Source organism: Dipteris shenzhenensis, chromosome 21, assembly GCF_047967505.1.
Source record: "Dipteris shenzhenensis isolate YYH24624 ecotype China chromosome 21, Dip_SZ_1.0, whole genome shotgun sequence".
In the NCBI taxonomy this organism is placed as follows: Eukaryota; Viridiplantae; Streptophyta; class Polypodiopsida; order Gleicheniales; family Dipteridaceae; genus Dipteris; species Dipteris shenzhenensis.
In genome coordinates this window covers 31,435,100-31,507,188 of record NC_141616.1, presented here as the reverse complement: position 1 = coordinate 31,507,188, position 72,089 = coordinate 31,435,100, and the positions used below count along the sequence as shown (strand labels likewise).

Sequence of the window (72,089 nt, the reverse complement as noted above, 5' to 3'; positions counted from 1 at the left end):
ACACCATCATTCATAAGCATATCAAGCACATCGCCCATAGTATGATCAAATGAGGCTTCTATGTTTTGAGCTATATTTGTAACTTTCCTTGTAATTGAAGTCGGTCATTCACCGATTGTATAGACTTACTTCTTCTATCTCCCAATGGTCTTCTAATTATTACAATTCTAATACCTATGTATCTATGTCTTGTCTCCAAACTTATATCTTAACAAATAAAGTGAAGAGAATCCATAGAAATGCATCAATCCAATATCTCTAGATAATGTTTAACACCTTATATAGATCTAAAGTGTTGTCCATGTAAGTGATATAAAGATTTAGATCTAATAAAGAGGGGAAACAATTTCCTAAAGAGAGCTTGTGGCTATCACAAGGCCTTTTGCATGGAAGAAACTGGCACAAGAAAGGAAATACTACTTCAAAAAAAGACATACTATTTGATGATATTATTCGTATACGAAGGTAGTATTGTTAATGCTACGAGTAATATAAGTTCAACAAACCGTTTTCTCACATTTGAAATATGAAAAAAAAAGGAGAAGAAAAGAGAAATGAGCACTATAACAAAAGAGCATATATAATGTATGCAAAATAAGGCCTTAGGCCAAATGATACACCAAGAGAAGGCCACAAAAGATTCGAGTTAGAAGCATTGTACGAGAGCTTGCTAACATTTCCATAGGCTTTCCATTTAGGTTAGATTTTGTGTGCAAGCCATACTAAAAGCATTGAGTTTGAGGTGCCCAAAATTGATGAAGTCCACTAGGTGTTGCACCTCCATCCAACTCATGCCAAGAATGGGAATCTATCACTTGTTGATATTCACAAGAGCCTTGAAAATGAGAATGGGAGATCTCATGGCCTACAATCACCGAGTGCCTAGAAGCATGTAGCTTGTTGAAAGTTGAAACTATAAGAGGCTGAAGGAGGCTGACCAGAACAAAGCCCATATGCACTCAAGAGCTCTAGGTATTTAGGCAATCTGTCATCCAAGCCCTGCTCTTCCCGCCCTTGCAAGAATTCTACTTGATCTGCCATGGCTTGTACCTGTCATTCAATACCTTTGAATGTGTCTTGCAATATAGCCTGTTGACATCATGATACACTCACTCCTATACTAAGACAATCTCTCTTCAAATGATACTAGCTTAATACTTTGCTAGTCACAAGCCAGCACTCATCTTTTGTTCCAATAACTCAATGCCCTTGGGAGTTCTCTCCCTCATTTCAAGTTTCTTGCCTAGTTCGATCATTAGTACTCTTGCACTGATAAGACACCGGCTACATATATTGTAGCATCTTTGGGCCTTATCGTCCCCCCGAGGGTCACAAATAGAGCACGCCATGGTCATCACCAGGGTTGCAAGAGGGTCTAGTCTACATTCAGACCGTCTTCGAACTTCTTTATTTATAGGTTTATCCATGGTGAGTCGGGAACAAAAAGGATCAGGTCGATCTCTTGTAGTTTATTGTCCAAGCCTTGCAAATATTTGCCCTACCAACCAATCGGCATTTTGGTTTTCATCAAATTGCTGGCGCTTCAAGCCCACTCTAGCAAACCAGCATCTGCCTTTACATGCTTCTTGTGCCTCAGTGATTGCAGACCATGAGATTTCCCATTCTCATTTCAGGGCTCTCATGAATATCAATAAGCGATGGATTCCCATTCTAGGCATGAGTCAGATGGAGGTGCAACACCTAGTGGACTTCATCAATTTTGGGCACCTCGAACTTAGTACTTTTAATATGGGTTGCACACAAAATCCAACCTAAATGGCAAGCCTACTGCCACCTTATCTTCGCCAAGTCTTCGAAAGTGGCAAACTGAATTGGGATCACTATCATGGATTGTAGCAAATGCAAGTACTTCTCTTTTGCTACATAAAATCACATCCATCCCTTGAACAAAATCTATAGCCATCTCCTTTGTGAGAGTCCTTTGCAAGCAAGCTGCAGTAGCAACAATTACCTAAATATTAGTCTCTTTTTAATAATCTACTCATTTATTATAATTTTTAATTAGTACTTAATTTATTGGTGGGAGAAGTTATCCGATCAAGTACTCATCAGATGGACATGCCACTTTGCATGCAACTCAATAACACCTACGTTGAGGTGCGTGTAAAGTATTGTGCCCATCGTCTATGCTTTGCATGGTATATCACGCATTTAACACCATTTGTGCCTCAGTGTCATACACAACCATAAAAAACACAGTCCTAGGTGTGTTATTCAAACAAGTATTTATCGGATGGGGGCTTCACTTTGCACGCAAGTCAGATATGCTTTGCATGGTCGATCACGCATTATACACCATTTTCCCCCTAATGATATGCACATCTGTAAAAAAACACACCCTTAGGTGTGTTATCTGACCAAGTACTTATCAGATGGGTGTGCCTCTTTGAAAACAAGTCAATACCACCGAGGTTGAGGCGTAGGAAAAGTATTGTTCCCATCAGATATGCTTTGCATGGTCGACCGAGCATTAAATACCATTTTTGCCTTAGTGTCATGCACATCCGTAAAAAAACACACTGCTAGTTATGTTATCCGATCAAGTACTTATGGGATGGGCATGCCACTTTGCATGTAAGTCAATTCCACCTAGTTTAATTTGTTTGCAAATTATTGTACCCATCGGATATGCTTTGCATTGTCGATCAAGCATGAAACACAGTTTTTGCCTTAGTGTCATGCACAACCATAAAAAAACACGGTCCTAGGTGTGTTATTCAAACAAGTACTTCTCAGATGGGGGCTCCACTTTGCATGCAAGCCTGTTTTAACTAGGTTGAGGTGCGTGCAAAGTATTGTGACCATCAGATATGCTTTGCATGGTCGATCACGCATTATACACCGTTTTTCCCTAGTGATATGCACATCCATAAAAAAACACGCCCTTAGATGTGTTATCCAACCAAGTACTTATCTGATGGGTATGCCTCTTTGAGAACATGTCAATACCACCTAGGTTGAGGCATAGGAAAAGTATTCTATCCACGGATATCTTTTGCATTGTCGATCGAGTATTAAATACCATTTTTGCTCGTGTCATGCACATCCGTAAAAAAACATGCTGCTAGGTATGTTATCCAATCAAGTACTTATGGGATGGGCAACCCACTTTGCATGTAAGTGAAGTCCACCTAGCTAAAGGTGTCTGCAAAGTATTGTGCCCATCGGATATGCTTTGCATTGCCGATCAAGCATAAAACACCATTTTTGCCTTAGTGTCATGCACATCTGTAAAAAAACACACTGCTAGGTATGTTATTCGATCAAGTACTTATGGGATAGGCACTCCACTTTGCACACAAGTCCGTTTCAACTAGGTTGAGGTGCGTGCAAAGTATTGTGACCATCAGATATGCTTTGCATGGTCAATCACGCATTATCCACCGTTTTTCCCGTAGTGATATGCACATCCACAAAAAAACACGCCCTTAGGTATGTTATCTAACCAAGTACTTATCGGATGGGTGTGCCTCTTTGAGAACATTTCAATACCACCTAGGTTGAGGCGTAGGAAAATTACTGTGCCCATCGGATATCCTTTGCATGGTCGATCGAGCATTAAATAGTATTTTTGCTCTAGTGTCATGCACATCCGTAAAAAAACACATTGCTAGGTATGTTATCCAATCAAGTACTTATGGGATGGGTGCCCCACTTTGCATGTAAGTAAATTCCACCTAGTTGAAGGTGTGTGCAAAGTATTGTGCCCATCGAATATGCTTTGCATTGTCGATCAAGCATAAAACACCGTTTTTGCCTTAGTGTCATGCACAATCATAAAAAAACACGGTCCTTGGTGTGTTATTCGAACAAGTACTTCTCAGATGGGGGCTCCACTTTGCATGCAAGTCCGTTTCAACAAGGTTGAGGTGTGTGCAAAGTATTGTGACCATCGAATATGCTTTGCATGGTCGATCACGCATTATACACCGTTTTTCCCCTAATGATATGCACATTCGTAAAAAAACAGGCCCTTAGGTGTGTTATCCAACCAAGTACTTATCTGATGGGTGTGCCTCTTTGAGAACATGTCAATACCACCTAGGTTGAGGCATAGGAAAAGTATTGTGCCCATCGGATATCCTTTGCATTGGTACCTAGAAAATCTAATTCTCTATCTAGGCAATCTCATTCTCTATATAAAATGCAACCTCTAAGAATACAGAGGAAGTCATCCATGGTTGCATGGATACCATGACTGTGACTATGTCAGAGATCATGAGACCAGGAGATCGACATAGGGATATGCATTTTTCCATGGTCAAGGTGCTATATCATGGTTGTCAAACAAACAGCCACCAACGGTTTCTTTGTCTTCAACTGAAGCAAAATATAGAGCACTCACTACAGGTGCATGTGAGGCTATATGGCTTAGAAGACTATTGTCAGAAATAGATTACTTTGATGAGTCAAAGCCAACAATATATTGTGATAATCAATCGGCTCAAGCATTGGCCAAGAATCCATTATATCACTCCAGGACAATGCACATTGATGTCAAAGAGCACTTCAGCGGAGAAAGTGTTACTTGGTGACATCACAATGCAGCATTGTGATAGTAAAGAGAATGTTGCAGACATCTTTACCAAACCACTCGGTAAATAGCTATTCAAGAAACACCGACTAGCTCTTGGTTTGATGTAGAGGAAGGACATACCCATTAAAGGGGTGTGATGGAATGTAATACTCAGTCCTTCTTTGATTCCCCATAATCATCATCTTGAGGGAAGGCCTACTTCATGATGTTGATCTTAAGGGAAGGTGTTGAGAGTTCACACTCAACATCATGTGATCACGTGTCCATAGCACCATCATGTGATCATATGTACATAGCACTAAGATAGCACTAACCTTATAGAGTGCTATAAAAGAAAGGGTTAGATCCCCTAACCCTAACCCTAAATGGATTTGTATATATTCTATTTTTTCAACTAAATCTAGTGTACAGTTAGTCATTTGTGGTGTGCTCTCTAGCTGTGCCCTCTCTCCTCATCTCCACTCTTCTCCTCTCCCTTCTTCATATTTTGTCATGACCTTTGGCATGCTTATGAGCCATATAGCAAGCAAGTGCATGGAAAAAGAAACAATTCAAAATTGTAAATTAGTGGTTTGTGAAAGCGACTTGAGTGTGATGGAGTGTGATGTGACTATAAATGATCGAGATAGATTGGATTGAGTGATGTAGGAGGTGATGTGTTAGGGAGTGACCTAAGGGATGATGTCTAGGGTATGTGTCCATCATTAGGCTATAAACTTATATACTTGGGTCCTATTGGAACACACAAGACTTTTTCTATAGTTTTTCTATAGCTCTCCTGGTTTTTCTATAGCTCTCCTTACTATTTTCCCCCTTTGCAATCCACCTTAAACATGTTGCTCTACTTCTACCAACCTTGATGCATCTCCCTCTCGCTTCTCTACCTTGATGCATCCACCTCTCACTCCACTATGAATTTATCAAGTACGATTCGGTGCATTATGTGCACAAGGGATGAAGGACACATGTACATGTGTAGGGAACGATTTAGGACATGCAAAATGCAATGCATATGGTGTTATCATTGTGTGGAAAAGGCAACCGATCGAATAGAAACATGTGAGAAAGCAATGGAGAAAAAAGTAGCATGTAGTCTAGGGACTTCATGGTGGTAGCATCATCACTAGCTGCCAACCAATGAGAAGAAGTGGGAGGCCAACCATATAAACAAGGAGATGTATGCATGCACAACTAGTGGAGAAGATCATATTACGACACTACCAATTCCCTTTTCCTTGAAAGATGTCTAGATGCCCTTTACGAATGGCACTCTCCCCTCCACTTTAGTCCCTCCCATTTCATATCACAAGATGTGATGTATTAATCTATTTTATTGGGAGATCACTACTCCAAGTTGTAAGTGTTGCAAATATGCTCGCTACATCTTTCACAAAGATATTAGGGGGAAAGTCCAAAGGGCAAGAAGGCAAGGGAAGGGCTTTCTTTCCCCTATTGTACATCACTTTATCCATTCGTATAAAGTTTTGTTCACATGAGTTATTCATATAGATAAAATGGAATAAAACATTGAATTCATGTTAATGCATGAAAAACTTGCATTTTTCTTTTTTTGATTTGTTTTAGAATTCAAGTTACTCAAAGCATCTCAGGTACATAACTCTCGACTGTCCATCTAAATATTTCTTAGTCTTAACATCCAACTAAATGTTTCAATAATGGGAGAAGATTGCTTTGTGGGGGTTAAAGGCCACTGTACCTTAACCCCGGTTATGTACAATACTCAAACACACATATATATGGATGACATAGAAGATTAGGGTGTTCTGCACCCACTAAAACTTGTGTGACTCTCTCTTCTGGCTCTCCCTCTCTCTCTCACCTTTTTCCATTCCGCTTTCGTTGTTGAGATCTCTCAACACTGGTATCAGAGTGCGAGTGTTCTAGCTGAGCCTGGGTGTGAGCCTAGAGCTCGAAGTCTGCTGCTACAGCTCTGTGGGAGGAAGGAGAAGCTCTGTTAGGTGTCTTTACCTACATCTTGATGTGCAGAGACCTTGTAGAAACCTTTGGAACATTCTCTAAGTGGTTTTTTGCAAGCCATCAAGTGGTTTTGGAGGCCAAAAGACAGTCTATTTTAGACCTAAGAGTCTTGTGATGAATATATCTTTCTCTAGAAGTTGAATCTCACCCTAAGATCAAAAGAAAAGTTGTAGAATACATTGAGTACTTCATTTTTTGTTTTTACATCTCTGTCATCCATATATATGTGTGTTTGAGTATTGTACATAACCGGGGTTAAGGTACAGTGGCCTTTTGGCCTTTAACCCACTTAAAGTCCAATGTGCCTTTAAGGGAGAATAAGCAATGATCATACTATCCAATGCCATCTCTGTCATCCGAGTTTTCAGTGAAAAGTTACAACTCCTGCAAAAAGTGATGAAGTTCAATTTTCTGCCCGGATTTCGTGTGTTGGATCTCCATATCCAAGTCACCATTTGCAGTTCACACTCCCAGTGGATTCAAAGCAATCCAAAACTTCTACCTGTGAAGCTACTTTTGATTCCGTGAAGTTCTGAAGCTGTAGTGAAGCTCTATCTACTCCTCCGTCTTCCTTCTGTCATTTCCTGTGTGAGTGGAAACTCAACATCCGAGCCTCCATTTGCAGAGATGTCTATCCCATTCGATCCGAGACTACCTGAAACATATGTCTACCAAGCTACTTGCTATTCCGTGAAGAATTGAGGGAGTTGTGATTTTTTGTGTTTTTCCATCGTCTCTTTGAAGGAAATTTCTCAAAGTTTCCAAGACCTTCTTGTTGATTGCCATGTGGCATTTTGGCTAAGGTTAAGTTTCCTAAGGTTCATTTTTACAAGTAAATGCACGTTGATTGGCTCTTACTCCATCCTTAGATGAGATTTTGAAGTTATGGGAGAAGAGAGATATTTGCAGATTGTCTTGCCGAGTTTGATTATGCAATGACGCCCATGTTTTGAGACATCCCAAATTCTATTATCACTAGCGGTCATTACCGTGGGGCCATGATTTCTTAGATATACCTTATGCATATCACTTTGGTTATACTCTAAGCCGTGTGTGCTCATTTGTGGTTTGCATTGGGTTGTAGTGGATGCTTTACAAGCCATGTAGATGCATTGTGATCCTTGTTGGATGCGTTGATAGCCTAGATTGCCTTGTGGGATACTTTATTGATGGACGTTTAGCACACAGATGTTATTTTATACTGAGGGACAGCTTCGACATATTACAGTGGATACACAGGTTGTGCTATGATCTCTTGGATGAGCCATTATTGATGCTTATGCCCACAGACGATGTTTATGCTTGAGACATTTGGCTCTTATTGGCATTATATTTGCCATTGTTTTGTCATTGTGGGCTGACATTTTCTTTTGGGCCAGATTTGCTCATATGGATGCATAGTATATGCACATGATTCAAATGCATTTTGATACTTTGGGCCTTGAGTTTTGGTGCACTATCCTTCATTAAGACAGACATATTGGGTGCATCTAGTATTTGGTGTGATTTCTCTCTTGCATGTACTAGCATTTGGGATTTTGTTTCATTTGCATCATGGCATCCTCTTCCATGTTTGAAAAGGAAGCATTAAAAGTTTGATGGGACAAACTTTTCTTTGTAGAAAGAACAGGTAAGGGATGTGCTTATTCAAAAGAAGCAGATTAAACCCTTGGCAGGGGTTGAAGCTAAGCTTGCAGATATGTGTGAGGATGATTGAATTGAGTTGGATGCATTAGCAAAGTCTACTATTAGATTTCATCTTGCAGAGTCAGTTTATTTCACAGTAGTAAATGAGCAGATTATGTAAGATTTGTGGAAGAAATTATGTGCCACCTATGAGAAGGAAACTGTCTCTAATAAAGTTTACCTCATAAAGAGGTTATTTGAGCTGCAAATGAAGGAAGGGGTCTCCATTGCTTCTCACTTGAATGAATTCAATATTATTTTCAGCCAGATTTAGGCTGAGAAGATGAATTTTGATGTGGAGACTAAGGCAATATTTCTCTTATGTTCATTGCCATCTTCATGGGATACCTTCCGTACAGCTGTCAATAAATCTGCACCTGGTGGAGTACTGAAGTTTGATGATGTTGTGAGTAGCTTGTTAGCCAACGAGATTATACAGAAGTCTATAGATGGCAACAAGCAGGATGTAGCCTTAAATGTGCAAAGGGATAGCAGATCACAGTTCAGGGGGAAGTCCCAAGAAAGAGGGAAGTCTCATAGTAAATCCAAGGCACGGAACATTGAGTGTTACCACTGTGGCAAGAAGGGCCACATGAAAAAGGATTGCTACAAGCTGAAAAGAGAGCAAAAGGATTAAAATCGGGATGCAAATAAGAAGGAAGAGAGTCCAAGGGAGGACAAAGGAAAAATAAAGATCGAGGAGATTAATGCAATCTCACTGATAATAGTGACAATGACATTCTCTTCATGTCTAGTCTACCTGCAGACTTACTTTTACCACTTTAGATTATGCATATTCCCAAGATTGGATTTTGGATTCTGGTACTTCATTCCATGTTACTCCCCATAGGAAATGGTTCTCCACTTATGACAATGAAAAGACAGATTGTGTGCATCTTGGAAATAACTATGCATGTGACATAGTGGGAGCAGGTGACAAAGTTTTCTTTTGCAAATGGGTCTGCATTTGTTTTGAAAAATGTGAGACATGGCCTAAGTTGACCAAGAGTATTATTTCAGCAGGTCAGCTAGATGATGCTGGTTTTTAGACCACTTCTGACTTTCAGATTTGAAAAATTCAGAAGCGCTCTATTGTTTTGGCCAGGGGTACCAAGTGTGGGACTTTGTATCTCTTACATATATTAGGGGTATCTGATCATGTGGTTGCAATAACCGAGCAGCCAAGTACTTCTTTGTGGCATTGCAGGTTGGGACGCATGAGCCAGAATGGAATGAAACTCTTATGCCGTTTGGGTTATGTACCGCATTTGAGTTTTTTTGATTTTGAATTTTATTAGCACTGTCTCTATGGGAAGCAGACTAAATCAATCCATAAAAGAAGAAAGAAAGAGCTTGAAAAGCTTGATTTGGTGCATTCAAACGTATGTGGTCTTATGCTTATACGGTCATTAGGCGAGATTGAATACCATGTGATATTCATTGATGATGCAACTAGGAAAGTATGGGCTTATGCTATAACTCGGAAGAGCGATGTGTTCCAGGTATTTCAAAAATGGTTGGCTTTGGTTACAAATCAGTTAGGTAGAATGCTTAAATGCATACCGACTAATAATGGTGGAGAGTATATCTTTCGTGACTTTCAACATTTTTGTGATACACGTGGGATCAAGAGGGAGCTGACGTTCCCTCGTACTCCAGAGCAGAATCCAATTGCAGAACAGATAAATCGCACCATTCGGAAAATGTTGCAATGTATGCTTTTCAATGCAAGTCTTTCTTGTGCTTTTTGGGCTGAGGCAAGGAAGACTGTAGTATGTGTGATCAATAGATCACCTAGCAAGAGTTTGGATGGTGGTATTCTAGAAGAGGCATGGAGTGGCAAGAAGCCCTCTTACTCTCATTTGCGTATATTTGGGTGTGAGGCATATGCACATGCCAAAAGAGCTTTGAAAGAAGCTAGATCCTAAGTTTAGGAAATGCATATTTTTTGGTATTCAGTCCCGCCTAATGACCGTGTAGGCATGGGACCACATAGTATTCAGCCCCGCCTAATGATCGTGTAGGCATGAGACCACATACGTCTAAATGCACCAAATCAAGCTTTTCAAGTTCATTCTTTTCCTTTCTTTTATGGGCTAATTTAGTTTGCTTCCTATGGAAACAATGCTCACAAAATTCAAAATCAAAAAGAACTCAAATGCGGTACATAACCCAAACGGCATAAGAGTTTCATTCCATTCTGGCTCATGTGCCCCAACTTGCAATGCCACAAAGACTTCCAAAAAGATGCATTTCCTAAAAAGAGACGGGCTATTGTCTTTGGGATCCATAAGCAAAGAAAATCATACCAAGCCATGATGTGGTCTTCAATGAGAAGATGCATAAGACACTCATGAGGGATGTGAAAATGAGGAGAATCACTTTCCAGGATGTGAATCCACATGCATATGTTGATAGGCAGCAAGCTGTCCATGCACCGACGAATGTGCAGGATATGGTGCCAATAGGTACTCCCACAATTACACAAGCTGAAATGCCCTTGAGAAGAACATCTAGAGTGTCTAGACCGCCTAAGAGATTTGTTCCAGGGATAGACTATTGGATGCTTACTGATTATGGGGAGCCTTCTTGCTATAGAGAGGCTATGATACGCGAGGATCAGCTTAAGTAGGAGTATGCTATGCAATCAGAGATGAGTTTACTCATAAAGAATAAGACTTAAGACTTGGTTTCTTTGCCATATGGAAAGAAAGCATTGTCATATAAATGGGTCTACAAGATGGTCACAGGTGATGATGTACCTAAGTATAATTAACCATTTGGTTGCTAAAGGGTTCAAGCAAGAGAAGGATGTGGACTTTGATGAGATATTCTCTCCAGTTGTGAAGATGACCATACTTAGATGTGCACTTGGATTTGTGGTAATAGAGGATATTGAGCTTATGCAGATGGATGTCAAGACAACTTTCTTGCATGGGGATTTGCATGAGAAAATTTACATAGTACAGCCGGAAGGCTTTGAAGAAAAGGACAAAAAGCATTTAGTTTGCAAGCTTAAAAAAAAGTCTCTGGTCTTAAGCAAGCGCCTGGAGAATGGTATCACAAGTTTGATGCTTTCATTCGGTCCCAGGGTTTCAGAAGAAGTGAGATTGATCACTGCCTCTATACTAAAAGGGGACTAAGGATAATAGCCTCATATTCCTGACACTTTATGTGGATGATATGTTATTGACTAGCAAGAACACTTATGAGCTTGTTGCACTGAAGGCCAAGTTGCATGAGACCTTTGACATAAAGGATTTGAGACCTACACGTCATATTCTTGGTATGCACATCACGCGTGACCGGAGTAAAACTCCTTTGAGTTTCACAAAAGGAGTATATTACAAAAGTGTTACTACGTTTCAATATGGAGGGAGGGAAGGCAGTAAGTACTCCAATGCCTCCATATGTGAAACTAAGTCAGAAGATAGTCCCAAATCAGATGAGGAGAGGACCATAATGACCAAGGTTCCTTATGCATCAGCGGTTGGAAGTCTTATGTATGATATGATAGCTACTAGACCGGACATTGCATTTGCAGTGGGAGTTATTAACCGGTATATGGCTAATTCAAAAAAGAGGCATTGGGAGACAGTTAAGTGCATCATGAGGTACATGAAGGCTACCAAAGAGATGTGTATCTACTTTAGCAGAGGAGAGATGCATGTATTTGGATACACTGATTCAGACTATGCAGGACATGTGGATAGCAAGAGATCCACTTCTAGTTATGTGTTCACCTTTGCAGGTGGTACAGTGTCATGGATGTCTCGCGCACAGAAGTGCGTTGCTTTGTCTACCACAAAGATTGAGTATGTTGCAACCATAGAGGATTACAATGAGCTTGATCGACTAGTGAGATTTGAGAATCCATACAAGTGTACTAACATTGCATAGTGATTCCATGAGTGCTATTCAACTATTCCATGAGTGCTATTCAACTAGCACAAATTTCGATCTTTCATACAAAGACCAAACACATTGAGCTCAAGTACCATTTTATTGGGAAGGTACTTGAGGACAAGCGCATAGAGCTTGTCAAGGTTCATACAAATGATAACCCTACAGATATGCTGACAAAGAGTCTACCTAGTCAACTATTTAAGTATTATCGTGCACTGATGGACATTGGATCGTATGATCATTGGTTATTCTCCCTTAAAGGCACATTGATCTTTAAGTGAAAAGTTGTGGAAATTAAAGACCACTGTACCTTAACCTCGGTTATGTACAATACTCAAACACACATATATATGGATGACATAGAAGATTAGGGTGTTCTACACCCACCAAAACTTGTGTAACTCTCTTCTGGCTCTCCCTCTTACCTTTTTCCATTCCGCTTCCGTTGTTGAGATCTCTCATGCTTATGTGATGTATATTCCTGAGACATTTAAACCTTGTCTCAGGAATATACATCCCATATGCAATAAAGACTAAGAACCATCCACTTTCAATTTAAATGTCTCCAAGATGGCAGTCCCGCGTATTGGTGAAATATGCTCTACCCAGTGTTTTGATTAAAAAGCTGCCTTGTTTTCTAAAAAATATTTCACTCTCCAAGGCTTTGACTAAGTGGTTTGGGCATTGGTCTCGGTGCTCAGACCATGGCTTCAAATCTTGGATATCCCAACCTGCAAACCTTTCATAATAGTAGCAAGAGAATATGGTTTGCCTTGGGGATCCCATGGTCCTCTCCTGCAAGTGTGAATCTGCACAATTGTATGACTATATCATAGCACTATCAAAAACACAAGATGCCATACACCAAGTAATTGCAAAAAGAAAGCTGCCTTGGCATGTGTCCCCTCCTGAATATGAAACATTACAAACAAGAAGGCTGTTTAAACATCACAATCAAGTGGAATCCTTAAATGTGTTTTCTCTTTTGCAAGGAGGCTCGAATGAAGACCAAATAGAAGAATAGGGTAGTCCTAATGCCGATGTTCTTTCGGGTTATTCCGACACGGATGAGATGAGAATTCTGAATTGCAACAATTCTGATACTACAAGAAACTATGAGTGGAGCGTTGTGAAATAATGATGACAAACGCCAAGAGAACATGCTTACTGTTACTACAAAGGAACAACCATATGGGACCTATTTCAGGTATGAAAGGTATGGAATTCATATACAAGGGCACATCTTAAAGCCCACAACCTTGTCAAGAATGCATATTAGACTGGTATTATTACAAAGCTAAATTAATGAGTACCATAGACTGCAACCATCCAATCTTTCTTAGAGCCGAATTGTGCAGGACACAGCACAGAAGCTCATATCAGAGATGTTCCACGAAATGGTTGAAGTCAGAAGCAATAGGAAAATTCCCCTTGATTCTTCTGTCAGGTATGACCAAGAGTACGCAAGGCAGGCCACGGAAACCTCTCATTGGAAAAAATCATTTTTTTTGGGACAAAAAAGAGGAGGATATAAATTAGGTGGTGGAAGTTGTGTAGGTGTAAACAGAATCCCTGGGCATCTCCTTCAGATGCATCAACGCAGTGCCAGCTGCCTTCCGAGCATCAGCATTCCCAGTTGCCAAAACTGTGGCAAGGCTTGACTTGGCAGCTTTGGAGTATCGATCATCGCGGTACCTCTTGAATCGAAAAATTCTTTCCAATGCCTTTGTCGCCTTCTCAGTTAACAAATCACTCTTACCCACAACAGAAACAAGGGGTGCAATGATGCCATTCTTTACAAGGAAATCAACTCCCCGCTCCATGTTTTCTTTATTCATAATCAAAGTGTCCAAAGCTTCCATAGCTTGTTCAGCAGTCCGAGGGCTCCCCTCTTTGACTAAATTGATGAGTAAAGGGACAGCTTCTGCTTCCACAATACAAAAGGTTCCTTTCACATTGCACTTCCCTGCATGCACTCTGCAGATTTTATACTTTTTGAAACCTAGCCTGGCCAACAGCTGCTTGATAAAAGACTGCCGCTCTGTAAGACGTGGAGTGCATTTGGAAAAGAGTCCTAGGGTAACAGTCGCATGCTGTTTGGCTCGTTCTGTGCTTGAACTGTGACTAATGACTTCCATCAGAGTAGAAATTAACCCTTGCCTTGAAAGAGTCATCTGAATATGTGCCTCAATCACGGCAAGATCACACAGCCTTGACAAAATCACAGCTGCAGACTCCTGCAATTTTTGACTTCCTCTCAGTTTCAAGTACTCTGCAGACATGAATAGTAGTTGACTTTCCAAAAGCATGAGAGGCTTCATTTCATCTATCTTTGAAAGGCCAGCCAATAGGCCTAATACCACCTCCTTATCTTCTGCTGTCGAACTCCCCTCTATCAGACCAATAAAAAACTTCACCATCTCTCTTGATGTTACAAGAGCCTGGCGAGTCGACCGATCATCAGCAAGGTGGCACAGGAGATGTAATATGCTGCCACGGCAGCTGTTGGAGAGTCCCTCATTTTTCAGCAGTCTGTAGATCCTAGGAACCATTCTCAAGTCCATCACTAAGGTGCGCACAGTACGGCTATCCCTGGCCATGCACTGAAGAACTTTCAAAGAATATTCTTGCATTACGATATCCCCTGATAACAACAGTCCAAGACGCGCTGTGACTGTACCTTCTTGACCTATCTCAGCAGCATTCTGAGGATCACTGGCTAAATTTGATAAAACAGCCATGATGTCAGTCTTTAATTGCGGAAGCGAAGCGTCTAGGAAAGTCACTAGGATTGGGATAGCACCAGCTTTTGCAAACTCTGTCTTATTTGTATCTGTGCTAGATAGCTGATGCAATGCAGTTCCTGCCACAAGCTTGCTATCAGATGATCCATTTTGCAACAAATCCAACAATGGAGGAACAGCACCTGCCTTGACAAGAGCTGAACTGCTGTGGTCATTCAGCTCCAGTTCTGCAGAAATTGCAGTCGCCATTTTCAACCTTGTTGCCTCATTCCCTGAAATTCAGAACTGTTCACATCAAGTTTTACAATATTTGCACAAAACCTTACAAAACAAGTCACAATAAGAAACCTTACAAAACAAGTCACAATAAGAAAAGTTATTGCACTCATACAGCACTGCAACAGCGAGCATTTTGCAAAATCCACATACCAGAATTCAAGCTGCTGATCAATGGTCCAAAGAGACCAGATCTAGCTGCTTCAATTATCACTGATTCATCATAGAGACATAGGTTGCCAAGGAGTTTCTCTGCGAGTAGCTTCTGGTCATTTTGACACAAGTTGAAAGCACTAGCAATTACCAAAATTGACCCTTTCTCAGATAGGATTGCTTTCAAGCCAGCCTCACACTTTGAAAGTTCCCAAAGTAGCTGAACAGGACCGCCATTATCACCTGGGCTCCTCTGCAGTATCCGTAACAACACTGGAATGGTCTCTGCTTCTATGATAGAAACCTTCAAGCATAACAGAAAGCTCAATTTAAGTGTGCCACTGGAATCCAGAGGACTAAACTATTATACAACACCAGCATACAATGAAATGCTCGGATGGAAATGATCGTTGAATTTACCATATTTCTGACTACTTGTTTGCATCCTTTTCATAAAAATTTTAACATAACATAGTAACATAAAAAGTTGAGTCACATGGACAAATCGATTCCCTCAAATGTCAACTCTCAAGAGTCCAATTTGAGAAGCCCACAATGTGCCAAAGATATTCAGCCTCTCCTATAATAAGAGTGCATTTGCTAGCTTTATCGTAAAGCTGATACTACCTTGATATTTCTAGCACCTATCTGACATGCTCTTGTGGTCCTTGCTGTAAATGAGGATATCGTTAAAGAAGATTAGCACAAATTGGAATAGAAGTGGCTGCAATTTCGTGCTCGTCAATAGCTAAAAGGTGACCCATTCTTTAAGGGTGTCACATTGAACTCATGCAAGCCTCTCTTTGTGTGTAAGGCAGCATACTGTACAGACTGTTGTAGGATTCTTGAGCAAGGTTCTTCTCGCAGGGTCCATTTGCAGGGACATTCTTTGCTTTAAGTGATTGTTTTGACTCAAGTTCAAGCAATTTTGGGGGTAGATTTGTGCACATTTACAGGTGTTGAGCACATTTGGAGCTTTGGCAGAGAAATTGCAAATTTGGGGCTTTCAGTCAATTTGCCCTCTTTCGCTTGCAATTTCACCCCAAAATTTGGGGCTTTTGGTTTTGCACTGCAAATTATTGCATAATTGGGGCTTTCACTTAATTTGCTCTCTTTTGTAGGCTTTCACTTAATTTGCCCTCTTTTGTATGCAATTTCCCACAAGAAATTGGGGCTTCTGCATTTGGGTTGCAATTTTGCAGTTAAAAGAGCATTTCGGAGGCTTGCAAGCAGTTCCGAACTCAGTGTGAGTCAATTTGCAGACTTTTGCCACTTTTTACAGATTTTTGAACAATTAGCAAAGCATTGTGATGCAAGTTGAGCCTTTGATAGGCTGTGACAGTATTTGTCATTGTGGGCAGATTTTCTTTGGCAGATTCTACTTGTGCATTTTGCATCCTAGGAAGGGATTTTACTTGTTCAGTTTGCTGTATTATTTACTTTATCTGGCAAAAAAAAAAAAAAGTTCAGAACAACCCCCATGAGGTGTTTGGAGTCCTCACACAGGAGGATAAGTTGGATGGCACCAACTACTCCTTGTGGAGTTTTATGGTTCGCAACATCTTGGTTGGCAGACATCTTTGGGATTATGTCAATGGAGATGAAGCAAGGCCAAATTCTGTGACTACACCTGTCACTCCTACAGCTAGAGGCAAGGGTAGAGGTCAAAATGCAGCACAAGTAGTTGGAGCTGCTGCTCCAAGTGCTCCCACAACAGAACAGAAAAGATGGGATTCTAGGGATGCACAAGCTCTATCAGTGATTTCTCTTTCTGTCAAGAGGTTCATTATTCCTCACATTCAGTCATGCAAGACCTATGGCAGCTTGGGAGATATTGGAGAGTATGTTTACAGCAAGAAATGATGCCAGAGTTTCCTTTCTGAAGAGAGAGCTTTCTCACACGCATATGGATGAGGGAGATTCCATGAATACTCACCTCACAAAGCTTCAGGATTTGAGGGAGCAACTGCTGAAAATTGATGAAGTCATTCCAGATTCAGAGATGATTACCACCACTCTGAATTCTCTTCTTGAGTCCTATCTTGGTTTTCACACCTCGCTGAATTTGTCATTGAGGGGGGACAGCAATCCTCTCTTTTCACAAGTTGGTAGGACTTCTATTGCAGGAGGAGCAGACACAAAGAAATATGGCAACACAAGCTGGCGAGCATCCATGCTTTCTAAGTTCAAGCCCAAGGGAAAAAGGCAGAAAAAGCAACATGCCAATCAGCCCGCACATCAGCATAAAGCTGATTCAGGACAGCCCTCTTATAAGGCTAAGGGTGATGCAGATAAGCCTAGGAAGAAGGGCATTTGTCACTACTGCAACAAGCCAAGTCATTATATTGGTGAATGCAAGAAGCGCATAACTAAAGAAAGGAAAAGGGATTTAGGTATGGCTGTGTCAGAAGCATCAGCTCCTCGTTCACATGATGGGGGAGATGTTACAGCCAACTTTGTGGAAGAGCACTATGCCTTTCTGTCTTGCATTTCAGATTTTTCAGCACGTAGTTCAGATGCTACAACCACTATTGAGGATGACTCTTATGCTTTCTTGACTTGCAGTTATGATCCTTCAAAGGATGCATGCTCTCTCAGTGTCAATAAGACACTGAATACTTGGTATTTTGATAGTGGTGCTTCTAAGCACATCACTTCTAAGAAGAGCCTTTTTGCATCTCTGAATCCTCCACCTACTAAAAAGAAGGTGACTTGTGCAAATAATTCTTCTTATTCAGTGTGTGGAGTGGGGGACATTATTCTCACATCCACTGATGGCACAGATTTCAGTCAGACGTTCTCTACGTGCCAAGTATGAAGAAGAATTTGCTTTCAATGTCCTCTCTAAATAGAGGAGGATTTCAAGTTGTATTTGATGCTAAGTGTGCAGTCAGAGACAAAGAGAATGACTATGCTTTGATGTTGTCTGGCACTTTGTATCGGGGTCTTTTTCAGCTTGATATAGATGAGAAAAGATCCGATCTTGCATTTTCAGTGAGCGCTCCCATTGCTGCGATGCAGAATGCGGAGTTATGGCATGCCAGGTATGGGCACATGAGCTATGGCAGCTTAATGCTTTCAAGAAGGATGGTGCAGTGAGAGCTACACGCAATCTACAGCTCATTCATAGTGATATCTGCGGTCCCATGAGGACACTTGCTTTTGGGGGTTATCTTTATTATGTTACATTCATAGATGACTTCACCAACTACACTTGGGTCTATGGTCTTAAGGAAAAATCAGAAGTGTTTATGCATTTCAAACACTTTGTGGCTATGGTTGAGAATGAGATAGGACTCAAGGTGCAGACACTTCGCACAGATAGAAGGGGGGAGTATATGTCTCATGAGTTTGAGGCATTTTTTAAGGAGAAGGCATCACGCATCAGCTTACAGTGAGGCTTACACCTCAACAAAATGGTCAAGCTGAGCGCAAGAATCGCACTCTTATGAAGATGGATAGATGCAGCTTACCAGTAAAAAGTTGCCTCACAGGTTTTGGCTTGAAGGCCTCATGTGTGCAAACTATGTTTTGAATCGAGCTCCCATAAAGGCTTTGAAGACAATCACTTATACCTAGATGAATCCAGGAACATTCCCAAACTCACTCTCTAAAAACACAACATAGTGCAGTTTCAATCTCACGAGAGTCACTCATAAGATTTAAAACCATAAACTCCATCACGCATAGCAGGGACTAACTACTATGACATCCCCACTGACATCTCTTGCTCTCCTTCTTTCTCATAGGAATGGCTAGGGTTGGGGGCCTTACTGACCCCCCAACCAAGGCGCCAACTAGGCGCCATAAAGGCGGCGTGGTGGCAACCATGGGTAGGCCTCAGAAGTGGGCAGAACAGCCCCATATCTACCCCCTCCATATACCGATGTACATGGTCGAGGATTGGTCAGCCCCGTAACTCTCTCCCTCTACCTCTCCTGGGCGCGCAAACCCATAAGCAAAGCCCTTACTCAACCTCTTATGGCAGAGTGTGAGCTGTTGGCCAAAGAATTTTGGATTTACCGATACCTCAGACTATGAAACAACTTTGTCCTTTCCTAGGATTCGATGTCTTTCTCTAGAAATCTGAATTATTCCAAAATCAATGTTCCTCTTGACAACATAATGAAAGGTCATGGACGTAAGTCCGATCAGCCCATCTCTTGATGTGATGATTTGAACAACGCTGTTGACACATTGAAACTCTGCGTCAATGAAGCACATGTTCTTGCATTGCCTGATCCTATCCAGCCTTATGTTTTAGAGGCCTTTGCGAGCAATTATGCGATTGGGGTAGCATTGTTCCAAGATGGTAGACCTATAGCTTTTAAGAATAAAAAGTTGGATGACACTCCATACTATTGGCCCACAATGGAAAAAGAACTTTATGCCGTAGTGTATGCTCTCAAGGTTTGGAAACACTGCCTCTTGTTAGAATTATTATTATAATTCAGCAATGACCAATGTAATGTAATAAGTAGGTTAGGGGCACTTTTCCCTCATTTAGAGGTTTTTCCTCCTAACCACAGTTAATTCACTAACTACGGTTAGTGAAGGATAAGGTTTTGTCACTTAGACAAAACCCATCCCACTTCTTGTATTAGTCACTTCTTCTATTGCAAGCACTACGTTCAGCTCTCTTGCTCTCACACTCTCTTTTTCTAACATTTGGTATCAGAGCATCTACTTCTCTCCCCGGACTTCTGCCATTGTCCATGTGTGAGAGTGCTCTTAGATCCTGAGCTCCTGCTTTCTAGACTAGCTCCCACATCTTCTACTTCAGCTCCCAAGCTCACGTAGCTCAACCTCCGCACCAACCTCCAGGTGTCATACACTCTACCGTACAGCCTTCCGCTACATCGTCCGTACAATCTGCATCAGCTATCCTGCGCCGTACAGTCGTTGTACAACGTACGAACTTCCGTACTACAGCTCGTCGTCAGCAACTTGTTGTCCGTACAACAGCTTGACTTCTGTACTGCAGGCGTCAAATCTGTATTCGTCCATATGCTACTGTCTGTACAGTCGTACGGACTATTTCCGTATAGGCGCCGTACACTCCGTACCATCGTATGATTCTGTACCGTTTGCCAAGTCCGTACAACTCCACCATCAGTTTTTGTACGACGGACTAACAGTCCGTACTTCACCATACATTTGATCGTACAACTGCGCCGCACATGTGGCACCTGCAAATCGTCCGTACAACCGTACAAGTTTCCATACTTCCGTACACTGTACATCGTACGTATGGATTTTCGTACATTTTACAGGCCCTTGTACCTTTTGTTGGCATATGCACTTCTGTGCAGGTTTTATTCTAGCAGGTGCTCTAGCAGTTGGTTTTTTGGCAGGCATTGTTTGCAGATAGCCATTGTTTGGCTTAGATCTTGCAGAGAATTTGCGGCATTCTGTATTTGTGGGCAGACATTGCATTTGGGTTGCAGGTTGTCGAAAATTTGGGACTCATGCAATCACACTGCAATTTTGCAGTGAAATTTGAGGCTTTTGCAAACAGAGTGCAATTTGTGCAACATTTGGGGCTTTCAGACCATTTGCCCACTTTTGTATGCAATTTCCCACAAGAAATTGGGGCTTTTGCATTTGAGTTGCAATTTTGTAGGTAAAATGGCATTTTGGAAGTCTGCAAACAGTTTTGGACTCAGTACGAGTCAAATTGCAGACTTTTGCCACCATTTGCAGATTCTATTCGAAGATTTTTAAGCATTGAGCAGAGCATTGTGGTGCATTTTGGGCCTTTGACAGGTTGTGACAGTATTTGTCACTGTGGGCATATTTTTCTTTGCAGATTTTACTTGTGCATCTTACATCCCAGGAAGGGATTTTACTTGTTCAGTTTGCTGTATTTCTGAGTTCATCTGTGAAACCGGCCTCTAATCACTCAGAGGGCAGTGGAACTAAACCTTTAATCACTTCAGTACTTATTTACAGCTCACAAAGCATATATCACAAACCATTAACCATTGCATGATCACCATTTGGCATTTACCCATTTGTTCACAAACAAAACCACTGAAAAAGGGATGGAGGCTAGAATGCCCCTGCTCAACAAACATAGACAAGTGCACCCGATTGGCCCCAAACACCGTGGCGCCCCTCAGCAAAGTACCCAACCAAAGAATGACTCATGTAGCACTGCCTGGGCACCTGTGAGCCAAGAAAGAGGCGGCACACGAGGCCAACCAATAGCTTATGGCAAAAAGAAATTGCAGCAGCAAAATCACAACTCACCAAGCCCTGAAAACTCGAACCAAGTCCTCAATCGCCAAGAGGACATAGCAGCCAATGCCCAATTGCATTCTCAGCCAAAGAGGAGTGCAAAGGCATGAAGAAAGAGCATTTACAAAAGCCGACCAGCAAGAATTCCACTGAAAAATGCGAAAAGAAGCACTTCTGTCGCGAAGAAATGAGAGTTCTTGGGCTCAAAAGAAGCGTGCTTCAGAGAGGAAGCATTGAGAAGGTTTTGGAGAAGTTTCATCGCCGGAAAGTCCTCCAATGTTACGAAAATTATATTTATGATATATCTTGCTTTGGACATTATTATTTTTAGTCGAGTGTGACTATGGCAAAGTACTCCATAGGAGCGCACCAGATGCGGCAGGGGTCCTAGTGGATACTTTGTGTGGTTAGTTGGGGACGCCTGACTAGCTTGTGTTTTGCCATGCTAGATGATCGGTATTGTGGGTGATTCCATGTTAATACTGATGTCGCTTGTGTTATTGGTGTTGTGCTTGATTATTGTGCTTTGAGCGCGGTTATGTTGGGATCGGTTGATTCGGTGATTCGTTTAATCGATTGTTAATAACTAATGTAATTGGCGGCTTGAGTACAGGTGATGAAACTCATAGCGAGGATTGGAGTTAGTGCGAGGGTACCGATCGAGGTGTCGCACAACGCATTATATATGGCCATGGGCAAATTTTGTATTTGTTTTATTATTGCAAGTTTGAGCAATATATTTTGTTAAGGACATAATTCATTTTGGGACCTAAGATGGCTATGTAAAGCAAATCCCCCATTTTTGGATGAGAGGGATAATTTTGGCTCCTTGGTGCTTTTATGAAATATCATAAATACTCTACATGCAGAAGCGTGAGCCACTCATCTAGGGGGGGGAGATTGTACCCATTGTGCTGTCGTTTTCATGGTGTGATTGTGTTCTCTTTCTCTAGTTGATTAAGTGGTGAATTTATGTAAAAAGAATTACCTTCTGGTTTCAGTGGTATCAGAGCCTTGGTACGCTCTAAGGTTTGGAGAGGGGAAGCTCTGCATCAAAATTTGAATGAGGCTCAAGGGTCACTAGGAGAGCTTAATGCCCACTGGCTATATGGATTATTCAGTGGTTTTATTCAGTGGTGCCCTCGACCAATCACGTCATCTCGGTCTGAGCGAGGGATCACGAGCTATTTTCACTAGTACCTACTGACGATTGAGATGGAAAAAAAATAAAAAAATAAAAATCAGTGCCCTGCAAGCTATTAACACACCGTCCGTCTCGCTATCGCCTTCTCAGAATCGACGCCTGCGCAACATCCACCTTTGGAAGCCTTGGGCCATGGACTCTACGCACAACCGTATTATCTCAGCGCCTCGATAGCAGTAAGAAAGCCAAATAAATATGTGTCACGTCCAAACGATGACTCAATAATAATTCATGTACCACATTTAGATGAGTAAATATGTGTCACATAAAAATAAGGACTCAGTAATAATCCATGTACCACGTCTAGACAAGTACTCAAGTAGTTAGCCATATGCCACATCCAAATGAGTACTCAAGCAATTAGCTATATGTGTACATAAATATTATCACCATAAAGATGTTGAACCTTGCCACGTCCAAACGAGTATGCAATAAGTAATCCATAGGTGCCATGACCAAACGTGTACTCAATAAGTCAGTCATATGTACTCATCATGAAAGACACCTAAGTATACCTCACCACATAAAGGGTGAAATAAAAGTATAACTTGCTTGAAAATATAAGGTGAACCAATAAGTAAATTCATACCATAAGCCATCAATAAGTTAATCGTCGACAAAGAAGCAACAAACCATTAGTCTAGCAAGACCTTGCATGCACTCGTAAATATATTGGATCAGCAAAAGAAGTGCTCAGCTCTGCCCGTTCTACCAAACGCACGGAGGGAAAAGCTTATCACTATGAAGGGGAGGCAGAGAGGAAGCCATCGGGCCAAACGGAAGTCGAGGAATCCAAACAGGTGAGGAGTTATGAAGAAAAACGGAATTCAGCTGAAGGAGGCTGAAAAACCAGTCCAAAATCTCAACAAAGGGAGAAGATGAGAGAGAAAACCACATGTTAAGTTTAGAAGGCCCAAGAAGGTCCAAGAATGGCAAAGGAGCATGTAGAAGGCACTAGAACCACCTGGAACTCTAGGGGGGGCCACTGAAGGTACATGGCCCTCTAGGGGGCCCATTAAAAATGCCACATGATTACATTGCAATAGGCAAAGACTTTGCTGACTCTAAAAGAAATGATAAGTATGCTATTTTGCATGAGTTTTTTATTACAGTGGCTAGTCGAGATCAGGACTACAAGAGAATGGGTAAGAAGGTGAAGTGGGCTTCAGATTTTATATTGTTCGATTCCATTGGATGAGAGAGGATCCACTCCTACTTGGAATGTCTTGCTCGAGGACCATGTGCGGCATGGGCTTGCAGTTGCATCAGCTTCTTTGTCTGATAGTGGTTGGTTGGCATGCATATGTCCTTTGGCACGTAAGTCACAATACCACAATTGGCATTTCACATTTTGTGTTTCCATTCTACTAGTTTTAAATAAAATTAATTGCTTGCAAGACAATGCAAGGCATATTTGATCTTCTTGTAAGCCTCTTCAAGGCTTTCCACAAAACGATCAGCTTCGAAGATTCTCTTTTGTATGCAAAATGGGAGGTATCTTCCTGGCACCTTCCACTATTTCAAAAGGTGCTTTACCCGTGGATGTGTGTACCGTATTAATGTAAGCATATTCCAGCAAAGGCAAATAATGCTCCCATTTGCTTTTGTGGTCTGAGACATAGCATTTAAACATATCCAAGATGGTAGAGTTTTCCTACTCCGATTGTTCATCAAACTGAAAGTGAAAAGATGACGAAAAATTCAGCGTAGTGCCCATATTTTCAAACAGTCCTCTCCAAAAGAGGCTGGTCATCCTCGGATCTCTATCACTGATTATGGATTCACACATCCCATGATACTTGAAGACATGCTGCAAAAACAATTTGGCCATTTGATCTGCTGTAATTTTCTTTCTTACTGGCACAAAGTGGGCTTGTTTGCTAAACCTGCAAATTATTGTCCACAATCCATCATGTCCAGTAGGAGTACGTGGAAGATCAAACACAAAATCCATAGCTATGCTTTGCCATGGTCTATCCAAAATTGGCAAAGGGTGTAACAACCCAGGTGCCTTCTGCCTGTCAAACTTTACTTTCTGACAAACCATGCATGTTCTCACATATTCTTCCACATCTTTCCTCAAAGATGGCCAATAAAAGTATTGCTCCACTGCTGTAATTGTTGCTGTAATTTCCCTATGTCCTGCATATGGAGGAGCATGACTTTCCATTATGACTTTTTGTCGCATCTGATCAGTGACACAGAGTCGTCCATTCATCAAAATGAAACCCTCTTTCAACATATAGTGATCATGCCTTTGACCATTAGAAAGCTGATCATAAATAGTTGAAAAATCAGCATCATTAACATATTGATCTTTCATCACATCTAACACATTGTTGTAAGCAATGCTCACTGCTGAAACACTGGGTTTCTTGGAGACTGCTTCAGGCTGTGGTTTCCTGGAAAGTGCATCAGCCACGACATTTTTGCTACCCGGCACATATACAATTTGAAAATGAAACATTGAGAGGAAGTTAGCCCATCTCATGTGCTTTTCAGATAATTTTCTCTGCGTGAGAAAATATCTAAGTGACTGATGATCTGTCTGCACATAAAAATCAGCTCCAAGAAGGTAATGTTTCCATGTGGTCAAAGCATGTATCACTGCTAACATTTCCTTCTCGTATGTCTGCAAGTACAATTCAGCATCTTTGAGAACTCTACTCTCATATGCAACCACTCTGCCATCCTGCATCAAAGTGCCTCCTATGCTATTCCCACATGCATCACAAGTTACAGCAAAGGGTTTTGCAAGATCTGACAAGATAATAACGGGTTCAGAACACAACTTTTGCTTCAGCTCTTCAAAAGCTGCATTTTCCTTTAGTCCCCACCGGAACGGTACAGCTTTCTTTTGTAAAGCATGCAAGTTCTGCAAAGTACTTTATAAACCTCCGATAGTATGAACACAACCCAAGAAAGCTTCTGACTTCATGCAGATTTTTCAAAATTGGCCAACTCCTTATGGCCTCAACTTTTGCAGGATCCATCTTGACTCCATTCTTTGACACTATATGACCTAGAAAATGAATCTCATGCATTTTTCTTGGTGTTTATTAATAGCTTGTGTCTTTTCAACTCTTGAAACACAATAGTGAGATGTTTCCTGTGCTCCTGCTCATTTTTAGAGAACACAATGATGTCATCAAAGAAAGTGCCCACAAACTTTCTGTGTGCTCTAAAAATTATGTCCATCATTCTATTCAAAGTGGCAGGTGCATTAGTCAAACCAAAAGGCATCACAAGGAACTCATATAAGCCAAATGAAGTGCGGAAGGCAGTCTTGTAGACATCTTCAGGCCGTATCCTTATCTGATGGTATCCACTTTTAAGGTCAATACGATTAAACATTGAGGAACCTTCCAACCGATCCAATATATCATTAATGCGTGGAATTGAAAAACGGTTCTTAATTGTGACTTTATTCAAAGCCCTATAATCAATACACATTCTCCAACTGCCATCCTTCTTTTGCACAAGCAACACAGGGGAACAGTAAGGAGAATTACTTGGCTGTATTAATTCCTTTTCCAAGAGTTACTTCACTTGTGACATTATCTCTTCCTGCTGTGCCTTACTAACATGATAGGGAGGTATATTAGGCGGTGAGCTTCTTGGAATTATATCAATTTGATGATCCTCGAGCCTCTTGGGAGGTCATTCTTGAGGAAGTGCATCTGAGAAACAATCCTGAAAATCTGAAATAAAAGCAGCCCTTTCTCTATCTAAAGCAGAAAGAGTAGAGCCTTCTTGAAATGGTTGGCTGTCCTCTTTGACAAAAATCAAGTACGCTGAAATATGACGCTTTATTACATTGGAAATACAAGAAGCTGAAACTACAGGGATGGACTCCCCTTTCAACTTTACATCAAGTACATGATTTTTGCCTCTATGAGTTAAAGAAATCTTCTTGTTTCTCATCTGCACATCAGCCCCACCCTGTACATCCAAGGCATCCCAAGCAAAGCATCACACTCTGGCAAAGGCATAATGTAGAAGTGTAGAATCCCGTAGGATAGAATAGATGCATCTTATCACTTCGCCAAGAACGTACGTAATAGCTCCTGCGAATGCCCCCTCCTCTCCCCCGCTCCCGTCTACCCCCCCCTCGCGCTGCGCGGCCCCCTCTTCCCTCCCCCTCCTCTCTCTCTGCCGCCTCCCGCCGCGCCTCTCCGTCCCCCTCTCTGCCCGCCATCCCCCCCCCCTCTCCTTCCTTCTCCGCCCCTCTATCCTCTCCCCGCCTCCCCCCCCTCGCGTTGCGCTACCCACCCCCCCGCCCCTTCCTCCCCCTCCCCGCTGCTGCGCAACGTTGCCCCCCCCTTCCCCTCCCTCCTCGCCTTTCTCCCCCGCCCCCTCTCGCGCTGCGCTGCCACACCCCCCCCTTTCCTTCCTCCTCTTCCCCGCCCTGCGCTGCGCTGCCCCCCCTTCCCTCCTCCTTTCCTTTTCCCTCCGCCATTCGCTCCCTCTCCACCACCTCTCCTCCCCCCGTTTCCCCATACTTCTCCATCCCTCCCTCTTTCCTCCCCCGCCTCCGTCCCACTCCCCCCACCCTCGTCTCTGCCATCTCCTTCCCCCGCCTTCTGGAGCGTTCACAGTTTGTCGATGCGGTATGGCGGCCGAGAGCCCGGAACCGGTGGCCCAGACGGACCCCCCCCCTCCATCAACCTACCGCATAACACTGACAGAGCATCAGGTCTCCTTGGCGAAGCAGGCCGCCACGGACTTCTCCCAGACGTCCGTTTATGGAAGAGTCATTGGCTACGCCCCTTCCCGAGCAGAGATCAGGGATTGGTTGCAGTCCACCCTCTACCTTGAGGACAGCCACATAGAGGAGGTTGCACTCATGGGACGTGGTATCTTCTGGCTCAAGCTCTCCTCAGCACAGGCTACGAGCGATATGGTCAGACGGTCCCCTACTTCTGTAGGTGGGAAGATCATCCTTATGGTCCCATGGTATAGGGGTTTCAGTGTAGCGGACTTCGATGCTCGCTTCTGCATTCCTCGCCATCCAATTACCCTCATTTTCCCAGGCCTCACAACCGAGCTTTGCCCGATCATCAAGGACCTGGGGGCGCACTTTGGTTGGCTCATGCACGACACCTTCGTTGATGCGGCGGCAGCCCAAGGGGTGCCACATATCAAAGTGGCAGTCCTAGATCCGCAGAGTATCCCCTCGAAGTTCGAGATTGAGACGGACACACATGTGGTGACGCAACGCATTATGGTCACTGATCGCCCAAATCAGTGCCTGAGATGCCACGGCTTCGGGCACCAGGCGTGCTCTTACCCTCGCTTCACGAGGACAGAACCTCAGATGGCCCCCATCCAGGCAACTCAGGATCCTCTCCGCCAGGCATCGACACCCCCTCCCGAAGGGGAAGGCTGGACTGAGGTCAAAAGAAAACGGAAAGGAAACAAAACAGGACCAAAAAAGCCTTCCCATCTACAGCAAGAGACCCCTGTGGTCACCAATCAGCAGCAGCCCGGTAAGGGGAAGGAGAAAGGGAAGGAGAAGATCAGCCAGCCTCCCCCTCATCCTTCACCCCGCCCCCCCCCCCCCTCCCCCCTCCTCCTCGGTCCCCCTACCTCCCCCCCCTCCAGGATCCCCCCCAGCACCTTTGGTTTCAGCCCCCCTCACTCCCTCGAGCATGATCCCGAGGGAACCCCCCCTTCCGCCTGTGCTGCCTGCGGCCCCGAAGCCAACACGGACCTCCTCCGCGCCTATCCCTCCTGGCCCGGTGGAGGGGAGAGGCCCTTCCCGCACTCCTCTTTCTGGTTCAGACTCCTCATCCTCGTTGTAGCTTCAGTTGTAGCTTCATGTGTGGCCTACTCAAAAGGCATTTGTTGTGCTCCCTGCAGCTGTACACTGGCTGGATCATTAAGGCTTTCCTGCCTTCTCCTTTGAGGAGTTGTGGAGCTCTCTTGCTCATGGGTACTCACCATGTTTATGGTTGTAATATTCAGCTGTCAAAAAGCTGCAGCAAAGATATCCTTCTACCAAACTACCGAGGCCTACCTCGTGAGAAAGAGTGTGTGGTATCCCGACAATGAAACCAATGAAACCGGCCTCTAATCACTCAGAGGGCAGTGGAACTAAACCTTTAATCACTTCAGCACTTATTTACAGCTCACAAAGCATATATCACAACCATTAACCATTGCATGATCACCATTTGGCATTTACCCATTAGTTCACAAACAAAACCACTGAAAAAGGGATGGAGGCTAGAATGCCCCTGCTCAACAAACATAGACAAGTGCACCCGATTGGCCCCAAACACCGTGGCGCCCCTTTTGGTATTTCTTTATATTTCACAGTGAAATGATTACAAGTTGCATCTGGGAGACCTTCCCTGCAACTGAGCACACAGCCCCAATTCACTAAGCCTTCGCAAGGCTTTCAAGCATAGAACATCATCACATAAGTGCACTTAACCCATAGGCTCAACCCAAAGGCATTCTCTTTTCCAAGTGCAATTCCATTGGCTGTCCAGATGCAATCACACTGCACCCCAGCTGCACTGTCTTTGAGTGGTTTCCAGATGGCATTCACAAAGCTTTTCAAAGCTTCAAAATAAAATCAGCAAAGTACCAACCAAAGAATGACTCATGTAGCACTGCCTGGGCACCTGTGAGCCCTGTGAGCCAAGAAAGAGGGGGCACACGAGGCCAACCAATAGCTTATGGCAAAAAGAAATTGCAGCAGCAAAATCACAACTCACCAAGCCCTGAAAACTCGAACCAAGTCCTCAATCGCCAAGAGGACATAGTAGCCAATGCCCAATTGCATTCTCAGCCAAAGAGGAGTGCAAAGGCATGAAGAAAGAGCATTTACAAGAGCCGACCAGCAAGAATTCCACTGAAAAATGCGAAAAGAAGCACTTCTGTCGCGAAGAAATGGGAGTTCTTGGGCTCAAAAGAAGCGTGCTTCAGAGAGGAATGCATTGAGAAGGTTTTGGAGAAGTTTCATCGCTGGAAAGTCCTCCAAAACTGAGAAAAACCAGTCAACCAGCGCATGGGACCACTCGAAATTCAACAGAAAGCTGTAGCTTTGCAAGAGGAGAGGCCAGGAGGCGGTAGAAGCAAAAAGGTCCAGAAAAAGCCACTTTTGCAAATTCAACCAGCAAAAGAAGTGCTCAGCTCTGCCCGTTCTACCAAACGCACGGAGGGAAAAGCATATCACTACGAAGGGGAGGCAGAGGGGAAGCCATTGGGCCAAACGGAAGTCGAGGAATCCAAACAGGTGAGGAGTTATGAAGAAAAACGGAATTCCTCTAAAGGAGGCTGAAAAACCAGTCCAAAATCCCAACAAAGGGAGAAGATGAGAGAGAAAACCACACATGTGAAGTTTAGAAGGCCCAAGAAGGTCCAGGAATGGCAAAGGGACATGTGGAAGGCACTAGAGCCACCTGGAACTCTAGGGGGGGCCACTGAAGGTACATGGCCCTCTAGGGGGGCCATTAAAAATGCCACATCATCATTTCCCAACGACCACTCTTTTAATTCCTTGGAATGGCTTTGGGCCTAGGGATTAATTACGCTTATGTGCTAGGCACCATGTCGCGTTTAATTACACATTATTAAGCCCATGCTTGGACTTTTAAAACCAAAGTTGTCATGGTCTTGTAGTACATTAAAGTACTTAGAATTTCACACCCCCGTGACAATCTAGCAAAAATGGCACAAAACAACTCAAATGAGGTGTTCGGGGTTCTCACACAAAAGGATAAGTTGGATGGCACCAACTACTCCTTGTGGAGTTTCACGTTTCGCAATATCTTGGTTGGCAAAAACCTTTGGGATTATCTTAATGGAGATAAAGAAAGACCAGATACAACACCTATACCTGTCACTCCTACAGCTGGAGGCAGGGGTAGAGGTACAAATACAGCACAGGTGATTGGAGCAGCCGCTCCAGGAGCTCCCACAGCATAGCAGAAAAGATGGGACTCTAGAGATGCACAAGCTCTTTCAATCATCTTTCTGTCAAGAGGTTCATTATACCTCGTATTCGGTCATGCAAGACATCTATGGCAGCTTGGGTAATACTTGAAAGTATGTTTGCAGCAAGGAACGATGCCAAGGTTTCCTTTCTAAAGCGAGAACTTTCCCATACACATATGGAGGAGGGAGATTCCATGAATTCTCACCTCACAAAGCTTCAGGATCTCAGGGAACAATTGCTGAACATTGATGAAGTCATTCCGGATTCAGAGATGATCTCCACCACTTTGAACTATCTTCATGAGTCCTATCTCGGTTTCCACACCTCGCTGAATTTGTCATTGAGGGGGGGCAGCAATCCTCTCTCCTTTCACGAGTTGGTAGGACTTCTATTGCAGGAGGAACAAACATGCAAAAATATGGCAACCCGGGCTGGCGAGCATGCTATGCTCTCCAAGTTCACGCCCAAGGGTAAAGGGCAGCATAAGCCACATGCCAATCAGCCCACACATCAGCATAAAGCTGATTCTGGACATCCTTCTTATAAGGCACAGGGTGATACAAACAAGCAGAAAAAGAAGGGCATTTGTCATTATTGCAAGAAGCCAGGTCATTATATTGGAGAGTGCAAGAAGCGCATAGCCAAAGAAACGAGGGATTCTGGTATGGCTGTATCAGATGCATCACGTCCACATTGCCATGATGGAGGAGATGTTGCAGCCAACTTGGTTGAAGAGCACTATCCTTTTTGACTTGCACTTCAGATTTTTTAGTGGGTAGTTCATATACTACAGCCACTAATGATGATGACCCATATGCTTTTTTGACTTGCAGTTACGATCCTTCAAAGGATGAATGCTCTTTCAGTGTTGATGAGACACTACATACTTGGTACTTTGATAGTGGTGCTTCAAAGCACATCACTTCCAAGAAAAATCTGTTTGTAACTCTGCATTCTTCACCCACCGAGAAGAAGGTCACTTGTGCAAATAATTATTCTTATTCAGTGTGTGGAGTGGGAGATATTATTCTCACATCCACTGATGGCACAGATTTCAGAATTTCAGATGTACTCTATGTGCCAAGTATAAAGAAGTATTTGCTTTCAGTGTCCTCACTCAATAGAGGAGCATTTCAGGTTGTTTTTTATGATGACAAGTGTGCAGTCAGAGACAAAGAAAATGAATATGCTTTGAGGTTGCCTGGCACTTTGTATCAGGGTCTTTTTCAGCTTGATCTATATGAAAAAAGATCCCATCTTGCATTATCAGTTAGCACTCCCACTGCTGCGATGCAGAATGCAAAGTTATGGCATGCCAGGTATGGGCACATGAGCTATGGCAGCTTAATGACACTTAAGAGGCATGATATGGTTGATGCATTACCTCCTTTGGAGTCGCCTCCTCCTCATGCATGTGAAGGTTGCATTCTTGGCAAAATGCATAGGCTTCCCTTCAAGAAGGATGGTGCAGTGAAAGCTACAAGAAAATTGCAGCTTATTCACAGTGATGTCTGCTGTCCCATGAGGACACCTGCTTTTGGGGGTCATCTCTATTTTGTTACATTCATAGATGACTTTACCAACTACACTTGGGTCTATGGTCTCAAGGCAAAATCAGAAGTGTTTATGCATTTCAAACACTCTGTGGCTATGGTTGAAAATGAAACAATACTCAAGGTGCAGACACTTCGCATAGATCGAGGGGGGGAGTACATGTCTCATGAATTTGAGACATTTCTGAAAGAAAAAGGCATTGTGCATCAGCTTACAGTGAGGCTTACACCTCAACAGAATGGCAAAGCTGAACGGAAGAATCACACCCCCATGGAAATGGATAGATGCATGCTCACAAGTAAGAAGTTGCCTCACAGGTTTTGGCTAGAAGGCCTCATGTGTACAAACTATATTTTAAATCAGGCTCCTACAAAGGCTTTAAAGACAATCACTCCCTATGAGGCATGGCATGGGAGAAAGCCTTCAGTGGACCACTTCAAAGTTTTTGGTTGTGTTGCATATGCCCACGTGCCTGTGGAGTTCAGACACAAGTTGTCAGATAAGGCACTAAAATGCATTTTTGTGGAATATAGTTCACAAAGCAAAGGCTATCGTCTCTACAATCCTGCTACACGCAAGATTTTTGTCAGTAGAAATGTCATATTCTCTGAAAATTCTGCACATACAAATGCTGAATTTCAGATTCCGGCCTCTTTAGATGATGTGTTTGAGGGGATGCTTCCTATAGCATTTGATTCCCCCGCTGAAAATCAGAATTTACAGGAACCTCCGCCAGCTCCACAAGTACAGATTCAGCCCCCAGCTGAATTGGTACAACCTCAAGGTGTGGATGAAGTTGTCAGGCAAGAAATTCAAGAGATACACACAGCCAAAACAGTCCCGCATTGGTTGCTTCAGACTCTCAGGGAGAGTAGGCTTGAAGCTCCATTGCCTGGCAGAACTCACAGTGCAGTAAGGTAGATGAAGGGAGCTCATTCAGTTGAATCAGCTTATGCAGGTACTCTTCTTGATGAGGAGGAGCCTGAGACATTTGAAAAAGTAAAAGATAATGTGCATTGGATGAATGCCATGCACGATGAGTTGTAGTCCATTCATAAAAATCAGACTTGGGATGTTGTGGATTTGCCACCACGTAAGAATGCCATAGGTACACGGTGGGTTTTCAAAGTCAAAAGAAAGCCAGATAGGTCCATTGATCGGTACAAGGCAAGGCTGGTTGCAAAAGGATATGCTCAGAAAAAGGGCATAGATTATGAGGAGACTTTTGCTCCTACATCCAGGATGACCACCATCAGGTCAGTTATAGCCATCGCTGCAAATTTTGAATGGAATGTTCATCAGTTGGACATCAAAACAGCTTTCCTTAATGGAGACTTGTTGGAAGAGGTTCATGTCAAACAACCTCCGGGCTTTGAAATTTCAGGAAATGCACTTCAAGTATGCAAACTGAATAAAGCTTTGTATGGGCTGAAACAAGCCCCGCGTGCATGGTATGCCAAAATTGATGCCTTTCTGACCAACAAGGGACTGCACAATAGTCCAACTGAGAGCACCCTCTACATCAAGAAGGATGGGGGGGATATTTTGGTCATCATTCTTTATGTAGATGACATGGTCCTCACCAGATCAAATGAGGAAGTAATTGCAGATTTCAAGGCCCAATTGAAAGCTACTTTTGATATGTCAGACTTGGGCTTGTTACATTTCTTTTTGGGGATCCAGTTTATTCAAGAGAAACGTGGCATTGTTATGTCTCAGTCCAAGTATGTTCAAAAGCTCTTGGACAGATTCAACATGCATGATTGCAAGCCTATGTCCACTCCCGTGGAGCCGGGGCTGAAGCTTACAATGCATGATCCGGGTGAATCAATTGATTTCACATTCTATAGTCAGGCTGTTGGATGCCTCATTTATCTCTGCAATACACAACCTGATATTCAGTTTTCAGTTTCTCAGGTGAGCAGGTATATGCACAGCCCAAAGATTATGCATAGGCAGGCTGTAAAACGCATCTTCCGTTACTTGCAAGGTACAAAGTCTTTTGGCTTGATGTTTCCCAGGGGGGGTGACTTGCAGATGCATGCTTACAGTGACTCAGATTGGACTGGAGACTATGATATTAGACAGTCCACCAGTGGGAATTGTTTCTTTCTAAGACATGCTTGCATTTCTTGGTTGAGCAAGAAACAGTCTACAATGGCTACCTCCTCATGTGAAGCTGAGTACAGGGCAGCTTTCACAATGACAGTTGAATATGTTTGGCTGCGTCGTTTATTTGCTGATCTTCATCTTTCATTGGAGGGTCCTTCTCCGATTCTCACTGATAGTCAAAGTGCTATAGCAGTGGCAAAGAATCCTGTGTTTCATGCTCGCACGAAGCACATTGAGGTTCACTATCACTATGTCAAAGAGAAATTGCATGCAGGAGAGATCAGTATGATCTATGTGTCAACACATGACAATGTTGCAGACATCTTCACCAAAGCACTTCCACGTGAAAAGGCATTTCGCAGTACCCTGAACTTATCTCCTTTTGGTGATTGATCATTTCCTTGTACATGACATTGGCACTGCAGGGGGGTGTTAGAATTATTATTATAATTCAGCAGTGACCAATGTAATGTAATAAGTAGGTTAGGGGCACTTTTCCCTCATTTAGAGGTTTCTCCCCCTAACCACAGTTAGTTCATTAACTACGGTTAGTGAAGGATAAGGTTTTGTCACTTAGACAAAACCCATCCCACTTCTTGTATTAGTTACTTCTTCTATTGCAAGCACTACGTTCAGCTCTCTTGCTCTCACACTCTCTTTTTCTAACACCTCTATGGTTCTAAGTTTGTTATATTGACTTATCATCAATTAAATGTGTATGTGATGGTTCGGACTTGAGGGGGAAGAAAGGCTTAATGGGCTGAACTAATGCAAGACTTTGATTTTGAGATACATTATCGTAAAGGTTCCTTGAATAGCATGGCTGATGCTTTAAGTCGGATCAAGTTTGTAAATGCTATGTGATTTACTGAGATATCCTCTAACCTATTTCAATCCTTGAGAGTGCTTTGCGCGACTAATAGTCATTTCCGTCAATTTTGGCAGAAGGTCCAAGATGGGAGATCAATGATTGACAAAGATTCTCAAGAGTGTCACGATGCACCTAGTGCGGGACATCCTAGAGTACACAAGACACTATCCCTCCTGAAACATACTTTCTATTGGCATAAGATGAGAAAATTTGTTTAGAACTATGTAGTAGATTGCCGGACTTGTCAGGTGACCAAGGTTGAACACCTCGAAAGCGCGGGGTTATTACAACCATTGGATATCCTTGGTAATAAATGGAAAAGTATTTCCATGAATTTTATCACGGGTTTGCCATGACCGCGCAAGTGTTATGATTCCATATGTGTTATAGTGGATCAATTGACAAAGATCGCTAGATTTTTACCTACTAGATCAACCATTACAGCAAGTCAATTGGCTCAACAGTTTATTGACCAATTATTTCGGCTGTATGTGTTGCTTGCTGACATTGTAAGTGATAGTTTACGAGTGAATTGTGGACGCTTGTCTTTGACAAGTTAGATACCACTCTTAGTTTAAGTTCCTCTGAACATGCCCAGTCTCATGGCCAGATAGAAGTAGTAAACCAACTTCTGGAGAATATGCTTCGGGCATATGTTTCCAAGAGGCAATCTTCATGGGAAAAATATTTAACCATGTATATATACCTAGATGAATCCACAAACATTCCCAAACTCATCCTCTAAAAACACAACATAGTGCAGTTTCAATCCCACGATAGTCAGTCATAAGATTGAAAACCGTAAACTCCATCACGCATAGCAGGGACTAGCTACTATGACATCCCCACTAACGTCATCAACGCCCAGCAGTGGGTGTAGACCATAGTATAAAAGTATGCTCTCACACATACAAATCCACACACCCACACATACTTGAGCATCCATTTATACAAAGTCTTCGTACTGAGTTTCTGTCGGCACTCCGGAGGTGAAGGGCAAACTCAGCCATTACGAAGGCTAGCACTAAAGGAGAAGGCTAATCAAAAAGTAGTCCAAATCTCTTCATTCAAGCTACAACTGCTTGTGAAGTCTAAACGATTTCATTTTAGTCTCTCCCAAACGAGCATCTAAATCTAAATCTAGCTGATAAGGCAGCGCACCATTTAAGATGGAAAGAATTATCGCAATACCAGCAGGCCACAACTTGGACGAAAACTTCACAAGGTGAAATTAGCATGTCCGCTAATAAAGCAGAATCATATACCTGGATGAATCCAGGAACATTCCCAAACTCATCCTCTAAACACACAACATAGTGCAGTTTCAATCCCACGATAGTCACTCATTAGATTGAAAACCGTAAACTCCACGCATAGCATTCAAGTATAGGTTTCAGTCCTTTCATGCTCATGTAAGGATTTCAGTAATGGTTGGATTCAAGGGAAACAAGAATGATGCTGCTAGGACATTTTTGCAAGACATGCAAGAGATGTTGCAATTTGCCAAGGAATCTATTAGAAGTGCCCAAGATAGGGACCGCCGATTTTATGCTATTAGACATCATTCACCTAGGAAGTTCTCTACCGAAACGATGGTATATTTACATATTCCCAAGGAATCCAAGAGCCTAAGTATTGGACAGGTTAGGAAATTATCCCCCAGATACTATGGTCAATTCAAGATTATTAGAAGAATTAGACAAGTTGCATATGAACTAGAATTGCCTCCTAATGTAAGAGTTCATCCAATTTTCCATGTCAGTAGACTATGGGTGCTAAATATCAATTGGTTACTCCTCAAGAACATAAAGACATTGGAGATTTGACCTTTGTACCGCACGATCCTGAAAGTATTATTGGATTTTGTGAACGTCAAGTTAGAAATAGGACGATCACTAAATACAAGATTAAGTGGAAGGATCACGTCGAGGAGGATTCTACATGGGAGACATTGACCAACCTTCATAGAGAGTTTCCAGACTTTCTTATGAATCACTGAATACAAGATTAAGTGGAAGGATCACGTCGAGGAGGATTCTACATGGGAGACATTGACCAACCTTCATAGAGAGTTTCTAGACTTTCTTATGAACTCAAGCGTGAGTTATTAGAGGAAGCAGAGTATGTCATGTTCATAGACCATATCTGATGTGTGCATTAGGCACACACGAGTAGCTCAAGAAGCCTTGGGAGGCTTGGGGCTAGGCAGGAAACTCTCGAGTTGCAAGGGCACTGATGAGTTAGGGTTTTTGCTACTTTTAGCAGCACTGGACTTGAGCCTATATAAGGAGGCCAAGGGCTCAGTTTTCAATCATGCAACTCAGAGCAAGCTTAGCTCTTCCTTGCTGCTCTGGATCCTGGGTCGTGTTGCAGACCCGCTGCTTTCTAGCGTCGCCCATGACCCATCTATAGATCTAGAGCCCTTGAGGCGCCACCTAGTGGTACAGGACGCCAAGCTGGTAGGGATGTAGTTGCCAGTGTGCCAGCACATCAACTCGTGGCTTGGAGGGGACATCCTAGACTTGGATATCATGGTTGGGTGGTGAGCATGCATGCACCCGTCTTCGTTGGTATATGGTTGTTACCTTGTGTCTGCTTGCAAGTCCAGATTCTCGAGGCTGGGGTCGTGTCAGTGAAATAGAATACTCGTCCACTGGTGCCACATTGAAGGCCAAAAATGGCACAATGTGTCTTACACCTACAAGAAAGTCCTCAACTAACAAACATGACGTTCCACAAGTACAATGGACGTGCGACAGGAAAAGAAATGATGCAAATCAACTAGTAAGATCAAGTATAAGGACTTGCTATCTAGCTCCGATGTGCTTATTCAGCCCCAAATGTCAAGCGAGAGCATAGAGGGAGAAGCTCCTTAGATGAGGAAAAATAGATGGACTTCATTACTAACATGTGATCGTCTGTTCCCGTGAGAACTGTCACTAATATCAGAGTGTAGCGATTAAAGCCTTTGAGGTGGGCTTGCCAATCCATGGTTGTGTGTAATGTACATGGAACAAGAAAGCATCGTCGAAGCTAATTGACAAAGTATCTGGTTGAGGCTTCAAATTGGCTAACTGGTACTTGTCACTAAGCAATGGTTCATGTGGCTTTGAGGGAGCAATTGCTCATAGTAATCTATATCTTATTGTTTTTGTTTGCCAAGGACGTGATGCAATATGGCATCATGTGGATTGCGCTGAAGGTTCATGTGGGTTTTCAACTATGAAGAAACCTAAGTAGCAATCCCAACAAAAGCTTATCTAAATTCACAATTGTGTTAACGTGAAATTGTGTGGTTTATTATTAGAAACAATGAGTGCAAACAAAGCGACATACAAATCCTCAATTGGATGAAGATATCTAGATGAGTCTAGAAACATGCCCAAACTCATCCTCTTAAAACACAAAACATAGTGCAGTTTCAATCTCATGATAGTCACCCATAAGGTGGAAAACCATAAACTCCATCAACACAGCACGGATAGCTACTAAGATATACCCGCCGACGTCATTAGCACCCAATGGTAGGTGTAGACCATAGTATAAACATATGCTCTTACACATACAAATCCACACACCCACACATACTTGAGCATTCATTTATATAAAGGTATTCGTACTAAGTTTTTGTCGGCACTCCAGACGTGAAGAGCAAACTCAGCTATGACAAAGACTAGCACTAAAGGAGAAGGCTAATCAAAAGTAGTCCACATTCTCTTGATTCAAGCTACAACTGCTTGTGAAGAGTATTCGATTCCATTTTAGTCTCTCCCAAACAAGCATTTAAGCAAAAAATGCTTAGAGAATCTAGCTACTAGAGCAACACACCACTTAGATAGAAAGAAATTTATCACAATATCAGCAAGCCGCAACATAGACAAAAACTTAAACAAAGTGAAATTTGCATGTCTGCTAATACGGCGTATATATCTAGATTAAGCCATGAGCATGCCCAAACTCATCCTCTAAAAACACAACACATAGTGCACTTCCAATCTCATGATAGTCACTCAAAAGATTGAAAGCCATAAACTCCATCACGCATAGCAAGGACTAGCTATTAAGACATCCCCACCGATATCGTCCACACCCAACACTAAGTGTAGAAGATGCAATTGGATGAAGATGCTTATGGGCTTGTGATTTTTTCTAACAATCTCTACTATAAATAAATACAGCTGAATGCCCAAACTCATCATTCTAAAAACAACACATAGTGCAATTTCAATCTCGTGGCAAGTCACTCACAAGGTTGGAAACCATAAACTCAATTACGCATAGCAGGGACTAGCTACTATAAATACTTACGCCATTGGGCTATGTTGGAGTGTGAAATTGCCTTGTGAGTGCTTCTTGCTTATGCTCTGTAGCAATAACATAAAGGGCTAAATAAATTCGCTCTTCTGGTTTGATGCAAAGGCCCATGATAATGGAACCTCGTATGAGATGTGCATCTTCAAATTGACAGTAGTCACATGTGTATACATCTAGGTATTTTGGGCAGTAACAATTGGTTGGCAGCAATAGATTCTCTTGCACGATCACTAACAATAGATTGTTTTGAAGAGGTGCAGGAGTTGCATGCTGCTCTAGGGTATTCAATTGATTGAAATCATTTTATATATACCTTTGTACGACTAGAATATATCCAATCGAACAATTGTAGAAATTTTGATGTTCTAAAGTCCAAAAATCTACAGAGAAAATAAAAGAGAAAACGAAAGAGCATAAAGAAGAGGAAACAAAATTTTGAAAAACAAAAGGAAGACATACTTAGCAAGCAAAGCAACACTTATGTCGTCATTAGTGCCCAAGCATAAGCAGCTATACTGGGTTTCTAAAGACCAGCAAAGTCTCTTGGGCAAACCCAGTGCTTACTAAAATAAGTCAAATAAACAAAAGAGAAAGAAAACAAGAAGAAGGTGACTAAGCAAAAATAAACTAGCTAATCAATAAACAAAATCGACCAAAAAACAAGAAAAATCTCTCTCTCTCTCTCTCTCTCTCTCTCTCTCTCTGTGTCTCTCAAGCAAGAATGAAAGAAAGAATTTACAGAATGAATGAATTATTTAAAACATTAAAAAATAAATGAACCCCTTACACTTATGTACCACTTCCTACAAAGATGCAAAATTACATTCCTAAATTAGAAAGCACATGCATACTCAATCAAACTCTCTTTTGAAACTAAAAGAAAAACGGGCTATTCAGCTTCCCACTTTTTGTTTTCAGCTTATGTTCAATCATTCTAAACATGCCTAAGGCCGATACACCATAGATAAAAGACTTCATATCTAAGATTGTGTGTACTTTTTACATTATTTTTCTTGGATTATACCTCTTGTGTATTAGTAAAGTGATCAAATTACTGCATTGAGTGATAAACACTCCTTAGTTGTACAAAGGCGGGAAAATCTATGGAATTGGGAAGAAATGACTCCATATTTTGCCAAATCAGAAATGTTTGAGTCAATGTGAGGCATTTTTATAATGTGTAAACCACCATATTCAGGTTGTTCACGTTTATCATATATATCAACCTCTAATCCTGCAGTAGATTGAGAAAGACTAAGATTTAAGACAACACAAGAATCCCCTCTTGGATTGCAATTCAGTTCACAAGAGTCACGAGGATAGATTCCTTCTCCAAAAGCACAAGCGTCTTTGTGCATAAAGTCTTGAAGATCAAGAACATCTTGTACAAATAATAACTTGGCTAAGCTTATGTAAAATGATAGGGCAGGTATTGATAGAAATAAGACATTGCATAAACTCAAATTCCTAAGTGAAAAGACAAAAGTTTGCTAAAAAGACAGCAGAATTAGTGCCCATAGGGATTCTTATAATTTGTTGAAATAACGAATCACCTATTGTGATGTAAAGATTATCTAAAAGAAAATCTATCCAAGAGCAAACATCTTCAACACTAACTACCTTTGTGTATACCTAGATGAATCCAGGAACATTCCCAAACTCATCCTCTAAAAACACAACATAGTGCAGTTTCAATCTCACGATAGTCACTCATAAGGTTGAAAACCATAAACTCCATCATGCATAGCAGGGACTAGCTACTATGACATCCCCACTAACGTCATCAGCACCCAACAATGGGTGTAGACCATAGTATAAAAATATGCTCTCACACATACAAATCCACACACCCACACATACTTGAGCATCCATTTATACAAAGTCTTCGTACTGAGTTTCTGTCGGCACTCCGGAGGTGAAGGGCATACTAAGCCATGATGAAGGCTACCTTTGTGTATCTTTTCTTTTTAGAAATGATCTTATGATCTTTATTATCTAGCCACAAAAAGTCAGAACATAAAGCTGTTTTCTCAACTTTTAGCACTTTGCATCTATCTTTGTCAAATCTCAGCCTAAAAACTTCAGCCATTAGCTTTTGGATTCTAAACTTCAGATCTTCCAACTCAATCTTTGTATAAAGCGTACTAAAATCATAGATTTGAAGGAGAATAGGAGACTCTTTTTCATGAATGCTTCAAGAGGAATTAAAAAATTTTACAATTGGAATCACTCCTACAAAGTCATTTAAAATCCAGCTTGAATGCGAGGGGACATATGCCTCCTTTAATAAGTCCCTCCAAAGTTCATGGACACTAGGCAATATGGATTTGAAGCAGTAGCTTAGCCATTTAGAGACATCTGTCAAAGTAGTCTCACAAGCAGCTGCAATAAATTTTGGCTATTTTAAAGTTTTGTGAAACTTACAAGCAACACAACGAAAATGGACAAACCCTGAAGACTTGCAAAAACTCTGGTGTTTTGAGATCAGATCCTTTTGAAAAACTAAGGCACGGGCGTAAGTTTTGGCAGATGACCTCAGTTCTCTCAAAAGACATTCTAAGTAAAACTTTTTGCAAATAAAAGCAAAGTTATTGGAACATTGTCCATATACGAAATGACAAATTTCCTATGGGATTTTCGAAGAAGTGTTTCATCTTCATTAGAAAGATGGTTACTTTGCGTTGAGCAATTAACTAAAGGGATTTCTTCTAGTTTCAAAGCAACGTTCTTCAAAATCTTCCCTTTCCATTCTGATAAGATATTTTGAACTCCGAAGCTTTCTTCTATTTGCAAAGCAAACTTTGAGATTCCCTTATCGATAGCTTTTAAAGGGCAAGACTCTTTATGCCCCAAAAACTACTCAATTGTCAGTGCAAAGGTTTGGGATTTATCTATTCAAGGTACGTTCATTTTCGTGGTGTTCAATTATTTATTTAGGTACACTTGCAAACTGTCATGTCCTTTTACCTCGAAAATCCCTTTGTCTTGAGTATAAATTTGGCATCTTTTAGCAAATAAAGTTTAGGTTGTAAAATTCATGTTGATTGAATCTTACGACTTGCCTTAGTTTTATATCACATCTACTTTGTTTTTATCATCAAATCTCTCATGCACTAAGAACTACTGCTGAGCACGCTTTTCATGAGGCAATGAGGATGTGGCTGCTAGAGGTACCAAACTACAACGGGCGACCAGATGGTCCAAGAAATAATGTTAGGCCCAACACAATTCTTGGCTGAGGGTACAAGTTTTGATGGGATGGAGAGATCGAGTCCTGCACCTCGATCTGAACGACCCTCTATCCAACAATCTTGTAGACCTATGAGACCATCCCGATCGAACAGGCTGGCACGTCCCAAGTGAAGTCTCATTGCATCCTCTACGTCTGAGCCACAATCCGAAGGACCCCTTGGTAGATCCTATGCTGCAGGGCAGCTCCGTAGACTGTGCAATATCGTCTCAAGTTCTCTACTGTGGTTAGTTAGTAGTGTAGAGACTCTAAAGAAGGAGGCATATACCTAGATGAATCTAGGAACATTCCCAAACTCATCCTCTAAAAACACAAAATAGTGCAGTTTCAATCTCACGATAGTCACTCATAAGATTGAAAACCATAAACTCCATCACACATAGCAGGGACTAGCTACGTTGACATCCCCACTGATGTCATTAGCGCCCAACAGTAGACCATATACCTAGATGAATCTAGGAACATTCCCAAACTCATCCTCTAAAAACACAACATAGTGCAGTTTCAATCTCACGATAGTCACTCATAAGATTGAAAACCATAAACTCCATCACGCATAGTAGGGACTAGCTACTATGACATCCCCACTGACGTCATCAGCGCCCAACAGTGGGTGTAGACCATAGTATAAAAGTATGCTCTCACACATACAAATCCACACACCCACACATACTTGAGCATCCATTTATACAAAGTCTTCGTACTGAGTTTCTATCGGCACTCCGGAGGTGAAGGGCAAACTCAGCCATGACGAAGGCTAGCACTAAAGGAGAAGGCTAATCAAAAAGTAGTCCAAATCTCTTCATTCAAGCTACAGTTGTTTGTGAAGTCTAAAAGATTTCATTTTAGTCTCTCCCAAACGAGCATCTAAATCTAAATCTAGCTGATAGGGCAACACACCATTTAAGATAGAAAGAATTATCGCAATACCAGCAGACCGCAACTTGGACGAAAACTTCACAAGGTGAAATTTTCATGTCCACTAATACGGCAGAAGCATATATCTAGATGAATCCAAGAACATTCCCAAACTCATCCTCTAAAAACACAACATAGTGCAATTTCAATCTCACGATAGTCACTCATAAGATTGAAAACCATAAACTCCATCACGCATAGCAGGGACTAGCTACTATGACATCCCCACTGACGTCATCAGTGCCCCACAGTGGGTGTAGACCATAGTGTAAAAACATGCTCTCACACATACAAATCCACACACCCACACATACTTGAGCATCCATTTATACGCAGTCTTTGTACTGAGTTTCTATCGGCACTCCAGAGGTGAAGGGCAAACTCAGCCATGACGAAGGCTTCATTTTAGTCTCCCAAACGAGCATCTAAATCTAGCTGATAAGGGCAAAGCACCATTTAAGAAAGAATTATCGCAATACAAGCGGGCCGCAACTTGGACGAAAACTTCACAAGGTGAAATTTGCATGTCCGCTAATACGGCAGAAGCATATACATAGATGAATCCAGGAACATTCCCAAACTCATCCTCTAAAAACACAACATGGTGCAGTTTCAATCTCACGATAGTCACTCATAAGATTGAAAACCATAAACTCCATCACGCATAGCAAGGACTAGCTAAAGGAGAAGGAGGCATAGTCCCTAGAATTCAGGCCTTTTGCTTTTTGGGAAAGCAAGTCTGAAAGCAACCCAATCGCAAAGGGAAATCGACCCCCTGGCTTTTGGAAAGCTTCTGAAAGCAATCTTTTAGCTTTCTAACCTCAGCCTTGCATAGGGTCCATCCAAAAAAGCACCAGTCAGGAACTGCGATCTGCAGCAGATTCCCCTTCAGCGTTCTGGAGCACTATTCATCCTTCTCTATGCCGATGCCACAGCCTATTAACAAGCACCTGACCTGGAATTTAATCATACCAGCCAGCCAGCCCTTCAGCGCATAGCTAGCACTCTTCCAGGTGGTCCTGCAGCGACCCATGTGTGTGCTCAAACCACCTGCAGTCTAATGGAACAAGCATCAGCAGCACATGTGCACAGCTTCAACAGCAAGTTCCTGGTGCAAACCTCCTACTCATCACTCAGCCACGACATGAGTGCGTGTTTACAGCAGGTTTTCTTGCAATTCAATTGCTCTAACAGCCCATCCTGAACTGTGATTGCTTCAGGTGGCTATAAGCTTCAACAATCAAACAATCTATAACCTCTTCCAGCAAAACAAACACCTAGAGGCACCCCTACATACACCTGCAAATTCACAGCAGCAGAAAATATCTCTGTATTCAAACGACTAATACTTCAACTCACTCTTTTTTCATTTGCAGATAGTTTGTGTAGCCCTTCTTGCAGGTTCAACACCACTTTGGAGTTCTCTTAAACAATGTACTGTGAACAATGCCCCACCACATACCTCATGACACCTGCAGAAACACATTGCACTGATGGAACACGTATCTGGCACCATCTGACTGCATAGAGATCCCCAAATCCACTGGTCCGAGAAACCCATCCTCCACATCATGCCCTCAAAAAAAGCCCAGTCCCCATGTCATATGCATTCTCAGAGGAGGACTACAAGAGGCTGAGACTCCTCACGGGCCTAGTCCACTACCTCCCAGAAAGTGAAGATGTTGTCCAACGTGCTGCATTCCTTTGTCTGTATTCGATGTCTTGCGTTCTTAGTTGGTGATGGCAAGGCATTAATCTAGCTGCTCATTGTATTAGCTATGCTATGCTATAGGCAAGTAGGTTTTTTTCCCAACATGTCATCACCCTTCTGCACCTATGTGATATGATCCCCTTCTAAGCTCTTCGATGGCTAAGGGCTGCTGGCTTTGCCAGTGCATTCGATGCATCCTGCTGGTACCCCTCCACAGTTTCTTGTGCCTAGATGCACATCATGACATTTGAGGACTGCAACAACAAAGGCTGGATTGTCTGCCTGCTGCTGCGCTTGCTCTTTCAAGTGCCTTGAAATGCACTCCTAAGGGGCCTACTTTCCTGCCTGCAAGCACTCGACTGAACGCCCTCTTGCCACCCAAATGGGTGTAAGAAATCCTAGATTTACTATATTTAGAACTGTGCTAAGGAACAGAAAAGAGACTGAGAAAGCAGAGAACAAGGAATATTTGTATTGCTTGAATGTTTGTAGGGTGGATGTGATTGTGTCATCCATACAATTGGGCCTCTCTTATATAGAGAGTGAAGAGTCACACATGAAAAGGTGTGTACTCCAAAGGATATGTGCATGAAGAGGTGTGTACCCCTTGTGAAAGGTGTGACCCTTGATGAGAGGGTACATTACAATAGGAATGTCTCTTCATTAGAATGTCTCTTGTGAAGGGTTATGCCTCATTAGGAAGTGTCCCGTCGAAAGGGCAAGTGTCCCGTCGAAAGGTCATACCCTTCCACAAGTGTCCATTCATCAAACCATCCATAAGTCTAGAAAGAGAAAGGAATACGTCACAGATCGTGACATCCCCTCCCACTCAAAAGAAGACCCTGGTGGAGATAATGAACTGATGTAGAAAATATCATGGTAGATGCTGAAAATACTGCTGTAAAAGATCAGGGTACTGCTGTAAGTCTTCATCAGACTGCCAAGTAGCATCGGAGTCGTCCAGATCTCGCCAAAGAACAAGGAATTCCGTGATAAGTCGATGTCCAGTCTCTCGCTGTCGATGGTCCAGAATACGCTCAGGAATAAGGAGAATATAATCGTCTTCGATTTCTGGGACATAATCACCTGCAGGAGGAACTGCTTCATCGCCTGGAATGTACGTCTTTAGCCAAGAAATATGAAATGTTGGATGGATTTTACCCCATGATGGTGGTAATTCCAATTTATAACTTAAAGGTGAATTTTTCTTGACGATCCGGAAAGGTCCATAGTATCTTGGTCGCAACTTAGGAAACACAGACTTAACCGTCTTATAGCGATGTGGGGCTACAAATAATAGCACCATGTCACCAGTGTTAAATTCCAGGTGACGTCTATGTTTGTTGGCAGATCGTTGATACCGCTCTTGCGCTTTTCGCATATGATCCCTGACTTGCAGTAGAATGTCTTGCATTTCTTGAACCAGTTGATCAGCTAGGGCCACTCGATGTTGGAGTACAAAATTTGTTGGTACAATCGGAGTGTGTCCATAAGCTGCTTGGAATGGAGTCATGCTGATGGCACTATGGAAAGAGTTATTATAAGCAAACTCAAGGAGTGGTAGATACTCTTCCCAGGCTGCGAGGCGTGACTGAACATAATGTCGAAGCATTTCTTCCAGAACTTGGTTGACTCTTTCAGTCTGGCCATCTGATTCTGGGTGGTAAGCTGAACTAAACAGTAGAGTTGTACCCAAAGATTCGAACAGTGAAATCCAGAAGTGACTGGTAAACTTAGGATCTCTGTCGGATATGATATTCTTGGGTAATCCATGGTGTCGAAAGATGTGTTGTATAAAGAGTTTGGCTATGTCCGGGGCCTGTGCACTGCTTTTGCAAGCAACAAAGTGTGCCAATTTGGACAAGCGATCAACAATAACCATAATCTGAGTATTACCTCTGGAGGATCGTGGTAGTGTTGTAATGAAATCCATGGAAATACTTTCCCACCTTTCAGTTGAAACTGGAAGAGGCTGAAGAAGTCCTGTTGGAAGTCGTCGACTTGCTTTCATTTGTTGACATGATAAGCAAGATGTAACCATGTTGATGACATCTCTTTTCATCTGAGGCCAGTAGTATGTTGCACTGAGTAACCGATAAGTCTTATTGATGCCTGGATGGGCAACATAAGGAACTACATGATGCTCTTTTAACAAAAGACGTCGAACATCCTTGTCATGTGGTACACAGACGCGATCTTGATAATACAGAAGGTCGTCCGTATAAGAATAGGATGAGAAAATCTTCTGTTCGAAAGTCGAAGGTTGATCTTTGGAAAGAACCTGTACTGCTGTGCCGAAGTCTTTATCATTGAAATACTTTCCCTTGAATGAATTCGGAACATCCACAGATAATGTAGAGATTACCATGGCTGATGCTAGAGGTAACCTGCTGAGAGCATCTGCAACTACATTGCGTAGTCCTGGTATGTACTCAATGGTCATGTGAAAGTTGGCCAAAAACTCAACCCAACGTGCTTGTCGAGCGTTCATGACTGGCTGAGTAAAGATATACTTAAGAGAGTGATGGTCTGTCTTGACCACAGAGTCGGCACCCATGAGATAATGTTTCCAAGAGCGATAAGCATGTACAACAGCAAGAAACTCCTTATCATAGACCGGATATCGGGTTTGGATATCAGAATGTTTATGGCTGTCAAAAGCAATAACTCTGCCTTCTTGCATCAAGACTGCTCCTGTAGCGATGTCGGAAGCATCGGTCATGACCTCAAATGGAAGGTTTGGGTCAGCAATAGCCATAACTGGTGTGGTAGTGAGTGCTTGCTTGAGTTGTTGGAAACTATACTCTGTTTCGGGAAGCCACTAAAAAATTGCTGTGCTTTTCAATAATTCGGACATAGGAGCTGCGATTTCGGAGAACTGATAGACCTTTGTATTGTAAAAGTTTGCCAATCCGAGAAAAGAGCGGACATCATGAACATTCTTAGGAGTAGGCCAGTTTCGGATTACCTCGACCTTCTTGGGATCCACAGAGATACCTTGAGCGGAAATAACATGTCCCAAATATTCGAGTTGGGTCTTGAAGAACTCACTCTTCTCAATGTTGATGTAGAGAGAATTTGCACGGAGAACTTCAAAAACTTGGTGAAGATGTTGTTTGTGCTCATGTAGGGATCTGCTGAAAACGAGGATGTCATCGAGGTAAACGATGACGAACTTATCGAGGAAAGGCCTGAAGATGTCGTTCATTAATGTCATGAATGTGGCCAGGGCATTGTTTAATCCAAAAGGCATGACCAAACATTCATAGTGTCCATACTTTGTTCGAAAAGTTGTCTTGTATTCATCGCCTTCTCGTATGCGTATTTGATGATAACCTGAACGAAGATCAATCTTTGAGAATTGTGTTGCGTGTAGAAGTTGATCGAAGAGGTCATCGATGCGAGGCAATGGATACTTGTTTTTGATAGTGAGCTTGTTGAGGGCTCGGTAGTCGATGCAAAGGCGCATAGACTTGTTCCTTTTTTCCACAAGTAGTACAGGAGATCCGAAAGGGCCGCGACTGGGCCGAATGTGACCTTTGTCGAGTAGCTCGGTGACCTGTCTTTGGATTTCTTCATTTTGAGTGTAAGAAACCCGATAAGGAGGCTTCGACGGTGGATTACTGCCGGGAATAAGTTCGATTGGGTGATCCACTGGTCGTCGAGGTGGTAACTGCTTTGGCAATTCCTGTGGAAAAAGATCCAGGTAAGGCTGGAAAAAAGGTTGGTTGAGGTATTCAGGAGGATCCTTTGTTGGTGTCTCCTTTACTGCCGTAACCAACAGAAGTGAAGTCTTTACTTGGCGTTTACGAGCCCACTTCTTTACTTGTAGGGCAGAGGCAACTGGGGTTGAAGGAGAGTCCCTAGAACCAGTTAGCTCAATAAGTTTTCCCTGGTGGACAAACTGGATAGTATGGCTGCGAAAACTGATTGATGGATCATAGTCGTAGAGCCACTGTTGTCCGAGTATGACATCGTACCGAGAAAGAGGCATGATGTCGAAGTTCAACTTGTCCGTATAATGTTGGATGTGAAAAGACAAGTTTTTTATCCTGGTGTTGCACAAGAAAGTTGTTCCATTTGCGAGTTCAATCTGATAGTCCATGAGGCTAGGACTGGTGGTCAACCGAAGTTTATCGACCACAGAACTGGCTAGGAAATTATGAGAACAGCCACTCTCGATGAGGATGGTGACCGTTGTTCCACGAATTGATCCTTGAACACAAAGTACTTGAGTGGCCAGGGAAGGTTCGGGGTTGCTGGCAAGGCTCAGGTGGATGGTATTCGCCATTCGAACAGCTTTGCCTTTCTTGTCTTGTGCTGAAGTAGCATCTTCTTTTTGGGAAGTGCTAGGTTCCATATTGGAATTTTGCTTTGGTCGCTTGGGACAATTGAACCATCTATGGTCGCCTGTACAGATGGTACAAAGTCCTTTTGAGCTGGAGTTGTTCTTCTTATCAGTGGCCGCACCTTTATGTTGGGGCTGTCGGTAATGACTTTGTGAAGAAGAAACACGATCCTTGGAGGAGTGCTTCTGTTGGAATCCAGCAAATGATTTTTGAGGCTTCTGGGGATCTTGAGACTGTCGCTGACCTTGATTACCGAAGTTTTTTCGAAACCTGGTGTTTTCTTGAGGGCAAGCACCTTTGGCCATAGGAGAGTTCTGTGTGCGATTAGCACTCTGCTTCCCTGTGTTTAGGAAATCTGTAATGCGCTCTGCGTAAGCAATAGCGCCATCTGTGGTGGTGATGTTTGCTTTAAGAACATCAATGCGTAACGAGGGATTTAGGCCTGAGATGAAAGCATGAAGGCGATCATCCTCAATTAAACCATCAATCTCCAGCACCAATGTGGTGAACTGAGAGATATAGGAAGACAGGGAACCCGTTTGCTCCAACTGTCGGAGTTTTGAACGTGCTTGGAAGTCCGCATTGGCAGGTACAAACTGCTTACGGAGCACGTGTTCAAAACGTTCCCATGTTAACACACTTTTTCCGTCCTTTAAGCGTCTTTGCCACCATAGAAATGCTGTATCCTTCAGGAGGGAGGCTGCCAAGGCGATCTTTTTGCCTTCCGTGAGGTCAACAGTGTCAAAATACATGCGCATTTCAGCGAGCCATTGGTCAACTGTTCGGCGATTACGTTGACCACTGTAGGCTTCCGGAAGTTTGACGTTAAGTCGTTTAGTTTTGGAAGCTTGAAGTAATCGGTAGAGAGCACGCAGTTCAGTGTTTTCTACCTCTGGTGGGAAAGAGTCCGCATCGTCGTCTGGTTGCGTCACGTCATCCTCTGTATGTGCTGGACTTCGAGAATCTTGAAGTTGTTGAACTTTTTGAACCAAGTCGGAGATGCTGTCCTGAAGCTGAGATATTTGAAGTTGCAATAGAGATTCACTTTGGACGTTGCCTTCAGGGGTCTTTTTGGGACTTGATTCTTTAATCTCTGGAGAGGCTTCACGCGAGCGGTGCGACATGTCGGAAATCCCTGTGAGAAAAGCGCGAACTTGCGCTCCAGTTTGGACCATTCCTGGAAGAGGATTCGGGCTGCTCCCTGAGGTTGCTCATATTGGAGGGGGCAGGCGAGGCAGGATGGAACCACCCGTGGAAATCTGGTAAGGGAGGTCCTATCTGAGGTAACACTGAAGATTCTGAAAAAGGTGTTACTACTCGTGATAAGACAGGGGTAGGTAGCAGAGTCCACGGATCTGAAAAAGGGTAAGGAGCTGCTGTCGGAAGAGGAGGATATCCAGGAGAGGGAGTGCCTTCAGAATGTAAATACTGACTTGGAGAAGGTACAACCTGTAGAGGAGGATATCTGGGAGCTGAAGGAGGTGGAGAGTACCCTGGACATGCCGAGGGTGAAGGGTAAAATTCTCTCCAAAAATGAACAGCAAACTCCTGAGGAATATCATGTTCCGGATATCTTCGTGTCTCGTGGAACACAACCTGTACTGTGATGAGGAAATAATGTAACTGAGGTGCCTCACGCAAAAGGTAGAGGATGTGATCCAAGTCACTCGGAGGGCACGTGACACAGAAGACACAAGATGCAAAGGCTCCAAAATGGGCTGGTTGTGCAATTTGAAAACGATATTGTGTAGTAGCAGATGCCTGAGGTATCCTTGAAAGGCCGGGTGAATTACCAGGGGTTTCCATGCTTTAATGTGGATTCTTTCATTTGCTGTAATTTGTTAAAGAGAATCCTTAAAAAGCAGATTGGAAAGACTCCACCTGGCAATACTTTAATCTGCCAAGTTATTGTGTAGAAGAAGGCTGCAAATCGTTGTCCGGAGGTCCATGTTGCAGTGTTTTGCGAGGAGTGCTCGAGGCTTGTCTGGTCCGGGCTGTCAACGGGCTGTCTTCATCGCGAGAATAGTTGCAACTGGTGCTGATTTGGCAGGAAAAGATGGCGAAACAAGGTAAGGGCTTCAGGCTGTCAGGAAATGGCAGGTAACCAGGGCTGCAATGGCAAGGCTATGGCTGCAAATAGCGAGGGGTTGTCAGCAAAAATGGCGAGGCAAGGGCTGGCAGTAAACAGGCTGGCAGCGTGAATCGCGAAACAGGGACTGGCAGCGCAGGCTGTGCGGCTGTACGGCTGTACGGCTGGCAGCGTGAATGGCTGTACGGCGGGCTGCGCAGGGGGGGTACGGAAAAGATGGCGCAGGGCTGTACGGCTGGCTGCGCAGGGATTTGCTCAAGATCCGTACGGTGCAATGAAGAGGTTCGCCTCTTTTCGTTGGGGGCTGCCCAATGGGTTAATTGCCCAAAAATTAATTTGGGGGTTTAGTTTAACCCTAGGGTAGCTAGGGTAAACCTAGGGGTAGGGGATGGGTTTAATTTTTGTCCCTTTTTACCCCTCTAGGTACCCTTTTGTAGGTACTTGGGGCCTAGGAGGTGTGCCTATTCGAAGGGGTGTGACCCTTGGAATAGGTGCACCTGTTCATGAGGGGATATGTCCCTATTGTTAAAAGGGATGCGACCCTGCATGAATAGGTATGTCCATTTGCCCACGATGGGGTATGTCCCATGAGTGAGGAGTCGAGACTCGTCACCAAAAGGTGTGTCCCATGGTGGAAAAGGTGCGTCCCTTGGTTTTGGGACAGCCCAAGCACCTGAAAGGACACGATTTTGGTCGTGTCCATTCACATCAACTTGTGATGTGAGGGAGATGGAGAGGCCAGGATGACTTTAGGTCGGGTAGGCGTTTAAAAATTTTACGCTCATCCTCTCCATCTCTTCCATGCACAATGTGCACGGATGTCCTTCTAGCGGCAAAAATGTATCAGATCAGCGCTAGAAGGTGGGGGGCATTTCCTACAGGCAGGAGCGAATTTTGCTCTGATACCACTGTAAGAATCCTAGATTTACTATATTTAGAACTGTGCTAAGGAACAGAAAAGAGACTGAGAAAGCAGAGAACAAGGAATATTTGTATTGCTTGAATGTCTGTAGGGTGGATGTGATTGTGTCATCCATACAATTGGGCCTCTCTTATATAGAGAGTGAAGAGTCACACATGAAAAGGTGTGTACTCCAAAGGGTATGTGCATGAAGAGGTGTGTACCCCTTGTGAAGGGTGTGACCCTTGATGAGAGGGTACATTACAATAGGAATGTCTCTTCATTAGAATGTCTCTTGTGAAGGGTTATGCCTCATTAGGAAGTGTCCCGTCGAAAGGGCAAGTGTCCCGTCGAAAGGTCATACCCTTCCACAAGTGTCCATTCATCAAACCATCCATAAGTCTAGAAAGAGAAAGGAATACGTCACAGATCGTGACAATGGGGGCCTTATATAGAACTGCAATACTCTCTGATCTGGCCAACTGGCCCTGCTGCAGCCAATCCAATTAGAATTGGCGGACCTGCTACTGCCGAACTGTTTAGGGTTTGGCCACCACTATTGTCAATTGGTCCACAGACCAGACTGTGCTGGCCAACCAGGTCACCTTTGGGTGTATTAATGATGACTACTCTACCTTAAAATACTTAGTGCATGCAAAGATTAATCTGTGTGGAATCGAAATGAAAACAATGGCTCAATAACTCTCACAAAAGACGATTTATTCTCACTAACAGGAGCTCAGCCCGACCAGGCTTGTTGCTCTTACAAGATAGAAGATGTGCCACAAAGGCTCATACAATCATAAGAAACACACACACACAAGAACGCTCTGAACCGAAACTATATCATCACCATCAACCAACTAGAGATTGCGCCTCTTCACATGATAGCCAGCAGATACGATCCAATCGATCCTTGAGGCCCATGAGCACGAGGTCGCCTTCAAGGTTTCCACACCTCCACCGACTCTCATGGAAGAGACAATAGTTCACGAGCCAACCAGGAAGAAGAGACTCTTCAGGGTGATATAAGAACACCTTGTAGAACCACGTAGAAGTTTGCATGCAAACTAAACACGTGTCACATACCATCACCTCCTTTTCGACCCCTTCAACTGATTTGGATCTCCCCATGAGGACGTGCTAGCCAAGCTCAAAGCCTACATACCCCCCCTCGGCCAAAATGGGGAGATACATGGATCAAGGAAACAATCGCCTGCTCACAAAGAGCTTAATCAAAACTAAACTAAACATCCAGAAAGGAATCAACGCTCACAAAGAGCTACACCAGCAAGCAGTTCACTAAGAACTTCAACAACTATCAAAAATTGCTCACAGAGAGCATGATACTAGGCAGTTACTACTGCCCTAGAAAGCATAGTCTTGATCCTTGAGGTGATCTACCTCAACCAACATAGTCGAGTCCTCTTTAACATCCGCCACTAGTGCCCTATCCTTGCCTTTGTCTGATTTTAAGATCTCATCACGCTGTTTAGTGTAACAAAACATTTCAATATGTCCTCTGCCACAGTAGTTGCATTTTCGAGCATCTCTACCCGTCTTCTTCTTTCTATCAGTAATTACAAACACTCTACGGTCATAATTGCTTGTATTGGCACGTTTGTCCTCACTGAGCAGCATCCCTATGCAATCCAGAAAATCCATCTCGCCATATAGTCTCAGGATCCTCACTGTTTCTTCGTATTGATCAGGTGGTAAGCTCTTCAACAGGATCGCCTTTTTATCTTCATCCTCAACCTTTGCTCCGAGTTCGTTCAGTTGCTTGAGCAAAGCTTGCATCCTATTCAGAAACATACCCAAGTTCTCTCCCTCGAGCATCTTTAGATCGAAGAGATCTTGTTTCAAGTTAGCTTTTGAGTGCTTCATGGTTTTCCCTCCATATCTCTCCACAGGTGTTCACTCCCCCATGCTCTCCTCATTTGGGGTTTACAAGCAGGGAGTTATTCTGACACAATGAAGCCTGGGAATGTAAAATGGAGAGGAGGCAGCCAGAGAAGCTCCGCCAACCAGGCCAACCACTTACTATAGCCCCCGACCCCCCCACACACACACACACTATGGCTCCAACTGAGATAGGTTCTCCATGTCTAGCTCTTTAGATGGTACAGTCTCAGGCAGGTATCTGCCATAGAGCACAAAATAGACTCCCTACAGTGACCCCTACTGCAGGCCTCTGTGTCCCTCAGGATAAGCAAGCACAAACTGAACCCTGAATGCACAACTCTACATTACTAAATAAAGTGACCTTCAACGTTTATTTACAAGTCAGATACACCATACATCAAGAGAAATTGCAATTTATGTCATACGTTAAGAAGTAAGAATATGGTCTTTCTCTGCAGGCCATTGTTCTGGAGCAAACAATCTCTTCTCAATAACATAAGGGCTAACTCATCCATGACAGAAGTTACCACGTAAAGAAAACGTCATTTCAAGTGCAGTCCTAATGTCTTACTAAACCTACTGAACAAAACAGAGACTGTAAAAAGCCACCAATGAAGTTGAGAGCAAGCACAGTAGAGAATGGAAACCCATTTTTAGAAAGTTGTTGGCATTCACCCTTAGGTATCCAACAAAAAGATATGTTAAAAACTGAACAACTTGCACACACTGGTAGCATCAGTCTTTTGAACCATCTCAATAGCAGCACACGGTTTCCACTTTGCAATATGCAAGTACTGCCTTACTGATGCAGTCTTAAAAAAACTTGATCTCCTTTTATCTTTGAACAAATTATTGTGAGCTAATAACATCTATTTGAATCCTGCAAGATGCAGCAAGATAGGGAAAATATAAACCGCTTACCTTATAAGTATCTCCAAGGAGAGCAACATTGTAGAGAATGCGCAAGATCCTTTCCCTGATCTGAGATGCTGAGGGCTTGAGAATTGTCACCAAAGGGCGTATACCATCTAGGGATACTATAAGACGTCTGTACTTTGGATCAATGTCAAGTATCACTTTCACCTTGTTGATTGCTGCCTCCAAGTCTGACACGTTTCCCGGAATCCTCAATTCCTTCAATGCATGAATCAATTGACCTTTATACATGTTATTGAAAAACTCATCCATGGCCTGTTGGAGAACCACATTTGGTGTCAGCTCCAGGCTCTGCAGCACCTCGCCAGTGTCTGGACATGTTCTGTGACCTCGTTGAAACCATTCCAGGATGGCAGATCTCTCATACGTGTGACCCTCGTCAACCATGACAGGCTCTTGCATAAGTTCCTTGGTGATGGGACAATAGAAGGATTTGGGAATCTCGGTGGCAGCCATGGGATGTGAAGGAGAATCTCCAAATGCAAGTTTTCTTTGATTATCCAAAATCTCTGCAGAATTAAAGAGGGCGCAGAGTCCCCTCAGCTCCTGGATATCAGCATCTCGTTTTTCTGACTCCGCTGCTTTTAAATCTTTCTGGAGCTCAAGCTTCAGCCCTGCTACTTCTGCTAATGGTACATTTAGGTCATTTGCAATCCTTTGTAGCAAATCTGTTGCCAGATGTTCATCAGGCTGGCACTGACTGAGGCAGGTTGAAATTTCTGTTGCTAGTTCAGCATGCCTTGGCTCCGGGAAAAAGTTTGCGCTTATAACTTTATCTCGGGTTTCAACGACCTGATTTTTAAAGGCTGGAAGGATCTCAAAATTTTCAGTGAGCATTGAATTCAGGCATTCTGCAAGCTGCCCAAAATATTTGATCATGTCGTTCACTAAATCGCTGCTATGGCACAGATTAAATATCCGACTTCTAGAGACACAGGCTTTGGTGAACGTGTTAACGGCCTCAATAACATTTGTAAAACGTTGCAAGGATGGCCAAGACGAATTCGCTGATAAAAACTCCTGTTGCTTGTTTAACTCCTCCAGAAGCGGTCGCAGCTCAACTAAATAGTATGCCATCATCAAAAAACCTGCCCGATTGAAAGCTATCTGAGTGGCAATTTTCCTTGTGTCATCGATAAGTTTCATGCTCTTCAATACCAATGCTGACGACTCTAGTTCCATTTTCATGTTGCCTCGATCGCCTTTAATGTGACGATCTCAGCCACTGGAACTTAGTGACCATTCATCGGAGCTCGTAGATTAGAAAAGACAAATCCGGCTACGTCAACATAACGGGGCCTTGACGCTTTGTCGTGAAGACGCCTCGATTGCAAATAATTTCTTGACTAACTTCTACTGATCTCTTTGATCACGAGTTCCCCTTGTAATTCGCTTCATCATCAGTTTTCTGAACGCCCTTGCTATCCATCCCAGGTAGGACAAAATTCTACCACTACAGTATGAATCGGATTCCAAACGTAGATCATGCTGCTGTGCGGGGCATAAAGAGCATGTTCTGCAGCAAATTGTCCACGTTGACTATCAAAAGATTACCAGCAGGCAACACTATGGAGGGCAAAAGCACTCAGTGAGAAGAGGATGCACCTTTGCGGAGCTGAGGGCCGACCCTTGTTCGAAAACACTTAGCTGGTGCAATGGTGAGGAACCTGGCTTTTGTGGGCTGCCCAAGTAAGCGGCGAGGGCAACGAAGAGGGAGGCCAATGCAAGGGGGAGGAGGAAAGGAGACGAAGAAGCAATGGATCTGGGAGAAGGGAGATGAAAGAAGGCTGAAGAGGCTACTGCGAGGATGTGGGGGGAGAAAGGGCTCGGGGACCGAGGCAAGAGGAGGCTGTGGAGCGGTCAAAGGCGGGGGTTTTCCTGGAATTTTCTGATTCTTGAGGTGATGGAAGGGTATGATCGTATACAGTGGATGCGGGGGACAAGGGGGGTGGGCTGCTCTGCGCGGAGCTCCTCTGCTGCCGAGCTTCGAATGGATCGAGGCCCAGCCTCACTACCCACAACACACACACACACACACACATGCCAAGACCGCTTCTGTTGCTCAGAATTCCTCAGCTATGCATCAATTCCTGCATCTTACACACTTTTTTAGTGAAAGCCTGCACCTTGCACACACTGAGAGATGCCAAGACTCTGTCGCTCAAAAACCTCAGCTATGGCTAAATTCCTGTACCTATGCTCGTGCTCTGTTGCTGGAACTCCTACAGATTTGCTGAGAAGATGCTTGTGCTCCTACAGATGGCTGAGAAGGGAAGCTCCGTTGCAACAGTCAATCTAAGAAGATGATGGGAAGCACAGTTGCAATAAAAGGGGGACTCTTGTTTTGGAGTGAGGACAGAGAGAGTGACCTTGTTGGGAGTCCTGAAATGGGGATTCACTGTTGCAGCTGCGACTTTGGAGCTAAATGGGTGAAATGGTATTAGATTAAGGCCCAGGTGCAGTCTTACCGGAAGAGTGTCTAACAGAAACGAGAGACTGAAAGGATTGAAGCTGCTAACTCTTCTTAGAGCTCCTAGATGATGATGATGATGATGTGGCAAAAGAAGAAGAAAATGACATAGTTTCATATGCTCCTTTGAACTTGTTTTGACTCTTAAGATGATGCATTCATTGTGTTGCCCATATGCTCCTTTTGAGCTTTTCTTTGGGCTCCCTTTGACTCTCTCTGGATTAATGGAGTGTTCTCAAATGCTCTTCATGAATTGCTTGATCCTCTTCTCTTTCATGTTGATGGGTTGCCCCCCTCCCTTGCCCTCCTTTGACTGGTTCCCACTATCCTCTCGTTCTTCTCTTCTTCGTCTTTCTTCTTCATCATCATCACTATCTGCTTCTTCTTAGTCAAAGGCTCAAATCAATTGAAAATGGGTTTAGCCATTAGATCAAGTGCTTTTCATAGTGCCATGGTACATGTTACACAACCATTGCCCCCGAGTCTCAAGGTGTTGGCTATGGCAACTCCCTAAGCATTTGATGGTGGGAAAACTACTGAAGTCCACCTTTTGCCATTTTTCCCTCGATGAAAGGTTTGTTTCTTCTTCATCATTCATCACTATCTGCGTCTTCTTAGTCAAAGGCTCAAATGGATTAAGCCATTACATCGAGAGCTTTTCATAGCAATAATATTTCATAATCGTAATTTAAGGGCCATGGTACATGTGACACAACCATTTCCTCCCATCTCCATCAAACCTATACCCATTTTTCCCTCGATGAAAGTTATCCTCTAGCCGTTTCCCTATACCTCCTTCGCCTCTTCCCTCTACTTCCCTCGTACCATCATACCTCACATCAAACCTCCCCTTCTCATGCACATTCTCTTGGCTCAAGGACACTTGTCAATCTCCCCTATTGATCTTCACAAAAATTTGCACATGAATCTTGTTAATCTTCACAAAATTCTAGAGAGATTCAAGGTCCAAGGTTCCTAGAATGATGACATGGCAAGCTTGGAATTTTTCAAACCTCCCAAACTGACATGTCTCCTCCCCACTATCTTCCATAATCAAAAAATACACAGCAATAAAGGGACTTGCTCGAAATCTAGCTCTTGTGTTAGGCTTATCATCAAGATTCCTTAGGGATCCCCCTCTCGTTGGCATTTGTGTCGACCCTCAAAGCTCCCCAACTCTACTTCCTCTCTACTAGTGCAACTAGGCACTCTACATGTGCATCCCATTCCATTGCAAACATCGGCACTACTCCATTCCACCTTGCTACAACTAGGCACTCTGCATGCGCATTTCATTCCATTGCAAAAACCGACACCACTCCATCCCACCTTGCTGTGATCTCCGTATACCAAAACTCCACACCATGCCTTATAAGCCACCCCTTACTTCCTATAACCCTTTAGCTTTTTATCTCTTTTTCAAAGGCTTAGGTCAACTGAAAATGAATCGGAGTTCTTAGATCAAGGCGTCGCGGCCAATTGAAGGCCACGGTAAATGTTACACAACTATTATGGAAACTTTCTTGAGCATTTGATGGCCAAACAACTTGTTGAAATCCACCTTTCACATCAGATAAAAATGGCTCGTGCAGAGTCTGCAACATGCCATTTTTCCCTCGATTAAAGGCTTCCTCTTGCCATTCCCCTAGAGCTTATATCCTATTCTTACATTTTAGAATATCTCCCTACACCTTATATTCTATTTGCGCTTCAATATACCACCCACATAGAGACTGAAACCTTCCAACTCTTTCACTGGTGCTGGTCGTCGAAGGTTGAATCTCAGCTGTTGGATACGGTGCCTTCAAGAATGGTAATTTATCCACACAACTACTATTGGCTATGCTTCCCATAATGTTTGATAATTACATGCATCACCAGCTAAACCCGTCACAACTACCCAACACGCTTCAAAAAACCACGTAAACTGTGGTGCCGTCCACCGCAAGTTAACGCTTGCACCATGTGCCGCATGTCCCTACTCACGCCACGCATCCACTGTCTATGCCATAAGTTGCTAAAAGTCCTAGGTCAGGTGAGATCAAATCTCAACTGTTGGATCAAACCATTTTTTAGAATAGGACTATGAGTGGCCCTTTGAGTTGAGTAAATTTTGCGACCTTGCCCAAGGCAAGTACCTCCCAAACTCTCAAAGTCAAAACAAGGTGAACGACGTTCAAGTGGCCTGCTGTGCAACAAGGAAAAGAGGGGGGAGAGAGTGAGAGAGCAAGAATGAGAGAGAGATGACTTGGATTCGCACCAAGGAGAAGAGAGGGGGGGGGGGGAGAGAGAGAGAGAGAGCGCTTGCCTTGATATAGAAAGAGAGAGAAAGAGGGAAGAAAAGGTGGAAATCACATGCCACCTATTTTTCGGGAGAGGCCAAAAACAAAATAGAAATCGAATTTCGCTTCTCCGAAAAGCGTTGCCTTCACTTAGGCCTTCCTTGGGCAGGCCAAAAAAAATTGAAGTCCCTTGGGACCCTCCACGTGGGAGAATGGCTCGTGATCGATGATATCCGAGTGAACCGCAATGGCTTGCGGGGTGCTTGCCATTGGCTGAGCACTTTCCTTGGAGAGAAGGCCCATTCCCTGTGGCCCATTTCAAAATTTCGCTCATTCCTCCTTCAAATCGCCAGATGCAGGCCTGCTCAAAAACCCAATGGCGAAATTCACTATTCTCATACGCGCATTCCCCAACGCCTTCTTTTCGCAATTAACGAGCACCATATGTATTCTTCTACGCGTCTTGGGCTTCGTGATCTTCACGGACCGTGTGAAGTTGCAAATCTATTTCGTTTCGTCTCATCAACCTCTGCGGCCGTTCGTTCCTACCATTTTCAAGGCCTGTGTCTCTTTCAGATTTTCATCAAAGATAACGCACGCAAGTCATAGTGAGCTGAGAGAACAGGCTTCGTACGAATTGCGCGGACACAAAGCTATCATCGATCAGACGGCATCAAGAAGCTGATGCTTTGCAGTGCGAGTCTGGAGATTTGACTTGAAAGGGCCAGCTTGACCCCTTCATTCTCCACCTCCACGTGGCATCAAGATACTGGTCACCCAGCCCTTGGACCCGACGGCCTTCTTTCTACAAGGGTTGAGTCCACTCACAGCTGCATCAATTTGCCTCTTTCCAATAAAACACCAACAACAATGTCGGGCATCCTCATGCTAGAAATGCCCATGCTAGCTCGCATTTCTGGCATACATGCTCGATGCGCTTTTAGCACAATAATTCGCTCGATGGAACTACATGTACCACTTGAGTCCTTTCAAGCCTCAAAGCTAAGTAACCTAGACGCTCAGCCGTCCCCTCACCAATCAATGTCAAGCATCCCCTTACAACAAATGAACCAATGCCCATTCTTTCTGTATGTTGTTGTGTACATGCACTTGCACTTTGCACCCACTTTTTGTTGTGGAATTGGATCTAGTTGATGGATTGTTGCTTGTTTCATGCTCACTCCTTTGAAAAGGTCACCATGCCCGATTTACCAAGTTGTGATGGGTGTCATAGTTCTTGGCACACAATTTAAAAACCATTCCTATTTCAATTTGCTAGCTTTTGTGGAACTCGGTGGCTTTTTTAGGATTGTGAAGTAACTGGAAATGTTTGGAGGCAGTATTTTTGCCCTATTTCTTTGTCGATCGTCACATGAAACGTGAAGGGTCTCCAAGTATTGTACTAGGGAGAGATGGTTGCATTATTTGGTGTAGAAATTTGTGAGTAGAACAAGTGAGGGATTGTTACATTGGATAGAATTATCAACTCTAGTAATTGAAAGAATCACCTTGCCAACACTTCAGACAGTGCTTAGTCCACCCTAACCCCACACATCAAAGTTGAGCATTGTTGACAATGTGACCCCAATAATCAGCATGGACTTACCAAACACTACAAATGTAGAAGAGCTTCCCATGAAAGGAAAGAATTACAAAGGTGGACATATGAAACTAATAAATTTTCTTTCATGGAAAAGGTTGTGGAAAATAATGAACTTGCATCTTTCAAAGAAGCAGTTCAAGTACCTAAATAACAACATGCCATGAATGATGAGTATAATGCCCTCATTAAGAACTTGGTCTTTACAAGATATTTTGATAGAGAATAGCCTAATGGATACAAGTGAATCAAGATCGTACCATTGATAAGTACAAAGCTTTACTTATTGCCAATGGTTAAAACAAGAATATGGGATAGACTATAAAGAAACTTGAAGTTTTGCACCCATGGCAAAAATTTCTACTATTGGAATAGTCATTTCTCAACCATCACACTTTAACCGGACAAGATATAGTGTATGTGAAAAATGATTTCTCAAGTGGTTTCCTAGATGAAGAAATCTATATGCAGGAACCAAAAGCTTATATGTTATCAAATATTAAGAAAAAAGTTTGTACACTAGGAAGAGATCACATGACTTTATTCTTATGTGGGAGATTTAATCATCACATGATGCAATGACGAGCTCATTTCATAAATTAAAAGTTAGCATACATCAAAGTTTACATGAAGGACATGGGAGATCTTCATTATTTTCTTGGATAGAAAGACAAAGCGATACACATGGTCTTATGTTGACACACAACAAATACAATTTGAAAGTTTAGAAATAGGTCCATCAAATAATTGCAAATCCTTTCCTCCTCTCATGGAATCAAAGATAAATCTTTTAGCTTATGACAGGTTACAGAATGTAGATCCTCAACATTATAGATTACTCATTAGAAGTTCGACATTCTCAAATTATTTGACCATTATGAGATTTAATTTTTTTAATATTTAGTTGGTATTTTAAGTCAATATGTGCAGAAGGCTCATTTAGATGTCACTAGAAGAGCTCTCGATTATCTCCATAGTACATGAGATCATGATGGCAGATCCACGAGTTTAGAGCTTTATGGTTTTATGATGTAGGTTGGGCTAGTAAAGTGGATGCCAAAAGTTGTACTAGTGATTCCTCCTTTAGCCTTGGCACATCATTCTTGTAATGGAAAACTAAGAAGAAGCCAATAGGCCCCCATGATGAGGTTTATTCATTTATTAGTGAAAGATGAGAGGGTGGAGTGAGGGGTCTTAGGCTCGATTAAGGTAAGTAAAAAATGGTGTGATTAATCGAGGGCTCTGGAAACTTATGGTTGCTCCTAACCACCTTTCCCTCTCCCTATAAATGGTTCGCACAATCCGTCTCTCTTGAAGTCCTCCTACTCTCTCCTCCTCCCTCTCTCTCTCACTCTGCGCCCTTCCTCCCTCGCTCTCTCACTTTACACCCCCCCTCCTCTCTCTCTCTCTCTCTCTCTCTCTCTCTCTCTCTCTCTCTCTCTCTCTCTCTCATAGTAAGGTATCTATAGGCGGGGGGAGAGAGGTAGGAAGGGGGTGGTTGAGCAAAAGGAGGGAAAGAGGAGATAGAGGGTTGGGGGGGGGACCGCGGGCTGAGTAGGGAGAACGAGGGAGGGCGGGTGACATGAGGCCAAGCAAAGGGATTAGGCGATTGAGGCGAGGCAGAGATTAATTAGGTGCTTAGGACTTACGTTAATTAGGCCGATCAAAGAGTCACATGTAGATAATTAAAGGTAGAGTGAATAAGAGGGTGAAACGTAGATAATTAATAGGAGAGTGAAACATACATAATTAATAGTCATTGATGATAGTCTATTGAAGCTAAATATAGAGGATCTACCAATGCTATTAATGAAATAGTTTGCCTTGGAAGATTATCCTCTAGACGTGGGATTTTATAAAGTGGTCCTACTACACTCTAATTCGAGAACACGAGAGTATTTAATTGGTAAAGAACCCAATGCTTCATGCTTAAACCTAGTGTTTCTTCATGCCAAAACAAAGCATATTAAAGTGCACTATCAATTCATTTGTGAGAAAGCCCTAAGTGGTGAGTTTGATCTTCTTCATGTTCTAACACAAGAGCCATTTTCAAATTATTCACGAAGACTCATGGGACTTATTTACTATGGAGGATATTCTAGATCAATTTGGGGGAAAATCAGAGGTTCTTGAAAGGAAGAATCATAAGCAACTATCTTAGAGAGTTTGGTCATAGAATCATCATTTAAAGAAAGGAGATGTTGAACTAATAGGTCACAAAAATTCACACCACTTTTGGTTTAGCATTCATTTAAACACTCCAATGGTGCAATGGAAGCACTACTCACTAAGTAAATTGGCATGTGATGTATTAGAACAAGTAACTCCATTGAAGGAAACTACATTTATTCTTGCAAAAAGGAAATCACTTGGCATAGATCAAATGAAGGCTTACAAGCCTTTACTACACGTGTTAGAAGTATGATGCAAAATTCAAAATAAAAATATGGACATAATCAAGTCATATGAAGCCTTGTTAAATAGATAAAAAGACTAGACAATTTAATGAGCATTCAACAACTTCCATCACTAAAAAAAGGGCTTGTAACCCATCACAATAGCCATGGTGCAATGGTCCTCCTGTGCGATGCAAGTGGTGCTCAACCGTCAACTCACTTCACTTGCCTTGACTCTAAGAAAAATCCTATATCACCATTGAGCTACTCATTTATAGATCACCAACATAATAGAACTTTCAACAACCCGTTCTACCTTGGGTTTTTGCCTTATGAAAAGAAAAGGTATCACAGCCATGGCTTGACTGCACTGCTTGCCATTTGCCATGATTATCTTGGCATTGTACGCCCCTTACCTTGCCACTCAGTGCTCACGATCTTTGATTCCATCTACTATTTCCACCATGATGTCTCAAATATGCCTAAGTAGGTCTTTTTCATTTAGCATGGTCCGAGATACCTCTCCAATATGCCTGTTTTTCCTTTGTGCAAGTCCATTTTGCTGTGGGGTATGACTACATGAATATTGCTGCTTTATGCCATGCTCCTACAGGAACCTTGCAAACTCATTTGAGAGGTACTCTCCCCCTCCAACTGACCTTAGGCATTTTATTTACAGGCCTGTTTCTTTTTCAACCATAGCTTTAAAAGCTTTGAAATGCCCAAACACTTCACTTTTCTTTTTCATAAAATACACCCAAACTTTTCTACTGTAGTCATCAATAAAAGTGACAAAATAATGACAACCTCCAATAGATGCAGCTTTAGTAGTCCACACATCAAAGTGGATTAATTCCAATGGCTTCTTACTCTCTTGAACATGTCTAAGAAATGGTTTCCTTGCTTGTTTTCCAAATTGACAGGCTTCACATACCTTATGCATTTCTACAACCTTGAATATAGGCAATCCTGCAACAATATTTTGGGCCTACATTGATTTAAGTCACTGTACATTAACATGACCGATGCGTTTATGCCAGATATCAATATCTGCAATGACACCGGTCCCATGTGCAAACATTATTGTGCTTAATTCAGGCATGTCGGCATCCAACATAAACATCTTGTCCTTCTTCTTTCCTTTTGCTATCAAGCGACCGTTATTTTTCATATCCTCAACAAAGCATCCATGAGGATTAAATCTGACGTGCAAGCCTTGCTCAACCATTTGACCAACAGAAACCAGGTTCTTGGTGATATTCGGGACATGAAGTACATCAGATAGGTATTTCTTTTTTCCATCCTGCATGGACAAAGGAATTTTACCAATCTGCACAATAGGATGTGTAGTATCATCACTAGTCTCCACAAATCCTAGTCTTTCCATTTTCCTTGCATCCTGCATCCATTCTACATGACCTGTCATGTGGTTTGATGCACCTGAGTTAACATACCACACATCATTTTTGGTTTTCCTACAGATTGCATGCACTTCATCTAAATCTCATAAATTGAGCCCATAGCAAGCTACAATAGGTCGACTTTCCATAGACAAAGAGGTGACATGCATTTTTTGCATAGGAGCGAAGCCATGGTTTATTGAGATGGAGGCCATGGGAGCGACAATCGATTGGGCTAAGGTGGCTGCTCGTATGGTATAAGTCTACTCCTACTTGTAATATCACTTTTTAAATTGATTTATCCTTTAAGTTCTAAGCTAATTTTCAATTAATATGGTTTCACTCTTAGGGTACAAGCTCGAACGTCCCATCAACAGAGGTGAGCAGTGATGAGATGAGGGATTTGGCTTACACAGCTTCGAGGAGGGCCAAGGATCAGGCGTAGCTCACAAGGGCTAGGGATGAGGCTGACGTGACCACGACAATGATGAGGATGATAAAGACGATTCGGATGAGCAGTTATAGTAGTAGTATTAGTAGTACTTAGTATATACTTCGTCATGTATATGATTTTGTATGTCAACTCATTTGAGCGATTTTGTACCACCCTTTTTGAAAGGGTAATTTTGTAACAAACAATGTTGTATATCTTCAGCAAGTATATGCTTCTGTCTCTCGACTCATTTGAGCGATTTTGTATCACCCCTTTCACAAGGGAAAATTTGTAACAAACAAGGTTTGGGAGTTTTATCTCGCTTGTGTGCTTGTAAACATTCTTTTGTAATTACTAAAAGAAAAACATTATTGGAACAAAACAGGGCTTGTTGTGGCCCTGTTTAGCCCTACTAATGTTTTTTTTATGTTTCTGTAAAGCGTCACTATTATATAGCGAGGCTTTACGAGTGTCGCTATATAGTGACGTTTACCAGAGTCCCTATATAGCAATATTTCTTTTTCGATGCTTATAGTGACATAAATACCTACCTTTGCCCTCATTAAAAAAACTTTTTAGTGTAAAAAAGGTCGGTATTTCCATCGAAGAATGGCCTGTTCCTTATAGTGTAATGTAGAGAATGTGCCCCTTGCTTTACTTCCAAATGCTCCCTAGGTTTGATTTTTTATCTTTATGTTATTACAAGTATAGTCACAATTGAGAAATTTCTAGCTTTTGTTAGGCTAACTTTCTTGAAGATAGTATTCCATAGTCTGGTAAGTATAGATGTTAACAAGCTCTTGCAAATTTTTCCTTCTAATGTAGTAAGGAATGAGATTCTCCTCACGAAATCTATTGAGCATAAAAATATGCCTCTGTCTTCAATAGCTTCTCCTCTGTCCCTTGATTCTCCACCATCTACACCCCCAACACATTGTCATGTCTTCCAGTGCCTTCTTTCTATTAGCCTCCACCAATGCTGAGGGTATCAATACTTAAAGAGAGCCCATAGGCAATTGCCTTCGGCAACAAATGTCATGGAGGTACGAGATTTAAATGGTTATTGACCAAGCATTGCACAAACCAAGAATTGGATGTAATGATATGTTTGAAGGCTAACAAATTTGCTGCATGGCAAAGCTCTGAGCTATGTTTTCAAAAATTGGAAATAGAAGTCGATGAGAGTTTAAAGAAACAATTAAACAAATTCGTTGGAATGTCTGTAGAGGGAAATGATTAGCTAGAGTATAATTAATTAGATTGGCTGGAATGTCCATAAGGGGTAATGGTTAGCCAATTGGGTCCTTTCTTGCAATGTTGTTTTCTTTTTCGTCACCGCAAGATGGGAGATTGGAGTTTTACCATGTATGACATTAGTGCCAGATCTAGCAGAAGGTCTATTGCAATGTGGGGGACAATTGATTGTCTATGCATCATTTAAAAATTCTTACTTTATGCATTTGGACTGGACGAATGAATTGCATGATGAATGAAATGCAAACAAGTTGAGATGTTTGGAATCACACCTAAATGGATCCCTAAAAATGGAGAAAAAAAGGCATTGATTATTGTACATTCGAATAAAATTTAAAGAAGACCACCAAAAACGAGGTAGAGCAAAGGCTAGAGGTTTGCAGAGCAACTACAAGAATGTGAGCATAGAAGAGGAGAATAGGATTCCGTCATTAAAAGAGGAAATGAATTGAGGATTGATACATTGACATGGGGAAAAATGAAACAGTAACTATCCGGGTGTAGGAGCTACATCCAATGACAATGTATTATGTAGCCATTGATGGAGCACTTCAGGAAAGGCTCCTTCACCGCCACCTGGGTGCCCTTCAAAAAGAGCTTATGGATAGTTGAGAAGTCCCTGTGGGAGGAAGTGAGAGCAACATTTTAGATGGAGTGGGAGCTCCATTTTTTATAAACAACCTGACGGCCTTCGAATCGTCATTCTTGTCCTGGATGTCCAAATCCACACAAAGAGAGTGCTTCGCATAGAGAGCATACAATTGTGTGTCTCCATTGCAGCCTACCATGCAAACTATAACTTTTGCTCTACTAAACGTAATACAATATCGCCCCGTCTTAATGGGATTCATCTGGAAGTGCATCCATGTGAGAGCTTCAAAATCATTCCACACTACCCCAGGTTGGTTCTACCCATGGGTTGATGCTGCTGAGAAGGAAACCACAGAGAATCATTACGGGAGCGAAGCCTATTATTGAGTTGTAATGACGTGACTCACAATAGAGGATTGACATGGCACATTTGAAAGAGTAGCTTCCCGACCATGGAGGGTGAAACTGATTTCATAACCGATCTCAATCTAATGATCGAGATTGGTTGGATTAAATCCAAAGGCTCACATCTTTAACCTATTAACTGTGGATACCCCAAAAAAAAGAGAGAGGACATGTGGCAGCTTGGAGGAGAAGACCCTACCACATGTCACAAAGAAGGAGCTCGTGGATGGAGGCTTGGAGGGGGGAGGAGGTGGAAAGTCAGTGGAATGGAGGAGATGGAAGGTCACCTTCGAGAGGAAGGAGGAGATGGAAGGTTAATGGAATGAAAGGAGGAGATGGAAGATCTCAGAGCCATGGGTTAAGACTTTGCCAAAATTTTAAAATCCAATGCAAGTATGCAAGGTGAATTTATTAGCAATTTAAGAATCAAAGATCCACCTTCAGATGGTTGGGGAGTGGCTGAGGATGGTCATGCATCTTTGTCCATGCAAAGCATGGGTTTAGTACTCATCTCTCCAATGGTCCTGTGATGCTCCAATTTTGTATATGAAATATTTTGGAATATATATCACAGATAGTGTTCAAAAAGGATGGTTTTGATGTTCTGAAGGTTTTGGGAAAGTTTGGTGTTGGTCGAAAAATTTTGGTTTTTGTCCATTATGGTGTCGGCTGGATTTTACGGCTTGGTTAGACAAATAATTTGAAGAAATTCTGTATGAGAGAGTTTTAGATCTTGTTGAGTAGAAAAACTTTGTCCTAGTGAAAAATTTGTGGTTCACTCATTTGCATGCTTGTATAGAAGTCAGAAGTTGCTAACAAAGTGGTTTTGAGCTAAAAGTGCATCTAGATTTCCGTCTCAAAAGTTGCATGCATTAGACGGAGGTCAAGATGGAAGAATTATCCATGAAAGGTCATATGCAAAGGGAAAGAAGAGATCCAATCTTCAAGATGAGCTATTGAGCTTGTCCATTAGATCTACGAGGCAGGCGTGGTGAAGCTCCGAACAGGGCCGTTTTCATGCCTTAAACAAAAAAAAGAGAGACGTCGAGATTCTGTATGCATTTGCTATCAAAAGCACACGCTAAAAGAAGGTAAAAAGCACACACACGCTTTTCAAGAAAAGCTGTTTTTGGTCGAATTTGGGGGCTTTTGGCCATCTTTTTTTGGAGTCGTGAAAGGCTATAAAAGAAGAGGAGATCGTGAGAAGGAGAACACACAATCCAACGCACACATATCGAGGCTGAGCGAAAGAGAAGAGAAGGCACGCATCTCAAGGTTGCTCGAGCAAAGAGAAGGCATGCATATCAAGGCACTGCGAAAGTGACAATCCAACGCACGTGAATCGAGGCAACACAAAGAATAAGATAAGATCAAGATATTTTGAGAGTGAGAGTGAGAGTGAGAGTGTGATTGAGATTTGATCATTTGATCATCTGATTTGAACATCTTTATGCGAGTGAGAGTGAGAGTGAGAAAGCTCGGGGATGGACGGGTGGTATTGAGCTCCTTCACGGAGTGATTCTTCTCCAAAATTATTGTAAAGACTCATCAGTTTGATTCATACTGCAATCTCTCTTCTTGTTCATTCGTGATTATTAACTTGCTACAATTTTGATCGTGATTGTGAAAGAACGGTGCGTGACAAGTGGTATCAGAGCCTGGTTTCGATGGCAGACAACGAGGAAATTATGAAGAACCTAGAAGAACAAGATTCATTGATTCGAAGGCTAACCATGGAATTAAATAGATTGTCCAAAGGAAAAGGTGTAGCGGATGATGGAGCTAGTGGTGGTGCTGTTGGCAGAAATTTAGAAGATGAAGAGGTCTATGTTGAGCTTGGTGCCAGGGTATCGAGCCGAAGGAGACAAAGAGGTGAGGAAGATGTTGCCGAATCTGCTCTTTTGCAAGTTTTTAAGAAAGCGAAACTCAGTGAATTTGATGGTGAGAAGAAGACCGGGGAAGATTTGGAAGCATGGCTCGAAGAACTTAAAGATTTATTTGCTCTACCAGAGTTTGATGAAGCAGGAAAGGCTAAGATCGTGGCACTACAGTTATGTGGAGTTGCAAAAGTATGGTGGAAGTCGCATGTGCAAATCCGACAATATCAATATCAACCCATCACATGGGCTAAATTCAGAACTGCAGCTGAAAAGAGGTATTGTTTACCACATTATTATATGGAAAAGAAGATTGAGTTCTATAATTTCAAGCAAGTACAAGAAAAACATAATCTCTCTGTGGATGAGTATAAACAGAAGTTCCTGCGATTACATAAGTACGCACCTGAGGTCACAGGTGAAGCTCTTACTCACAAATTTGTGGAAAGGCTTAAGGAAGATCTTTTATATATGATGAAAGGAACAGGATCAAGTGATTTCTTGGATGCTGTGGCTAAGGCTGAAAACTTTGAAAAGATGGAAGAATATAACCTAAGAAAGCAAAATCAAAGTTCATTCCAACAGGTCATCGTTTTCAAGGGTCACAAGGTTCAGGTATGCCTCAACGAAAACTTGATTATTCGAATATGCCTAGATTTCAAGAGAGGAGTAGCCAACCTAGGTACAACCAAGTGGGAAGGCCAAACTTTAATAACCAAAATCAGAATCAGAATGAGAATCAAAATCAAAATCAAAGAAATAAAGGAGTTTCAAATTAGAAAACGCACCTTGGAAAAGTGATCCAGAGTTTATTGAACGGGCAAGAAGACTGGGATTATGTTTCCGATGTGGTGAGCAAGATCACCAAACATTTGAGTGCCCGAATAAAGCAAAATTTAATTTTATGAAAGGACCAATGATGGGAGCAAAGACGAGTTAGACGAATCCAACCATCGACGAAGTGGGGGACAAAGGTAAGTGCTTCGAACCTATGAGATGTATGGTATCTTCCACAACTCATATGCATGCATCTGTGGTTAAAGAGATGGGGAAAATTGGGAATCAAAACATAAGTTTTCTTATTGACTCCTGTAGCACTCATTGTTTTATATCCCCAAAATTCCTCAAGACTCTAAACGTAGAAATTAGGGATCAAGTCAAAAGACTAGTCCAACTTGCTAATGGAAAATTACATTATACTCAAGGGCTTCTAGAAAATATTTCCTTCAGTTTAGCATAGAGGAAGAGTAAGGGAGATTTTTATGTTATTGAGATGGGGAAGTGTGACGCTATTATTGGAATGGATTGGTTAAATGTAAACAAAGCAGTTATTGATTGCGGAGAAAGGACCGTTAGTTTTCTGAATGAAGATGGCAAAGATAAAATTATTCAAGGAGAAGAAAGAGATAGTAAAGCTTCTCTCATATCAGCCATGAAATTGCTGCGAGGAGTAAGACAGGGCTGTGACACATTCCTCGTCTTTGCCGATAAGTTAAAGGAGGGAAGTGAAGATGAGACAGTACCACACTATGTTACAAAACTCCTTGAAGAATTTTTCGATGTGTTTCCTGATGATTTACCTGGGATGCCACCGCCTAGACATCTTGACCATGCTATAGAGTTAGAACCAGGCACAAGTCCTTATTGTTGGGCTCCCTATAGATTTAATGTGGATGAACTAAAGGAGTTAAAGCTTCAATTGGATGACTTGTTAAAGAAAGGGTTTATAAAGCCTAGCATTTCTCCTTGGGGTGCTCC

General features: G+C 42.5%; 1 protein-coding gene across 2 annotated transcripts; it reads right to left on the bottom strand.

Annotated features, from left to right (window-relative positions):
* Positions 1-13,179: 13,179 nt before the first annotated feature.
* On the bottom strand, positions 13,180-58,168 carry LOC147888748 (U-box domain-containing protein 43-like). 2 transcript variants are annotated; one of them, XM_087392483.1, is made up of 5 exons: positions 57,818-58,168; positions 57,229-57,713; positions 55,609-57,139; positions 15,322-15,625; positions 13,180-15,164 (listed from the first exon to the last, which is right to left on the bottom strand). In XM_087392483.1, exons 3-5 carry the CDS (start codon positions 56,809-56,811, stop codon positions 13,684-13,686), a joined length of 2,988 nt encoding a protein of 995 aa, XP_087248609.1. In that variant the 5' UTR covers positions 56,812-57,139; positions 57,229-57,713; positions 57,818-58,168; the 3' UTR covers positions 13,180-13,683. The 2 variants fall into 2 exon arrangements, with proteins under 2 accessions (XP_087248609.1, XP_087248608.1); XM_087392482.1 differs by having other exon boundaries at positions 55,609-57,713.
* Positions 58,169-72,089: the final 13,921 nt, after the last annotated feature.

Coding starts and splice junctions, on each gene's coding strand:
- LOC147888748 (XM_087392482.1), bottom strand. CDS start 56,811: ATGAAAATGGAACTAGAGTCGTCAGCATTGGTATTGAAGAGCATGAAA. Junction 15,626..55,608: donor TCCTTGGAGATACTTATAAG/GTAAGCGGTTTA, acceptor TTATGCTTGAAG/GTTTCTATCATAGAAGCAGA. Junction 15,165..15,321: donor GATCAGCAGCTTGAATTCTG/GTATGTGGATTT, acceptor TCTGAATTTCAG/GGAATGAGGCAACAAGGTTG.